Below are 63,970 nucleotides of genomic sequence, written 5' to 3'. Positions count from 1 at the left end.
GCTTGAAAACGAAGGGATTGTTGACGTTGATGGCCTTGCGGATCTTGTCGTTCATGGCGTTGATGTACGTCTGGTACACAGCCATGCACTTCCTGGCCAGAGACGAGGCGTAGTAGATCGGGATGTCATGCAGCTCAGGGTGGTTCTGCCAGTATTCGTCTACACACACAGACAGACAGACAGACAGAGAGAGAGAGAGAAAGGGACGGACACACACACACACACACACACACACACACACACACACACACACACACACACACACACACACACACACACACACACACACACACACACACACACACACACACACACACAGTGCGAGGAGACAGGAAACGAGGAAGTATGAAGCGTCATGTGAACAGAAGTCTGTCTCTGATCAGCTGTTAAACAACCTGCACTGTTTATACACAGTCTATGGTACTATGTGAGGTACTTGTACTGCGCCGCCTCACCCAGGATGAGCAGCAGCTCCTGGGCTCGGCCCAAAGCGAAGACGGGGATCAGGCAGCGGCCCTCCCGGTTCACGATGTCGTGGACGGTGTTGCAGAAGCGGGCTTCACGCTCCTCGCGCTTCTCGTGGATGTGAGTCCCGTAAGTCGACTCCTGAGGACAAACGACGCGTTTAAATAAAGTTATTTACTTTGAGTGAACGAGTGGACCAGTGAAGTAGTGAACGAGTGAGCTCCACTCACCGTGATGAGGATGTCAGGTTTCACGCTCGGGATCTCTGCTGCCATCAGATGTCTGTCCTCTTGACGGGAGAAGTCTCCTGTGTACAACAACTACACACAGACAGAGACACACACATTAATAATCCAGAATCCAAAGGAGGAATCTGATTGGCTGTTTGTGGAGGGAATCAGTGATGATGACTTCCGTTTCTGAAAACTGCTGTAAAGTGATCAAACTGCTGTATTGATATTCTCTCTCTGGCGCTATACTTCAGCCCTCATTCTTTTATTTTACTTCAGCTACAGAAGCTTTAATGAAAGAGTTAAACTGGACGAGCTCTTCAGTCCGAGTCATGTTTCTGATTATCATATTTTGAATCAACTATTTTGTCACATTACAATAAAACACTATCAACACGAGCTGTGTGATGTTTCATAAACTGTTGTCTGCATATTTTTATGATCAGATTATAATCTGCATATAAACCGCAACAACATAAAGGGATACGAGACACACATATATGACACACATTGTTATTGTGATTACGTATTTAATTCAGCATGTTTGAAACTGAACAAAGACAGTTTAGTAGCTTTGTACTGTGAAAAATACCTTGGTTTCACTTTCATATTTCTTCGTTCATTTCTATTCCAACCTCGTTAAAAAAGTAAAACCATGAACCAGGTTGTTTATGTCATCTGCATGACGCAACACTGTAAGAAGACGGACAAAGTATTTAAGATGCGCTTTATTGTGGTCCAAGATGGACTACAACATTGCAGTTTCACCGCTGCAGACTGACGTCACTAACATGCGCATCATAACTACGTCGTTAGTGAAAGTGGAGTCGGATTTGCTAAACTCCACGGTTGTCTTCTCCTTTCCATCTTTCCTTAACCCTGTGACGTTTCCACAGAGGTCAAGGAAAAGTGGTTAGGGTTAGACGTTAGGAGGTAATTATTTGACTGCAGCATTCCTGTTGGACTACAGACTCATGGTGACTTTATGTAACAGCAGGACGCACCTTGACGCCGGCGATCTCGATCATGAACATGGCCGCCCCGAGGACGTGGCCGGCGTGGTAACACCAGAACTTGATGCCAGCGACCTCCTTCACCTCGTGGAAGTTGATGGTCTCGATCTTCTCCATGCTGTCTTCCAGGTCCGTCTCCGTGTACAGCATGTCGTCTGCTGAGATGTTACTGCAACACGCACACACACAGCCTGTAACCGCACGTGCGCGCACACACACACACACACACACACACACAGCCTGTAACCACACACACACACACACACACACACACACACACACACACACACACACACACACACACACACACACACACACACACACACCTGACTTTGACGTAGTCCGACAGCAGCCAGCGGTAGATGGCCTTGGTGGCGTGAGTCATAAAGGTGCGTCCTTTGAAGCTGGTCTTCTGCAGGAACCAGGGCAGAGCTCCACAGTGGTCCAGGTGGAAGCTGACAGACAAAACCAGTTCAGACCAGTTCAGACCATCAAACGCTCACACGCCACCATCATATCAAACACCAGAGTGTGTGTGTGTCCTCTTATGAACTTACTGGCTGATGAGCAGCAGGTCGATCTCAGCCGGGTCGATCAGGTCAATGTACGGCAGAGCGTCCATCCCCTCCAGACCGGGGTGGATCCCACAGTCCAGCTACACACACACACACACACACACACACACACACACACACACACACACACACACACACACACACACACACACGTTACACACTAGCTGGTGTTAAAGTTTATAGCTGATGTGACCAACCATACCATAATCTTTCGCCCCTTGAACTCCAGGATGATGCAGGATCGTCCCACTTCCTGTCCTGCTCCTCTGGAGAGAGAGAGAGAGAGACAGAGAGAGAGAGAGACACACACACACACACACACACACACAGACAGAGGGAGAGGGAGAGAGAGAAACACACACTTTTAATGTGTTGCTTGGTGGATTTTACCTAAATGTAAACGGAGAGCTGCCTCTGAGGATCCTTTAAGTCCTTCCAGGTGGAACCTGAAGCTCAAAACAAAGCTCCACTAAATGCGGCTCTTTCTGAATGGAGTCTGGTCTGAGAGCAGACACGTGCTGTTCAGGCAGATTTGGTTGAAGCCGAAATGAAGAACGGACACCATAGATCCGGAAAAGCCTCAAATGGTCGAACTTAAAAATGGTTTCTCCTTCGTACATCAAAGAAACCACTAAATGCGGCTCTTTCTGGATGGGGTCTGGCCCGAGAGCGCAGGACCAGACGCCGGCGGTAAGAGGCGCGTTAGCGGCGTTCAAACTCACAGCGGCCGGATGAGCAGCTGGTCGCTCTCCTCCGCGGGGACTGTGACGTCACATTTACGTTTAGCTGCCATGTTTACTTTGATAAACACGTTTAATTCTTTAACAAACACAAATCAATTCATCTGGAAACAGCTACGCGCGTCTCCACAAGTTAGACAGCTAACGCGTCACTTCCGGTTACTGCTGGAAAACCTTTCCGTGGAGAACAACCCGCCGAAGCTTTGGTTCCACCTTTAGATTCATTTTTCTTTCCACCTTCATCGGATTATGAAAATATGACAAATATAACTAAAAAGTATCTTTTACTCAACACAATATAATCGTCTTAAAATAATTTAATCGAATCGTTAATTGAAAAGTATTATTAGTTGAAAAGTATTAGTATTAGTTTTCTTTTTAATCACTTCCACTTGTATGCAATGCCTTTCCCATGAAGAAATCGTAATTAACTGAGTATATATGTGTGTATATTTCATATGAATATTTGTGTATATTTATGTGTACTGGTATTTTATTAAGACTCATTATACATCACTGTTCACTTGATTATTTGAATTTAATTAATTGAACACCATAGGCCCCAATTGGGGTCGTTTTTCCTTCTGTAGCTCTTGTTCCCTGTGTTCAAGTAGTCATATGAACCCCAAATGAGTTATAATACTTGTGTTGTTTAATATCATTTTTATACCATAGTTTGATCATAACTATGAACATCCAGCATGATTATGAACAAGATTTGCCAAAAATCCCTCCTCGAGCGGTCCCCAAGTTTTTCCAATTCCATGGTTCAGGGCCTTACCCACATCCCACATACTAATAACACACCTTTTTGGAAAGATTATGACCTACAAAATCACTGAAAAACAAAGCTTAGACACATTGGGAAGGCGTTTCAGTCAAAAAAACGTGTTGTTCGGTTCAAAAATTGAAAAGTTACTTGTTTTATGGGAAAACATTGTTAGATTTTTGCATGCTGGGACTTCAAATCTTCAGGAGCTTCAGCTTGTGCTCTATGACCCGGATGCAGAAACATCAGGGAAATCTCAGCCCTCAAAAAACTCCGCCTGCTGAAAAAAGAAAGGAGATATGGCCATTTTGTGACTTTTCAGGTACAAATCGGGGATTTGTAAGGCTTATATATTCTTATAGGCTTATATTTTCTGTCAGACTCCCACAAGCCTTACGGTTAGGTGAATGTGTTTGTTAGTGAAATCAGACTTTGTTAAGCGGTACTTATCACGAGTTTAGTGAAACGGTACGGTCGCCGCAGCAAGTTCACGGAGTTACGTAAGTACTTAAACTTAACAGTTACTTAAAAATGTAAATTAAGTTAATAAACGTTGTGGTTGCGGAGATAATTAAGTTTACGTTTTTTTTAAAAGAGACTTTTTCTTTTAGAAAAAGAGGCGAAACGGGGGGCTGAGCTCAAGAGGTTAATTAATTGTTTTTGTAAAGCATTTTGTAAGTGTTATATAAAAACACTTATTATTAATAATACAACTTTTATATTTTCTTGTATGATCAAATTCCATTATAAAAATATATTTTGGGATCTGGGGTTGAAAGAGTTGAAATTGAGAAACAAAAGAACAAAGTAGAAAGACAAATTTAAGAAATTAAAAGAAGAAAAGAAAAATGGAGGAAAAATTAGAACATTTACATATTTGTCTATAAGAATAAAATCTCATGACACGTTCAGTGAGTTAAAGGAGTATTTCAGGTGGTTTTAATGACATAATAAGAACATGATAATAACATCAAATAGGAGGTTGATATTTAACAGTTTACCTTCAGCCAGCATTCAAATAAAACTAAATCTACCAGAAACAAACAAGAAGAAACAGAGAGAGAGTATTTTGGGCTCTACCGATATTCATAAACAAACACAAGCTTCTGAGTTCAGTCTGTCCTCGTCGGAGAGACGATGTTCAACGTGACACACAATTCTGTTTTCCTGCTCCAACTTCCTGTTGGACTACAGACTCATGATGACTTCCTGTTGAGCTACAGACTCATGATGACTTCCTGTTTGACTACACATTTATGTCATCCCTTCAGAACTCTATGAGATTCTGATTATTGATGAGGTGACTCTATAAATTAGGTCGAGGAACAGATAGTGTTCGGGATGAAATAAGTTTGTTCGTCTGGGTCAGAATTATTTTGTGAAATCTTGTTACAAGGAAGTTCTGCGAGTTCGAGCTCGGACAGAAACAGAACGATGGCGGTCCGGTTCCGGTCTCTGGGGGTCTGGTGAGTCTGGGCGTTTCCAGCGTGAAGGCGGGGCTTCTGTCCGTCACTCCGTGATGAAGTGAACGAAGGTGACGGGAAACGCTCCTCTCCTGGTCGGGTCTCCTTCAACGTGACCCACCTGAGTCACCAAAGTAGAGAGGAAGTTACAGGACAAACCTGCCGTTCAGCTGATGATGCACTTCCTGTTTGTGGCAGCTGTCACTCACCCACCACTCGCTGTCCTCCTCCCGCTCCACCACGATCACCTCGCCCTCCGAGAACGTCAGCTCGTCAGGATGGTCAGCCGCACAGTTGTAGATGGCCTTCACCCGCTGAGGCTTCTGCTTCTACACACACACACACACACACACACACACACACACACACGCACACACACACACACACACACACACACAGACAGACAGACAGACAGAGAGAGAGACACACACAGACACAGACACACACAGACAGACAGACACACACACACACACACACACACACACACACACACACACACACACACACACACACAGACAGACAGACAGACAGACAGACAGACAGAGAGAGAGACACACACAGACACAGACACACACAGACAGACACACACACACACACACACACACACACACACACACAGAGAGAGAGACACACAGAGACACAGACATACAGATACAGAGACACACATAGTTAAGTGTAATTAGTCTGTTGGTGTTGAGCTCTGACCTCGGCTGCTGCTGCGTTCGAGGACTTACGGAGAAGGTGCTTCTGGGTTTGGGTGTCGGAGGACCGGAGCCGTGTGTTCGAGGACCTCGTTGGTCCACGGACGCTGTCCTGAGAGGAGGTCTCTGTGGAGGACGTTTCACAGGCCTGTAATCAGATGGAAATACATTACAAACCAGTTCAGATCAGTTCTGACTGGACACAGCTGCTACAAACTACTATTCACCAGTACAGACTTGTACAGACCTTAACAGTCTAACACAGACCAGTACAGTCCACTATAGTCCACTACAGTCCAGTAGAGTCCACTACAGTCTACTACAGTCTAGTACGTACCCGGTGGGTGATTTAGGGGACTTGGGTCCTGGTGGTCCCAATGGTCTGCTGGTCTGGTGAAGGGAGACTGGTGGTGGGAGGGGCGGAGCTTTGTAGTGGGGTGGCAGTGGGATGCCGGGTCCTGGTGGCACTGGGGGAATTGGGGGGAGTCCTGCTGCTGGCAGGGGAGGGAGAGGGGGGAGAGGGGGGAGAGGGGTGTTCCTGGCTGACAGCAGGGTCCTGGTTTCCAACATGCTGGACCTCTTGTTGACTGGAGGAGGAGGAGCTACTGGGAGCACTGGGAGAGGAGGAAAGGAGATGTGTTCAGCCAGTAGGAAGCAACAGAACGAGCCAATAATCAAACAGGTGGTCTGTTATTGATTTGATCTTTATTCCTTTACTATTATTGTTCTTTATTTCTGTCAATCAATGAATCAACTAATCAATTCATGGATTTTTCACAGCAGCTCAAGTCTGAAGACGACTGCTGAGGCTTTTATTTTGTCGGTGGCCGACAGGAAGTCAGTGCCTCACCGTATACGGAGGAGTTCTTGGTGGGGGTTTGAGGGTTCGGCGGGTCGGAGGACGACCGCTGTCTCCCGAGGGTTTCCATGGCAACAGGTTTACCTTGTCCGGAACCTGCAGGGAGGCCCAGAGGTCACGTAAGGTCACAGGTTTGATGCTCGTCATCACTCAATTTAAGTTCATTACTATTTTATTATGTTTAATTACTTACTCAACTAAACACAGAGTCTTAGTTCATTTACTTATTTTTATCGTTAAATTTCATTTAATTAAAAAGCATTATTCCTTTATCTTTAGATTTTACTCTGTTTGGGTATTGGATGATAAATTTTGATGGACATTCCCACTGACCAATCAGAGAGCTCTACACTTTTCCTGAGTTTTTTTCCTGAGACTCCTCTGGTTGTATAGAAGTCTATGCTGCATGTGTTAAAGCTGCATTCTCTCTCCTGGCCACCAGGGGGCGACTCCTCTGGTTGTATAGAAGTCTACGCTGTCTTTGTGATGCAGTGTGCGTAGCGTCCCTGTCTGACCTCTGGTGGGTCCTCTGGTTGTATAGAAGTCTACTTGTCTGACCTCTGGTGGGTCCTCTGGGCGGCAGCGGCGGCGTGGGCCCCGGAGGCGGCAGGTGGAGGTCCATCATGGTTCCGTAGGTCTCATTGCTGATCATCGTGCTCGGCACCTGAGGCCTCTGCTTGTCCCTCGCCAGGCTGGCGGCGTCCCGGGCCAACGCTGCCAGGTTGGGCTGTATGGGGCCGCTGCCCGGCACGAAGCAGCTGACCGGACGCTCCTCACGCCGGTTGGGGATTGGCTACCGTAAAACAACAACAACACACGGTTACTCATCTTCGTCGCCCTTCACGTCTACGAGCTGCTGAACAGGAAGCCAGCCAACCTTGTCCTCCATCTCGTCCTCGCTCTCGCCCATGTCGTCGTTCTGCAGACGCCACTCGTACTCCACGTGGACGTGGAGGTTGAACTTCCCCGTCTGAGCCCGAGTCAACTGAAACGTGTCCACACAAGATGAGTCCATGAAGTCACGGATGAGAGGAGTAACAACTGCCACAAACCTTTATCTTTCAGTTTATGTAGAAATGCATATTAAATATGCATAATAAAAATGTTACACAGTTTATCCCAAAAAAAATCAAGTAAGTTTGACTTTTACAAAATCGGATTATTTTGTCATAAATACGGTTCATGAAGGTGAAAAATAAACCTTCATGGACTAAGTCTATAAAATAATTGAATAAAATGTAAAGAGGCTTAATATCATGTGTTGCCAACTAACGACGGTTAATATAACTGTTTTTATTTGTTTATATAAATTTGTTTTTTTACTGTAATTTATTCAGATCTGGTTCAGTGTTTATTAAAGTTTACTTTAGTCTGATTTAGCTTAGCTTTAGCCTAGGTTTAGCTTTATTTAAACTTACTTTATTCAACTTTCTTTTTCTTCACTGTAGCTCTTTGTCGTGTTAATTTTGTTAATATAGTTTTGGTTTCATTAAAAATCTTTTGAACGATCACAGAGTCTTAGTGTTTTGGAATTAGCTTAGCATAGAAAAGTTTAGCTGTATTTATAATAATAATAATAATAATAATAATAATAATAATAATAATATATTTCATTTTTAAACACACTTTTCTTTCAAAAGAAAGAAAGAGTGCCACAGAGCCAATATATAGTAAAACAAATAAACACATAGTTAAAACATAGTTAAAGCAACCCCTAATAAAAAAATAGCTGACAATGAATCAATACAAGGTAAAAAATGCCTTCCTGAATAAAAAGGTTTTTAGGCCAGTCTTAAAAGAGTTCAGTGTCTGAGTTGCTCTTAGGTGGTCAGGGAGATTCTTCCAGAGCCGTGGCGCTGCCGAGTAAAAGGCCTGGTTGCCCATTGTGCGGAGCTTGGTTTTGGGGACCCGGAGGAGCAAGCAATTTGTATATCTGAGGGTGCGGGTGGAGGTTTGGGGAGTGATGAGTTCTTGTAGGTAGGGAGGTACATGTCCATTTATCATGTATGGGTGAGTAGTAGAACTTTGTAGTCAATCCGGAATGAGACAGGGAGCCAGTGTAGTGAGTGCAGAATGGGTGCTATGTGTTCATATTTCCGTACTCTCTTCAGAATCCTGGCAGCGCTGTTTTGGATGTATTGTAGTTTCTGAATGTCCTTGCCAGTGATCTCAGTGAACAGTGCATTACAGTAGTCCTGTCTTGAGGAGATAAAGGAATGGACAAGCTTCTCTGCATCTGACAGGGTTAAAGTGGGCGGAGTTTGGAGATGTTTTTGAGATGGTAAAAGGGGGTTTGCACAGGTATTTGATAGTAAAGGTCAGGTGAGGGTCAAACCGAACTCCCAGATTAGTGACTGTGAAGGAGAGGGGTAGGACCTTACGGTCAGATGAGTTATGGAGGATGACTGAACCTGGTGTGGAGTGCCAACAAGGAGGGCTTCGGTTTTGCTGCTGGAGAAAGTTGTTGCTCATCCACGCCTTTATCTCCCCAAGACAGGCGGTGAGACATGACATGGCTGCAGAGGGGCTTGGGGCAGTTTTGATGTAAAGCTGGGTGTCGCATAATAATGGAAGGGTATCCTGTGTCTGCTGACGACACGGCCGAGCATATAAAAAATGAAGAGAAGGGGGCCGAGGACCGACCCTTGTGGAACACCACAGGACTTGCATCTTCCTAGTGAAACATATTCAGTTCTACCAGAAAGGTAGGACTGGAACCACTGGATTGCCGAGTCTGATAGTCCAATGGTGGTGTGGAGGCGCTCTAGGAGGATGGTGTGGTCCACTGTATCAAATGCAGCAGTCAAGTCCAGGAGGCTAAGGAGTGAGTGTGATCCTGCATCAGCTGACATCAGCAGGTCATTCGTCACCCTTAGCAAAGCTGTTTCAGGGCTGAAAGAAATCCTGATTGGAATTTTTCAAACAGATTGTTGTGTTTGAGGTGGTCCTGAAGTTGAGAAGCAACTACCTTCTCTAACACCGCCCAGATTGTAAAGCCCTTCGAGGCAAACTTGTATTTGTGATGTTGGGCTATATAAAATAAACTGAATTGAAACCTTGGACAGGAACGCAAGGTTGGAAATAGGCCTGTAGTTGGCTAGAACCTCTGTGTCCAGGGTGGGCTTCTTGAGAAGGGGACGGATGACAGCAACCTTGAGAGCAGGTGTGATACAGCCAGAGTGAAGGGAAAGGTTAACAACTTTGATGATGAAAGGACAGAGTTGGGTTATGTGACTTGAGCAGAGCAGTGAGAATGGGGTACAGGGTACAGGTACAGGATTTCATATTTCTGAGGATTTCCTCAACATGGCTCTCCTGAACCTTAGCGAGATCTAGAGGAGACAGCACACTTGCAGATAAGGTGTTGGTGTCAGAGGAAAGCAGAGATGCAGAGCTGGACATCATAGAGTGAATGTTGTTGACCTTTGATCTGAAAAAGTCAATGAAGTTGTTGCATTGCTCCTCTGTAGCCTCAGTTGAAGAGGATGGTTGTGGCTTCAGGAGATGGTTTATGGTGGAAAAAAAGCTGTTTAGAGTTGCCAGGGTTTTTATTGATTACGCTGGAATAGAACTGTGAGCGAGCATCCTTAAGGGAGTTGGAGTAGGCCCTTTGATGCTCACGGAAGGACAGTTTAGGGACAGTGAGCCCAGAGTGTCTGCAGCGTCGTTCCAGGACACGCCCAGCTGTTTTTTCTTTTCCGCAGCTCATGTGTGAACCAGAGAGTGGAGCGTGAGAAATTGACCTCACGTGGCTTGACAGGGGCATGGAGATCAAAAACACTGCTCAGGGATGTATAGAGTTCCACTAATTCATCAATTGATGCAGAGGTTGGGCAGGTGATGAGCTGGAGATCCATGGTCATAGTGGCTGGGTCAATGCTTTTCCAGTTCCGTTAAGACATTTGACGCTTAGGACCAATAGTAGGCAGCACCTTGTGGTCGGACACACAGAGATCATAAACCTGTAGGTTACTGATGGAAGCAGAGTCAGTGATAACCAGATCCAGAGTGTGCCCCTTGGTGTGAGTAGGAACCTCAACATGCTGCTGCAGGCCAAGACCCTCAAGCACACCAAGGAAATCTGCTGCAAACTGACAGGAGGGGTTGTCGACATGGATATTTAAATCACCAACAATGACAATATTAGTTGACATAGTGCAGAGTGAGGTAAGGAGATCACTTATCTCAGGTAGAAAAGATGGGTTTGGTTTTGGAGGACGGTATATGAGAAGCACTGTCATGGAGTATGGAGATTTGCATTTGAAGGCCAGGCATTTCATAGAGGAAAGATCAGGCACTGGCAGAGGAAACAGTTTTAGATCAGCCTGGTGCATGATGGCTAGTCCACCACCACGACCAGAGCTGCGGGCTTTCTCCATGTAGTTATAGCCAGGGGGACAGGCTTCATTAAGCACAGAGTAGTCCCCTGGTTTATGCCAGGTTTCTGTTAGGCACATGAAGTCAAGCCCTTTGTCCAGAATATGGTCATATATGAGGAGGGATTTATTAGTGAGGGATTGTGTGTTTAGCAGCTCCATGGTGGTAGGAGACAGAGCAGGGGCTGGAAGTCTCTGCAAGCTCTGTAATACACTGCGATCCACTCTGTGTTTTCCATTGTGCCTACTATTGGGTAGTCTCGCGATGTTTCCGACGATGACTCGGTGATTCCACGTTGAAAATGGATGTAGCGAGGTCTGTTTTTCAGAATCCCACATCCTTGAAAGCGGGCTATAAACCGCTTGTCGGATCATGGAACCATGAAGCTGCGCAAACGCCGTAGCTGCGGTGCGGTATATGAAATCATTGCCAGCACCGATGTCAAAAACAGAACACAAAACAAGTCGCGCCGTCTGACAACAACCACATGCCGGCCAACCCCAGCTCCAGTCGGAGCAACACCACCCCTCCCAGATGCCAACAGTTCAAAAAGCACACCAATAGTCATCACAGAACAGGGATCAAGTAGAGCAGGTAGGCTCTCAGTTTCACTTATCAATCCAAAGTCTGCCGTATTCCTATTGTCTTCCAACACGGGAAGCAGGCTCTCAAATTAATCCTGAACGTTCCAACTCGGTAAGGAATCACAATACGTGAAAAAAACTAAAACGGGGTCGAATAACATAGCTATAAAAGTCACATATATCACACATGTGGTAACAAAGTGTGAAGAGGAGCGGCTGCCAGTGTATCCTCCTAACAAACCGTCCAGCTGCGTCCAATCACTCACAATCAGTCACAGCAGAGGGCAAAAAATTATGGTATCTTAGCTCTCATTGAATTGTCTTAAATTGTTTCTTGTTTATTCAGATCTGGTTCAATGTACCTAAGTTTACTTTAGTCCGATTTAGCTTAGCTTTAGCTTTATATAAACTTACTTTACTCAACTTTCTCTTTCTTCACTGTAGTTCTTTGTCATGTTGATTTTGTTTATATAGTTTTGGTTTCATTAAAAATCTTTTGAACGCTTAGTGTTTTGGAATTAGCTTAGCATAGAACAGTTTAGCTGTATTTATGGTATCTTAGCTCTCATTAAATTGTTTCTTGTTTATTCAGATCTGGTTCAGTGTACCTACGTTTACTTTAATCTGATTTAGCTTAGCTTTAGCCTTGCATAAGCTTATTTCACGTTATCCTTTATATTTGTCCACTGTGTTTTGTTCAGATGAGATGAATGAAACGGCGCTCGTCTCTCTTCATGAAAGTATATGGATATGAAACACATGGATCATAAAGAGAGACTCGCCTGCTCTTCACACTGAGTGTGTCGGAGGCGCTTGGCGATGTCCAGCGCCGTCTCTCCCGCTTCGTTAGCTGTGGAGACAAATCCAAGAAGGCGTTTAGAAACAGGAGCGCGAGGTTTCGTCTCGACGAGTGTTTGTGTTCTTACTGATGGACACGGAGGCTTTTCCTCTCAGCAGCAGCTTCAGACACTCGCTATTGTCCGTCAGGCAGCAGTAGTGTAGCGCGGTGTTGCCGCCGGCCGTCTGCTGGTCCAGGTTCCCACTGAAACACACGCCCTGCTGTTACTATATATGTGAGGATGCTCACTCACACGCTGCATGCTCTACGCTAAGCCAGCCACATCTGCAGCAACATCTGCAGCAACTGCAACATCTGCAATAACTTCAACATCTGTAACATCTGCAGAAGCTTCAACTTCTGCAGCAACTTCAACCTCTGCAGCATCTGATGATGTGGATGATCTCATGATGTCACCTGTTTTGGGCGAGGAAGTCCACGATGTGGAGGGAGTTCCTGTCGACCATACGGACCGCCAGATGGAGCACCGTCTCTCCGGGTTCCTGAAAGAAACAAACCCATCTCATGTTCTGACCACAGACCGTAAAGAAGACGTGAACGTCGTCATGGTGATGACCAGTGTTTGGGTAGTTACTCAGAAAAAGTAACTAGTTACAAGTTACTAGTTACTTCTGAAAATTGTAACTAGATTACTTTACTAGTTACTGCATTTGAAAAGTAACTTCACTACTAGTTACTTTACTTTCCATTTTTTTAAGCAAATGTCCAAATTAACCGCAAAGATACATGGACAAACATCATGGCCCTTTCATCACTTTATTTTCAATTTTCAATAAAGGGCATCTCTTAGCCTTTCCACATAGTGTATTGTAATTGTAAACATGTAAAAAAAAAATTGCATATAAAACTCAGCCATTAACTTGAACGAACATTAACCCTGTTCACACTGTCTGACCAAAGAAATATGCCTCACTTTAAAATCCACAAACAACAGGATACAAGAGGCTACGTATGGTGGGGACATTCAGGTCAAACAGCATAACACATTGAAAACAGGCTTTTGGAAACATGAGACCCCACTAAACCAAATGGGGGCCGACTCCTAAGAACAAAACCAGCTTGTTATAGGAATCATTGTAGTGGTTTAAGAAAAATGAATGGCACTTTTCCCCATAAAATAGAAACAGAAATGCACTTAACCCTAAAAATAGAAACAGAAAATGCAATTAAATAAACAGAAAATCCACTTCATCATTGCCGAAATAAACAGAAAGTGCACTATATCCTATGAAGTTTATAATTTTTTCTCTATTCTTCAAAATAGCGATTGTATTGCATGAGTAAAAGTCTCTTGAATCTTTTATCCGACAGCCTGTCCCTCCTTGGGGTCAGAACAATACTGCCCAGGCTGAAAAGCCTTTTGACAGTGTTGTAACTTGTTTTATTACATGATTTACTCTTATTGTGAAGAGCATGTAAACAGGAAGTGCTTTTACTTTGAAGGCAGAAAGTACAATGATACGTGCTTGTTGACGCTAACTAATGTTGATGTTACGTGTGGAAAATATATACATGTCGGGTGCAAGAGCGCGTTCTCAATCGCTTTAACAGTTGTAATACTGCAGTTCACCAGTAAAGTGATTCCGTTCATACCAGACGTGTCTTGTCCTCATTAGAAGCTCCACTTCATTACAGACAGGTGCACTTGATGGGATTGGAGTGTTGTATTGCTGTGCAATATCCTTAATCCTAGGGAACCTGGAGAGAACCTCCCAGTTGAATCCGGGCACTCCGTCTCATCCATTCCCCGCTTCCTTCCTTCTACGCACCAGCAGCTACGTCACTCAAATCGGAGTTCTGTGATAGACTGTTCATGCAGGAAGTGTCGTGTGACTCGCGCGCCACTAAAAGAGAACTTTTTGGACTGGTAAAAATGTCTTGAGTAACGCAGGAAAGCGCGTTACTGAGGTCTAGTAAAGTAGTGTAGTTACCAATATTTTGAGTGTAATGCGTTACTTTACTTCGTTACCTATAAAAGTAATATCGTTACTGTAATCCGTTACTTTGTAACTCGTTACCCCCAACACTGGTGATGACCAATGTTCCCTCTAATTTTTTTCAGCACTGAGCAATTTTTTTTTTGAGCTCACACTGAGCGCACATTTCAGCACTGTGAGCAATTCGCAACCTGCCGAAAATGACCACAAGCCTGCGTTAGCCATGTTCAAAGAGATGACAGCAAATGCATCAATATGTATACAAGGTTGATATTCAATATCCTTCATAATGGCTGGACTTTGGGAACATTTTAATGATGGTGTTTTACCAGTCAGTTTAGTTGAACTTAAAGGATATTTGTTGAACTTCAATAAGGGGAGGTTATGACTGGTTCACTGGTTATGACTGATAATGATATATATAAATAATAAAAGTATCAAAAGGTGTTTCGTCATTTCTCAGCAGGTACAACATTAAAGTGGAACTTTGAAAGAAAAATGCTAATGCAGTGCTTAACAATAATTATAGGCCTATTAAATTGACATGGTGCCATTTTTCCTAAAGGTAGCCTATATAAACAATCTAATAACTTCATATTCTTCATATTTAAATATGTCTGAAAGTTTCATCCTACCTGTGTCAGTTTGGACTATTTCATCTAGTCACTCATGTTTGAACGTTAGGCAGACCTTTTTCTGGGGCACCTGCTCTGCCTTTCTTTTCGCCGTGGGGGTGGGGGGTGCTAACGGAGGCAGAGCGCTAGCAGAGGTACAGAGAGCGCATGTCGAGAAACGGGACGCTGATTGGCCAAGAAGACTCGACACGTCACATTTAAAGATCTTATTATTGCGAAGATGGCTCACTCCTATCTCAGAAACTGAAAAATGTGCGTGGTCTGAAAAATCTATTGCGCGGCCACTTTGACTGGCCTGCGCGGCCGCGCACGCATGCAGCTTAGAGGGAACACTGGTGATGACACTCACCGGTTTGTGGACCCTAAAGCATCCCCTGCTTTATGGTCTGTTTCGCTCTAAATGACCACAATTTACTAAATGAACATCATGCTGTATTGAAGAAGCTAGAAAACTAGAGATTGAGACATAAACTCATGTTTACAATGTTTACTGAGGGAATAAAGTAGAGTCATTTATATAGACTTCTATACAAGGAGTCGCCCCCTGGTGGTCAGGAGAGTAAATGCAGCTTTAACACATGAAACATAGACTTATATACAATCAATGGAGTTGCCCCCTGGTGGTCAGTAGAGAGAATGCAGGTTTTTAGACATGGAGCTCGGTCTTCACTCTTCAGAACTGGAGGTTGACTCCTGGTTCTGACATTAAAAACTCATGAATCAGAACTGAAGTCCTACGTGTTCGTTGGGCTGTGGGCTGGACTCCTGCAGGTCCACCCCCTCGGCGTAGACCTGGATAAGGGACAGGATGTCTCTGTTCCTGACGGCCTCGTACAGAACCTGCAGTTTGGACGCCACGTCGGCACAGAGCCGCCGAACGAAACGCTTCTCGGTGTACTTGGCCGTGATGAAGTCCTTCCTCGTCTGCCTGGAGGAAGAACCGGACCATCATCATGGTCGTCATCATCTCACATTTCACACTTATGTCACTCACATGACACTCACGTCATCATTAACGTGACACTCACATGTCACTCACATGATACTCGCATGTCAGTTGCATGACACTCGCATATCACTCGCATGACACTCTCACGTCACTCACATGATACTCACATCATCATTCGCATGACACTCACATGTCACTCACTCTCATAACACTCACATTACACTCTCATCGTCACTCACATTAAATTCACTCTCATGTCACTCACATGACACTCGCATGTCACTCACATGACACTCGCATGTCACTCACATGACACTCGCATGTCACTCACATGTCACCCGCATGAGACTCACATGTCACTCACTCTCATGACACTCACATCGTCACTCTCATATCACTCACATGACACTCAAATGTCACTCACATCATCACTCACATGTCACTGCTCGGATCGGGTTTGGTGACCGACAGATCTGCCTCCATGATCTCGTTGAAGCTGGCGTTTCCCACGTTCTTCGCCAACTAAAACACAACATGTCAGGTTGGTCACTGCTTCCTGGTGGGTTCACTGCAGACCTGCAAACCTCTACTGCCTTTACTTTATTCTGTTTTTAAAGCCATTAATGCCACAAAATACCAGTTTACAACATCTAAAAGGATGAATTCTAATAAAGTCAGACTGTCATAAAATAATATTGTGTGTTTTCGAGAATCAAGATACATCTATGATATTACATAAATACATTGATATGATACTATATACAATATATTACAAGTCACGATATTTGAACAAGTTTGGAAAAACTGTCATTTTCTGTAAAATTTTTTTTTTTACTATTTACTATTTACTATTGACGGACACAAATTAAATAAAAAGACAAACAAATAAACGGACAAATAATTGGAATCCCTCCGCTCTGTCTCGACGATCTGATTTCCGTTACTCCTCTGGGGACAGTGAAGGGGACTCACCAGCAGCTCGGAGGTCCCCAGCACGTCCAGGTCCAGGCTCTGGATCCTGGAGTAGTGGACCCCCATCTCCCTGTGAATCCCAGAGCACTCGATACAGATCAGCACCCCGAGGTTGGTGGACAGCCAGGTGGGACCTGACGGAGCAGAGGATGGAGGTTTTTAAAGGCCATGATGTTACGTCTATGTCTGTAGTCCAAGTGGGGATAGTGGGGACCAGGTGGGATCAGGTGAGATCAGGTGGGACCAGGTGGGACCAGGTGGGACCAGGTGGGACCAGGTGACACCAGGTGGGACCAGGTGTACTAGTACCAGTAGTACTAGTACCAGTAGTAAGAGTACCAGTAGTACATACCAGGCACCCCACAGTCACAGCAGTAATATATAGCAGCAGTACTAGTGCTAGTACCAGTAGTACTAGTAGTAGTAATACATACCGAGCGCCCCACAGTCGCAGCAGCCATCGTTGCCGCTCATCCTCTTCACCTCTTCTACGATGGCTCTCGTCAGCTCCTGGACGATGTTGTTCTCTCCTTCGTCCTGGTCGCCTTTGAACGCTTTGTTTAGCGCCTCCTCTCTACTGTTCTGCAGCACCGACACCCAGCTGCACACACATGGGGTCAGAGGTCAGGGGGCAGACTGGGGGAGGTCAGAGGTCGGGGTCATTGCACTACTTACACTTGACACTCGGCTTCGTCCTCGGCCTGGAAGTGATAGGTCCTGTCGTCTGGAGGAGACCGAGAGTGAGACGGAGTGTTTGAGAGATTAAGACAGAGAGTGATATGGAGTGTTAGACGAAGAGCTATACAGAGTAGGAGGGAGACGAAGAGTGAGACAGATAGTGAGATGGAGAGTGAGATAGTGAAACACATAATGAGAGTGAGACAGAGAGTGAGTCAAATAATGAGAGTGAGACGGAGAGTGAGAAATAGATCGAGACACAGAGTAAGACGGAGAGTGAGAAAGAAAGTGAGACAGAGTGTGAGACCAAGAGTGAGACAGAAAGTGAGACAGACAGTAATATGGAGTGTGAGACAGAAAGTGAGATGAGAGTGAGACAGAGCAAGATGGAGTGTGAGACGTAGAGCGAGACAGAGAATGAGACAAGATGATCTGACAGGAGGCTTCAAATCTGAGAGGAGAGCAGCTTACGTGAGAACAGGTCGAAGCTCTTCTTCTCGTCCGGGTTCCTCTTCACCTGGCAGGTGAGCAGGTTGAGTTTAGCCGGCGGTGCGTTGGCCTGAGAAACAAGTGACGACATACTGAGTGTTCCAACAACACCAGCTAAACAACAACAACACCAGCTAAACAACAACAGCTGTGTTCGCTGATAACGAGCAAATGCTAGCATGCTGTAGCTCCATTTTACTCCCTAATATCCTTGAAGAACTGGCTGTGATTGGCACACCAACAGCAGCAGAAGGGTTAATAATCCAACATCCCTAAACAAACGCAAGCCATGCTTACTTTCACGCTCACACATGCACACACATGCACACACACATGCACACACAGACTTTCTTTTCTTTCTTTCGTTGTCTATCTTATGCATATTTCATTTTATGTTTGTAATTTGTAAAAGTTTAGATATTATATAGCTGGAGGCTTCAAATAAGCCCAACTGGCTTTTTGTCTCTTTGTTTCCTGCAATGTGCTATTCATTTATCTCTGTTATGATTTAAATTTTATTGTTTGAATTGTGCAAAATAAATAAATAAGGGTTCGTCCTGTGGGGAACGAGAACGGGCTCAGACTGCTAGTCGATCTTTTGATCATCATCATTGTTTAGCGATGGTGTCACAAATGAAGAGGTCATAGGTCACTGAAACCAGCTGGGTTCACCCTCTGGGGACCATAAATATGGGTGTTTTTAACATCTTCTTCTTCTCTCCTTCAATAAGAAGCAGCTTTGTGTTTGAGAGGTTAAAATGATGATCCATATTAGTAATGACAGACCTCCCCCCCCCCACACCCTTCTCTCTGTCATCCTCCTCCTTATGCTCTTCCTCCTCCTCCTGTTTCTCTTCCTCTGCCGCTTGCTCTCTCCTGATTGGCCGTTTGACTCTTCGTGTAAAAACTTCAAAATAAAAGAAAGAAGGAACAACAACAAAAAATTACAATAAGACGCTAAATAAAACTAAAATTAATTCTTGTCTTTCCCCCATTTTAAAATAAAAAAGTGAAACCCCAGAAGAAGAAGATTATTCTTTAAATTGGCTGGTGGACATGCCGGCAGGAGGGCGGAGCTTCTCATGCAAGAGGACCAATAGCAGGAGAGGACATGGCGTCTTACCGTGCCGTGGCAGATGGTCAGGAAGCCGTTTCTCACCGAGCACTTCCTCTTCTGCCAGACCTTCCTCAGTCTGAGGACCACACATTCATACATCTTCAATTCATGGATCTCTTCGTGCTCATCCCTCACAAATATATTGTACAACAACCTTATTTTTCAGAATGGTTTGCTCGTTTTATTTTCTAAAACTAAATCTAAATGTATTTTACATGACACAGTTTGCTGATTCTCTCTTTATCAAAAGATTGTACATTTAGCTTCCTTCACTTTTTGGATTATTTATTAGAATTAATAAGAAATAAATCAAAGAAAGTAATTTGGAATATCTTTTTTTCTTTTGTCCAACCAATGATCGAAACCTCAAAATGATCTAAAAAGATTTTTAAAAAAATGTATTGATCTGGAACCAGCAAATGTTTTTATGAAAATGACTCCAGCTGTAGATTAATTGAATTGATTCAGATTTACTTAAACTGTTGGGGATCTGTTGGGGATCTATGCTTCATATATTTTGTGTGTAAAAATCTGTAAAGTGAATAAAATGTAGTCAGATAAATGTATTGAAGTAGAAAGACACGTAAAGTACAAGTACCTCAAATGTGGGAGTACTCGTTAGATGTACTTCGTTACATTCCACCAGTATCCTCACAAAAGCCTCTCAGGAAATCATTTGTCCCATTGCATTCTGGCACTTTGAGTTCACTCACCCCTCGCTTCTCTTGTGGAGGACTCCGGAGCGCTCTGTGCCGTGGGCCTTGTCGCCCTGCAGCTGGTGGAGGCTGTAGCCGGCGCTCTGCTTGGCCTGAGCGTCCTGCGGGGGACGGGACACAAAACAACTTCAGCCGCCATGTTTGTAGTCCAAAGTCCTGCTAGCTCCCTGCAGATGTTCCGAGGTGTTTCAAAGTACACCGTACAGAGTCCCCTCACCTCCTTCTGCTCGGACTGCAGAGATGCCTTCAGCACGTCCCGGAGCTGACTCAGCTGTTTCCTCTCCCCATCCTGAGTCTGCTTGATCTGAAAACCACAGAAGAAGAGACGGCATGAAGGCTTGTGATAGAAACACAAGATACTGATATAGTATAGATATTTTATGTACTTTTGATTGGTGATATCGAACCAAGTACAAGTACATTCTCTCTCTCTCTCTCTCTCTCTCTCTCTCTCTCTCTCTCTCTCTCTCTCTCTCTCTCTCTCTCTCTCTCTCTCTCTCTCTCTCTCTCTCTCTCTCTCTCTCTCTCTCTCTCTCTCTCTCTCTCTCTCTCTCTCTCTCTCTCTCTCTCTCTCTCTGCGTCCTCACCGTCGTCAGCTCTGTCGTCAGCTTCTCTACAAACGGTTTCAGACTCTCAACAGCTTTCAGTCCGTCCTGGAAGAAACTGAACGGCGAGACAGAGAAATAGATTTTAGTGAACATGAGGCCCAAAGAGGAGCAGAATGGCAAGGACCAGGAGATCTGAGCCTCTTATGAAGCTCTCCAGGTCCAAAGAGGACCTCAACTGTGATGAAGTGTCTGTAGACATACATCCTGTCTCTCTTTGAAGTGAACCAGAGCTGGACCCTTTTTCGACCCCTTAGGACCCTTGTAGACCCCTTATAGGCCGTATAGACCTTTATAGACCCTTTGGACTCTTATAGACCCTTTGGACCCTTATAGACCCTGAAGACCCTGACAAGACTGAACTGGCTCTCCCACCCACACCTCCCTATTACCTTCAACAACTCAGTGTTGGCCCCGACCCCGACTGCCAGGAACCTCGGTGTGACACTCGACAGTCAACTTTCCCTGACTGCCAACATCACAGTAACAACACATTCCTGTCGGTACATGCTCTACGACATCAGGAGAATACGTTCCCTTCTGACTCAGAAGGCGGCACAAGTTCTGGTCCAGGCTCTGATCATCTCGCGCCTTGACTACTGTAACTCCCTTCTGGCAGGTCTACCTGCTAATGCCATTCGACCTTTCCAGCTCATCCAGAATACAGCAGCTCGACTGGTACTCACACTACTCCGCTCCTCCGCGCTCTTCACTGGTTACCGGTGGCCAACCGCATCTGCTTCAAAACATTGGTACTTGCGTACCGTGCTGCGAACAGATCGGGTCCAATCTACATTCAGGACATGGTAAACCCGTACACTCCAGCTCGCTCACTCCGCTCGGCTTCTGCCAATCGGCTTGTAGCTCCGTCACTGCGAGCTAAACACTCAACAAAGTCACAACTGTTTGCTGTCCTGGCTTTGGATAAAAGCGTCAGCTAAATGAATGTAATGTAAAAGACACCCTTTGGGCCCTTATAGACCCCTTATAGACCTGTATAGACCCTGAAGAGACCCTTTGGTGCCTTATAGATCTCTTATAGACCCGTTGGGCCCTGCTTGTCTTCCTGATACTAATACGAAAACGGCTTTTGGTCTCTAAACCCTGTTCCGATCCCGTCTCTCCTCCCAACTGCAACGTTCTTGAGGTTCCTCCAGCAGAACGACGTACTTGCACTGAGCGTGGAAATACTTGACGAGGTTCTGGAGGAAGTCGACGCCCTTCTTCACCTTGATCTCGTTGACCTTCAGGAGGTACTGCGGACAGAGAGAGTGGTTCAATGCGGATCCCTCGGGTCCGTCGGCTCCGCGGTCGGTTCCTCACCTCGCACATCTGGAGCTGGAAGAGCCGCCGCTCCTTCTCCATCTCCTCGGCGATCTCTCCTCCGCTAAACTCGGTGCGGATCATCCCGTGCTGTTTGGCGTGCTCCCGCTTCTCCTTCTCAAGCTTCGCGCTGGGGGTCAAAGGTACAACATTACGAACATTTGACTACATTCTCTGTATTTATTGGATGTGCATAAGTGTTTTCTCACAGTTTGGTCTCATAGTCCTTCCAGGATTTGTCGAACGGCTTCTTCAGATCCTGAAAGAGTAAGTGACGTTGTGTTGTCAGACCGACCAATCACACACTTTGGGCCCTTATAGACAATCACATCGCAGCACTCATTCATTCAACACACGGAGACCGTGAGGGAACAGATGGATAATAAACACGTGTCTTACACGTTCTACGTTTGTCTGATCACTTTATTAAATCTGATACGCAAAGATACAGCTGAGTCTAGAAGTCCATTCCTCCATTCACAGAAGATGAGTCAATTAATCTTTGAATTCATGAATCTTTGAATCCATGAATCCTTGAATCTTTGAATCTATGAATCTTTGAATCTGATAATCGATCCCCCTCCCTGGCGTGGACTCACCCCCTTGACCCCCTTCAGGTCTCCCTTCAGCAGACTGTCCAGAGGGAAGGTGATGATGTTGTTCATGTTCTGCAGCTGCAAAACAGGAAGTGGCGTTAGAGCGCACAGGAAACCCTGAAGTCGGACGGTGCCGGGGCGTCAGACCCTCACCAGGTTCTTGAAGAGCGCCGTCAGCTCTTTGGTGAAGACGGAGAACTTGAGGAAGGCCCCGCCCACGTCAGTGTCCTCCCCGCAGACGCAGCCGTCCCCGAACTTGTCCAAGGACTGGAAGTACTGGTCCTCGTTGTCCACATGAGCTGGAACCAGAGGTGATGTTCTTATTACTATTATTAATACATTACTATGTGCATTATTACTACTATTAATAAACTATTATGAGCATTATTACTAGTATTAATACATTATTATGAGCATTATTACTAGTATTAATACATTATGAGCATTATTAATATTGTTAATACATTATTATTATTAACACATTATTATGAGCATTGTTACTATTATTAATACATTATTATGAACATTATTACTTTAATTATAACAATTACTATTAATACATTATTATGAACATTATTACTTTAATTATAACAATTATTATTAATACATTATTAGACACAATATTAATATTATTACAACAATTATTATTAATACACTATGATGATAATAATAATAATATTTTTTAAATAATACAAATAATAACATTATTATTATTACTCTCATTATTATTTGTATGTGTAAAAGTCTTAATACTTAGTCATATGTTTATTATAGTATACAGTTATGTATTTGTTTAAAATCAGAGGAAATCAAACTGAACATATTCAGAGTTCATCATGTGACAAAGGGTCAAAGGCCACTTTGACCCTTTCGTCAGCTTCCTGGTTAACTCCCCGTCCCCGTCTCTCCCTCGGCATGCTGGGACGGGACAGCGGTATGACAGGAATGTGTGGAGGTAGCCTCAACCTGTCTGAACACAAACCAGCACACGCCCACTGACAAAGGAAGCACTCCTCTTCAAACCTGGCTGAGCTACTCCTGGTCTCTGGGGACCCTGGTTTCTGGGAACCCTTCCCTGAGGAACCTTTCGCCAGCAGCAACGCCACTAAAGCGCGCGCACACAAACACACACACAGGAAGTGACCCTATTCCTGGAGAACCGGCTTCACTCACCGAGACCAGACGAGTTGATGGCCTTCACCGACTTCTTGATCTTGTACAGAACGGATCGGTCTACGTCCAGAGCCTGAAGGGGGACAGACAAAGTCAGGACCAGCAGCAGAGTTAAGACCAGCAGAGTCAAGACCAGAAAGGTCAGGACCAGCAGAGTTAAGACCAGCAGAGTCAAGACCAGAAAGGTCAGGACCAGCAGAGTTAAGACCAGCAGAGTCAAGACCAGCAGAGTTAAGACCGGCGGTGCCCATTATCGGACAGGAAAAGAGAAAAATAAGTTATGTGACGTTTCCTAAAGGATCTCCGGAACCACAACGTTGATTAACTTAATTTAAATTGCTGAAATACAGTAAAGCCTTGTGGGAAGAGTTCTATCTGCTCAGAAAAAGGTTAAGACTCTTTATTTATGAAAAATAAGACTTCCCAGCATGCATTGTGTCAGAGATGAAGCTTTCCAGAGATGATGTAAACTTCCTGTTAAGTAATGTTGTATTTAATGTTTTATATAATGTTGTATTTATTTATGTATGCATATATTGTTGTATTTGTTGGTTTATTTATGTATTTATTGATTATTTATGTATGTATTTAATGTTGTATTTATTGTTGTATTTAATGTTGTAATTAATGTTGTATTTATTGTTGGGGACATCAAAGGAATGTTCCTTGGAATGAAGAGGTACAATCGAACACCACCCGGATTTGATTTAATGTTGTATTTATTTATTGCTGTATTTAATGTGTGGTAAATCAAAGGACTCAAACTATTTCATATTTTTGTTGAGTTGTGTGCCTAAATGATCCCAAATCTTTCCTCCAATCATACATCCTATCATGTGCTCTATCAGTGATCACATGCTCAGTCTTCACCAGCGACCTTTGACCTCTCACTGCAGTTCCTCATATCCGATCAGTTAAACGTGCACGCTGATCGCCGTGTTGCAAAACAGAGAAGCAACTCTGAACTCTTACGAAATGTTGAGCAGCAGAAGATTCAACTGTTTCACAACCAGGAAGTGATTCTCCCTGTTCCTCTTTTCACTGAATACAGACTTTTACTGTCTGAAAATGTGATGAAGTCACATAAACACACTTCACCTTCATTTATACTCAGAGAAACACACTTCATCTTCATTTATACTCACAGAAACACACTTCACCTTCATCAATACTCACAGAAACACACTTCACCTTCATTCATACTCACAGAAACACACTTCACCTTCATTAATACTCACAGAAACACACTTCACCTTCATTTATACTCAGAGAAACACACTTCACCTTCATTTATACTCAGAAACACACTTCACCTTCATTAATACTCACAGAAACACACTTCACCTTCATTAATACTCTCAGAAACACACTTCACCTTCATTAATACTCACAGAAACACACTTCAACTTAATTTATGTGTGTGTCTCGCTCTCTGTGTGTATACATGTGTATATATGTTTGTATATGTGTATATATGTATATATATATATATATATGTGTGTGTGTGTTTGCATGTGCATATATTTGCATATGTGTGTGTATATATGTGTGCATGTATATATGTGTACATGTGTGTATGTATATGTTTATGTATATGTGTGTGTATATATGTGTGCATGTATATATGTGTACATGTGTGTATGTATATGTTTATGTATATGTGTGTGTATATGTGTGTGTATATATGTGTACATGTGTGTATATACAGGTGTGTGTGTACATGTGTGTGTGTATGTGAGTGTGTATATCTGTGGATATATCTGTCTGTACACGCGTGTGTATGTGTGTGTATATATGTGTGTAAATGTGTGTAAATGTGTGTACATGTGTATGTGTGTACATTTGTGTATATGTGCATTTATGTGTGTATATGTGTGTACATGTAAATGGTAAATGGTAAATGGACTGTACTTGTATAGCACTTTTCTCGTCTTCCGACACTCAAAGCGCTTTAACACTACATGACATCATTCATGGAGCTACCATATCAGGATTATCAACCATTCATACAACGTAGGCACAGCTACGGGAGCAATTTAGGGTTAAGTGTCTTGCTCAAGGTTTGATGGAAGGACGACCCTGCTCACCACTGAGCCACAGTCGCCCACATACACATACATGTGTATGTGTGTACATTTGTATATATATCTGTGTACATGTGTGTGTGTATATATGTATATATATATATATATATATATATATATATATATATATATATATATATATGTGTGTGTGTACATGAGTGTGTATATATGTATTTGTGTGTGTATATGTGTGTGTGTGTGTGTGTGTGTGTGTGTGTGTGTGTGTGTGTGTGTGTGTGTGTGTGTGTGTATATGTATGTGGTCCCACCTCCTCCAGTGCGGCCACCGTGTTCCTGCAGTGGGACATCCGTGTGGTGAAGCTGGAGGTGGTCGGAGCTTTGTAGTCCTCATTCGTCTCCTGGATGAACTCGGTCACGCTGATGAGCTCCGGCATGTTGATCCCGGTGCGCGCGAACCTTCCTAGAGAACCCGCGGGTAGAGCGGCCACACCTGGAGAGTCCGGAACACCTGGAGCACAGTCCGGAACACCGGGAACAGAGTACGGAACACCTGGAGCAGAGCCCGGAACACCTGGAGCACAGTCCGGAACACCTGGAGCAGAGTCCGGAACACCTGGAGCACAGTCCGGAACACCTGGAGCAGAGTCCGGAACACCCGGCAGAGATCCTCTCCGCTGCCCGATCAGCGCTGCTCAGAGCTCGACTGGTTCATCAGATTCGCATCAACCTCCGGGAGAAGTGACGAGGCTTCATGTCTGTGACGTGACCCGCAGAGAGAGGCCTGTAGCGCGGACTGACCCGGTGCGTTGCTCCGTGCTGCTGCTGCTGCTGCAACCACCTGAGCGAACTGAACTACAGGGCGGAGCTACGGACGAGGTCTCACTCCGCTGCTGTTTCCAGGAACCACAGTCTGACGAACGAGTGGCTTCCAGGAAGTTCCTTTCTTCCCAATTTAAACACCGGGTTTATTTTGCTGAACATTTTCTTCAAAGGAAAAGTAACATTTAAAGAATGTTTTCTCAAGGGTGTGTTCAACAGTGTGGTGGGACAGTTGGACGTCTGATACCATTGGTTTTAGTTTGTCGTTTTCAGGAGACAAGATTTCAACAGTGTCACTGAGGCATTTTTGAACGAACTCCTCTTCATTGTATGGCTTTTTAGCCCGTGTTGTTCCAAGCCAGTTGATACGATGCAAGTGTTACGGTCTCTGAGTGCTTCGTAAATGTTAGGAAAAACTGTATCTGCTTTTCTGCCTGACTTTTCAAAGTGACCAACTTGTGCTTGCGAAGTTCAATCCCTTTTGGAAATTCCTGGTCGATGTTAGCATGGAGTGAGCTGTAGTGGCACTGAAGATTTGAAGCTTTGAAGCTTTGAAATGCGCTAATGATGCCTGACATATAAGGCAGAATGGCTTGCCATTACATTCAACAAAAAATATAAACTCTCCCACTCTGTTAAAAATGTCCTGTGTTCATCTTCATATTTTCGTTTTGCTGTGCATTTTTTCCCTGCCATTTTGAGAGCGAACTGGACCGTTTTGACCGTATATATGTGTGCGTGTTCCCTAGTGCGAACATGCACATTAAAAAAAACACAAACACTACCTCCTAGAGACTAACAACTGAATGTACTATTCTGTATATCCCAAGTTTTTGGAGGGGTAATCCTGTCCTACCTCTCTGTCTAAAGCAGCGGTGTCAAACTAATTTTAATTAAAGGGCTACATGCTGCCCATTTTGATCTCAAGTGGGCCGGACCAGTAAAATCATAGCATAATAACGCATACATAACGGCAATATTTCTCTATGTTTAAATCATTGGTGAAGCTTTTTGGATGATAAACCCTATTTTAAGGTCTTTCTACAATAAACTAGAAACATGAAGACCAAAACTGTTTACCTGCCTGGGCTCTCCTCTGCAGATTCCCTCGCAGTTGAGAAATATGTTTAGTAATGCCAGTGACTTACTCAATTGCAACTGTGGCTCAATGGTTAGAATGCCTGTCTGTCAATCAGAGGATTTCTGGTTCAATTCCCAGTTCAGCTACTTTATTTTTTTCGTTCTTTTCTTTAAAAATTATCCCGCGGGCCGGACTGGACCCCCTGGCGGGCCGGATCTGGCCCGCGGGCCGTATGTTTGACACCCCTGGTCTAAAGTATTTGCAAAATCAATAAAATGATTTTTTTTAAAACACAAACATAAACTTCGATATGAACATAAGAGCCGCATGCAACCAGGCAAAGAGCCGCATGCGAGTTGGCCAGGCCTGTAGTAGAGTATAAAGTACAATATGTACTTCTGAGATGCAGTACAGTAAAAAAGTACATTATTTACTTCTGAGATGTAGTATAGTATAAAGTACATGCAGATTCTTAAGAATAAATAAATATATATTTTAAATAATTCTTTATTAGTCCCACAGTGGGGAAGTTATTCTCCGCATTTTACCCATCCTTAGTAATTAAGGAGCAGTGTGCTGCTGTGAAGCTCTGGGGCTTCAGTGTCTTACTCAAGGACACTTCAACATGAAACTATGGGGAGAACAGGGATGAACCGACACCTTGTGGTTTCAGAACGAACACTCTCCCCATGAACATGATAACTTTACATAGTACAAAAGTACAAAGTACACGGACATATAATAAATACATGGCGAAATGCCTATACTTTCATGGAAATGTTTCCGTTGCGCCGTTAACAGGTTACGCTTGCACACGCTTGACTTGCCGATTCTTGGCGTATTGCTAAAAGCCTACGAGATCTTCATGAGGTCGTTTTTTTCTGCTGTTGCGTCTCTCAACAGAATATAGATCTAAGCTCAACATTGAGCATGAATTGGGGAGTGTCCGTATCAAATCTACAACCCCGTTTAAAAAATATTTGTAGAGGAAAGCAGCTCACTGCAGCCACTAATACGGTTACAACGTGATAGCTCACACATCTGCACTCATTCTGTTTTGCACAGGTTGAACGTTATTGTTATTATCTTGAAAATATATTAATTTGCAGCCACAATAGTTTTTTTTTCTTCCAAATATTAGTTAGTTTTTGCACAGATATAACTTTATTTGCATTGTTCTAACAAAGTGATTGCACATGTTATTAGTTTTTGTCTGATGGAGCAATCTGGTTTACTTTTTGTTGAGGCGGTGGGGCCCAAACATTTTTCTTCTTTCCAAAGTGGGACGTGACAGAAAAAGTTTGAGAACCACTGCACTACTGCTTGTACTTTTCCTGTTGATTGACTCTTCATCGTTTCTGCTCCACACGTTAGTGCTCCATCTTCTCAAACATAGAACATCTTCGACACCTGCCTGGAGGCGTGTGGGCGGGTCCAACAGTTGCAACACACGACCATGTACTTCAATATTCATGTGGGACCTTAACGAGTTTATATTTATCTATTGAGTGATGTTGTTTAAAACAATAAAACTAATGAAGCAGATAATACTAGGGTACTTTTACTAATGATACTTTAACATGAAGCGGTCCGGGTCACCGTATCCAACGTGTCCCTGTTCATTAGAGACGAGGCTTTGGCCAAAGAGCTGGCGAGGCACGGGAAGGTGGTGTCACAGGTGAGGAAGATCTCCTCGGGGTTCAGGTCTCCGCTGCTGTGACACGTGGTGTCTCACAGGAGGCAGCTCCTCATGGTCCTAAACGACCGGCGTAAAGACCTCAACCTCGTGGTCAAAGTCTGGTTACTTGTACATAAGAACGCATGATGAAGTACTTTGTAGTATACTAGGTTTGTAAAATACTCTGACATGAATCAGCCATTCTGTATAATGAGTACCTTTACTTTGGATACTTTAAGTTTACTTGCTGATTTATGACTTCATGTACTTTTACTTCGGTAAGGTTTTTAAAGCAGGACTTCTACTTCTACACTACTATTACTACTAATACTACTAATACTACTATTACTACTAATACTACTAGGAGATCTGAGTACTTCATTAATAATTAATGCTGTAATAATAATGAAAGAAACACAGAAAAGTTCACGTCATGAAATCAGTTTATTTCAAATGACCCGATACAAAGAAATCCTGATGAAGATGAAGATGAAGAAGACGTGAGCGTCCAGATGAACTTCATAAATGATGTTTTCAGAAACACCTTCATGATGAAGCATAGGCAGCTTTGATAACAGGAAGCGGTCACATGACCAATCACTCGGAGCCGCAGCGGTGACATCATCACAGCACCGGCCAATCAGGCTCGTGTTGTGGGCAGGTGATGAATCGATACATTCTCATTGGCTACAGAGCAGGAAAACACCATGACTGTCAAAATAAAACACCATGACTGTCAAAATAAAACACCAGATGTTTGTCAAATGAAAAAGTGCACATTTGGTGAACTGGCCTTGAACCCTCACCTGCCTCAAGCTACAGGAAACGTGCACCTTACAAAATAAAAGTTCATCCACTTGACGTCTGTCTTCAGGAGATCGAGGCTAGCATTTCCCCTCCACTTCCATTCTTTGTGCTAAGCTAGTCTAACCAGGCCCTGGACGCGATTAACTCAATCTCTGAAACACACGCCACACACACACACACCACACACCACACACCACACACACACACACACACACACACACACACACACACACACACACACACACACACACACAGCAGGTGTTCCCAGCAGGTGAAACGATTTTATTTGTTTGTTTGTCAGCAGGTTTCTACTGTGAAGTTGTTATAAGACAGTAAAGTTTAGTGGAACCTGGACGCTGAGCGGCCGGTGAAGACAGACAGATCGGTAGAAAGCTCTGGAAAAAGAGATTCAGGGGAAGTGATATAAAACGTGTTGCTTGAGTATTAAATGCTCTGCAGGCGGAAAGAACGAATATTATCATCGCCATTATTAATGTTATTTTTATTACATGAAAAGGAACCAAAGCGTTGTGTTTGTGAGCTCAGAATCAGAACCGAATCTTTCGGTTTCATTCGTTGCGGTTGAGGAAGGCGATGCGTTTGAGGACTAGCAGGACGGTTAGCTGTTCCAGCTCCACAGACATTCAGCGACAGCGAACCAGAACATTCACAGTAAAATAGAACTTTCTCTTCTACACACAGACAGAAAACACAACGCGGTCATGTGAACAATGCAACGCAGCAAAAGATTATGAATTATTAAAGCCGATCAATACACGTTTTGTAGCTTTCACTAAATGTTGTTCTACAGACTTCTACTGTTGAAGTATGGATGACATTAGTTTGGTCGGTTTCATGAATCCACCACAGAGTCAGCGCCTCCAGTCCTGCAGGTAGTCCATGTTCGAGGAGCCGGTTCTCGGGATGTTCAGAACCTCATTAGCTTCACTGTGCCAAAGAACTTGAATGTCCCACAATGCAGTGCTCTAAGGGACCGGAGGTGAGGTGAAGACTTCCCTGACTGAACACAATCAGTGCGGACCTTCGTCCTCATGTCCTCACGGTGTTCAGGCAGACCAAGTCCAGCACACTAAGGTCCGCAGCAGCCCTGGTCTCTATCCTGGTCTCGTGGGTGGTGGTTCCATGTGGGTTCCTGTCCACCAGACACCTCGAGACTGGCTCCAGAAGGGGACCTGGTATCTCCATCTGGGAAAGATTACTTTGGAGCAGCTGAGAACCTGAGAACCCTTCAGTCTCACCTGAAGGGTTCTCAGGGCCCGGGACCACCCTTGGACCCCGAGGAGGACCAGGAGCCGCTGGCTAGAAGGGGATTGGTGATCTGGTGCAGCTCCTTCTGTTCAGGTTTGTGTTTCCTAACCCGAACCCTCATCGAGGAGCATCTCAGCATTCAGGAGCCTCAATCAATAATATTATATTCACTACTATGTTTTCTTTTGATCCTTCATATCTACAGAGAGCAGGTCCTCTTCATGAAGCCCTGCAGGACCCTACAATAGCCCAGTAGGGACAGACCAGACTAAAGCTTCCTCACCGCTGGAGGACATCAGAACCAGCACACTGGACTTCTGGTTCTGGTTCCCCATCGGTGCTGGTGTGACGTGATGAAAGGAGCACGTGGATCCCTTGTGTACTAGAACCTTATACAAGGACTAAGTGTAGCGCTGTAGATTATCGGTATGTAGTCTGGAACGGGGATACAGCGAAAATGTGACTGGCGAGCAATGAACTGAGGGACAGTGAGGACCAGAGCCATGACGTCCGTCTTTACGGCCCCTCTGGGTGCTTCAGCCGGTAATCAGGTTTGCTGATCACTGGAAGGACGCGGGGCCATGTGGCTGCAGACGGCGTGGATTCGTGGCTACGGCCTGTAGGTGCTACGGGGGCCGCTCAGGCTATGTAGTGGGCCCCGCCGGGTCCACGAGGTGGTCTTTTGGTGCTTGTGTTGGTGTTGGAGGTCGGGGGGACGCGGGGTTTGGCGGTAGGTTTCTTCTCCCTGGAAGATGGTCGAGTTGGACCGAGAGAGGACCTCATGACAGTTGCAGTCTCGAGACCCCCGCCGGGTTCCACGATGGTGTTGATCACTACAACAAAAGGAGGAGCACAAGATCACACCGGATCCACCTCAGTCCAGCAGACTCACAACACCGTCAAGAGGTACAACAAGGAGGTGGTTAGCACAAAGAGTGGTTAGCCTAGCCTAGCACAAAGCGTGGTTAGCCTAGCTGAGCACAAAGAGTGGTTAGCCTAGCCTAGCACGAAGAGTGGTTAGCCTAGCTTAGCACAAAAAGTGGTTTGCTTAGCTCAGAGGTCGGCCTCTGTGTACGAATACTTTGGGTTTGTAATCAAAAACTTGTATGTCCCATATTATGCAGAAAAAACAATTGTTTGTATTTTCTCTGTGCTGCTGCTTCCTCAGCGGTGAAGATATGTAGTATATATGTTAAACCTGGTTCCATGATCGTAGACATAAAGCGTGTGTTCACCTTCGAGCTGCCTCTGGACTCGTCTCAGCTCTTTCAGAATGGAGGTGATCTCCTGCAACACCAAACAGAAAAGGTTCAGAAAAGGTTCTCTTCAGAGCCTCAGAGTTATTCATCACAGTTAAGAGTTCAGAAGAACCTTGTTGGAGGTTTTCAGGATGGGGACTTCGTTCTCAGCATTGATCTTGGCCTCGATCTCCTCCCAGACCTCGGCCTTGTTCTGAAACAGAACCCTGAGAACACACTGCAGGGTCACAACTAACGCAAGGCCAAATCACAGCAGACCACTTCATGTAGATTAAATGGCCCTTCCCCAGACCTTGACCACCAAATACAAACTGAACCCCCCACAGACTGGACCTGGACCCTTACTTCATTTTTTCGGCCAGCTGCTCCGTGTTCTCCCGGATGGCCTGAGACAGCTGAGACACTGGGTTGAGCATCAGGTTGTCCAGAATCACCTGAAGGAGTTCATTCAGAGACAGAGAGGAACCAGATGAGTCGCGACATCAACACTGACATCAACAGCAGTTCACGTCCCAGCACACCAGAACTAACTGCCGTTCCTTCAGTTTGATGAAGTTAAGAAATGTTCCCACTGCAGGCTCAGGAAATTATTGTTATTATTTTAACGTATTTGTATCAGCTAGCAAATTACAACGTGACTGTTTCCTGCTCCCTCTAGACCAGGGTACTCCACTTAAATTCAGCAAGGTCCAGTTAGAGAGAACTTCTTCATGCAAAGGTCTGAACATCACAATGTCTAACTCAGCTCTATGATTTAGTGCCAACAGCTGTATTAATGTCTGTATGTAGTCAACATATAATTGTAATTGAATAACATCTAAACATCAAGATTCTCAATTTAACTGGAATAATTATAAATAATACATACTCAAATAATAAATACTATATCTTCTTTAATTTCTATTCACATTAATTCATGAGTTAGGGTTCTGATCATATTTGTCTCTTAGGTTTATTTTCTGTGCCTTAATTTCGGATGTGAGCCGGTACGTTTGCTCGCGTACTTTTTCCAAATCGGGTCTTTCCTGTCGCTCCGTGTGTTTGAACATCTCATTCGAGTCGAGGGCGGAGCTTAACGGAACACACACATGTGATCGGTCGAGTAGCATCACGTGAGATCATTACAACATGTGTGATTGGTCGCCGTGTTTCCTGGACCGCTGCAGGAGAGCCGTAAAGCGCCGGTTAAACAGAAGCGATCCATCAACAGTTAATAACTCTGTAATAATAATTTGTTTTCGGTCCACAGACGTCTAGGTCCGGACCCGGACCGCTGTCCGCCTGTTAGTGACAGCTGCTCAAGATAATTCAGTAACGTTTCCTCTAGCGCCACCCTGAGGACACACTCTGCATATGTAGCTCAACTCAGACGGAAGATGTTTGTAGCTCACAATGTGGTGACGAGCCGGAAGAAGCTAGCTAGCTGTTCGGAAGTCAGGTGGACTTTTTTATGTGAATTGTGTTCGGAAAGTTCTATTAAATAATAATCAATACACTGAAAACCATGTGCACATGAAAACAAACGCTGAGCTGCAGTGTGAACGGAGCCTCAGTGGGGTTAGACAGTGACCTCTTCGCGGTTCCACGGACGGTGTTGCTTAGAACCGGGCTCCGGCTCATTCATGTTTGCGTCCAGGTCCGAGACGACAGCAGAACCTGGAGGAACCTTCTGGTAGTTTAAACTGGCCTCAGGGATATGTTGGACCAGCTGGAAAGAGAGTAAAGGGAGGCTGGCTTCGGTGATCCAACCCTGATCATTGGTTATTGAACCAGCGAGCAGCCGACGTGAAGGCGAAGCCCTGTGAGCGCATGCACCAAGTCCGCATGCAGCTGATGGTGGAGGCAGTGGGGCAGTGAGGTTTAGTACTGCTGGGATACAGCGGGGAACCAGAACAGGGAGGTCTAGGAGTGCAGGTGGATCCTACTGGGCCGCTAAAGATCCATGAACTGTCCTTAAACCAGTCGAACCAGTTCATTAATGGTGGAGGTAAATGGAAGTTAATGGTAAACACAAAATCTATCTGAGCAGGAATCAGACTGAAAACTAAGATGTGAGTGAACAGGGACCGAGTGTAAAGGAGACAAATAAATACTTTATATACTTTATACATATATATAAATACTCCTTTCTTTTTGATCATACTAACATATGGTAATAAACTATGACATCTGTTAGAGTAGAGTAGACTTGAGTAGAATAGAGTAGACTAGAGTAGACTAGAGTATGGCAGACTAGAGTAGACTAAAGCAGAGTAGAGCAGACTAGAGTAGACTAGAGTAGAATCGACTAGAGTAGACTAGAGCAGAGTAGAGAAGACTAGAGTAGAGCAGAGTATAGTAGAATAGAGTAGAGTAGAGCAGAGCAGAGTAGAATAGAATAGAGTAAGGTAGAGCAGGGTAGTGCAGAGTAGAATAGAGCAGCATAGAATAGAGTAGACAAGAGCAGAGCAGAATAGAATAGAGTAGAGTAGAATAGAGCAGAGCAGAGTAGAGTAGAATATAGTAGAGCAGAGTAGCTAAAAACTGTTCATAGAGTCTGATTGGGTAAAGTCTGGTTGGGTAGAGTCTGGTTGGGTAGAACCTGGTTGGTAGAGTCTGGTTGGGTAGAGCCTGGTTGGGTAGAACCTGGTTGGGTAAAGTCTGGTTGGTAGAGCCTGGTTGGATAAAGTCTGATTGGGTAGGGCCTGGTTGGGTAGAGCCCTGTAGGTTTGGGTCGGGTTGTAATACCGGTACACCTGTTTGTCACTTCACACCCTGATCTTGTAGACTGAGTCCAGCTTGGATTTGTTTTGAGTTCACTCAGTGGTTTTGTGGTTAATAATCTTTCATACCGAACCACTTAATCAGACAAACATCCAAACCAGGAATATGTTTCAGAACAGTCCAACACTGGTGAGAGGGGAGCATTAGGACCAGTGATGGGAGGGGCATGATGGAGGGGAACCAATCACACTGCAGGAGGAGTAATGAGTCAGAGTAAGACACCTGAGACGGTCCAAGCCCACAGAAGTATGGATAAGATGGCCTCTGAGCAGCACAACAGAGAAATGAATCATGAGAATCCAAAGCATGAAGAAGCTTCAGACAATCATCCTGCAACCTGGAACTCAACCGCAGAAAAGCATTTCCTCACAGCACACTTCAATGTTTTGAATATCAGAGAGATGATAGACTGATCTACAAAAAACATGTTTTTCTAACTATTTAAACTCAGAACACACAGAACAGCAGCACACAGTTACTGACTGACTGTTTAAATGTCTAATGCTGATCAGGATCAGTTGTCTTCAGATTCCAGCTGTTAAACATTAAACATGTGTACAAGTTAACAAACTAACTGTCTTTGGTAACCTCACCTTGTTGTGGTAGTTATAGTGGTTATGGTAGTTGTGGTGCTAGTAGTGGGTTGTAGTGGTAGTTGTGGTTGTCTTGGTTGTAGTAATTGTGGTGGTTGTACTGGTTGTTCTCGTTGTGGTGGTTGTAGTGGTTGTGGTGGTTGTGATAGTTGTGGTGGTTGTGTTAGTGGTTGTACTGGTTGTTCTGGTCGTGGTGGTTGTAGTGGTTATGGTAGTACAGTGGTTAGTGTTTGTGGTGGTGTGATGGTTGTAGTGGTTGTGGTGGTGGGATGGTTGTGGTTGTTGTAGTGATCTTAGTGGTTGTGGTGGTTGTGGTGGTTATAGTGGTTGTAGTGGTCATAGTGGTTGTGGTGGATGATTGGTATTGTGCAGCATTGCCCACCTCCTCCCTGGCAGAGATGGTAGAGGCCGGCGTGTTGGGCAGCGAACTGGGTGAGGTGGCCGTGCCCATGCCGGAGCTCGGCGAGTCTCCGTCCCCAGCAACATCATGGATTTCCTTCGCCAGGATGGCCAGATCTTTGGCCAGGTCCTGACTGAGCCTGCAGGGGGAACACAAACATAAAGGTTTGGATGTTGAATGCACCGGGAAAGAACGACAGGGTTTTAGTTGCACGTCAGGGTCATTGTTGTTTTTACTTGGCAATCTCAGCGCTGTGCGTGGACCAGTTCTGATATGGGTCGACCTCGCTCTGGTCCTCCTCCGTCTCCAGGGAGACAGACTTGGATCGAGTGGCAGCCGTCCGGTGGCGTGGCGTCTGGGAGGAAGTGGAGGGATGGGAGGAGCGCTTGGCTTTGGGGTTCCCTGCACTCGCCTCGTATTCTTCCTCAGAGGATGAAGAGAAGTCTGAGCCCTTCTGTCTGCGACGGGAACCTGGAAACATTTAGATTTGGGTTCATTTTACCGAAGAAGCTCAACCAGTTTCCGTCCTGTTGGTTGGTTTCCCAGCTGTTCAATCACAAGTTTAAACAAAGAAACACCGAGCTGGAAACATCCTTTTGGATTTGTGATGAATTCAAAAGATTAGATCATGATTGACATGATTTAGTACAATTAATCTACAATGTCCTAATATTGCTTTGACATTTTCCGTTTATGCGTGGATAGAGTAGCATCTATATAAGTTAAGTCTTTATCTTTGTAAGTTGTTTCCATGGTAACAGCAGCAGGGACAGAAACCTGAGTAAAAGGACAGATTGTCATCATGTCTCTCATATAGTAGTTAAACAGTTTATTACTGCATAAAAATACATTAAATGTTCATGAGATTGAACTACAACTTATTCTTTAATCAGAAAGATTCTGATTTAAATAATATAACATGTAGTTTAAAAGACTAAGTAAAATTTTTCCTCATCATCAGAAATTACATTGGACTGATGTTGGAAACCAAATCCTCGACGCACACAGAAACACACTCTGATATTGAAGAGGAGGAGCAGGTAAAACACTATGAAAATAAACCCAATGACAAGAAAAGAGGATGTATGTCTACATTATTCAAATCTAGCCAGTACTCACTGGCGGTGGGGTACTTGGCTCCGCTGGACCGGGTACGGGCCAGCGGTTGCTTCCCCAAAGCTCCACTGACTTTGCTAGCTGCCTGGCGGGCGTCACCCACGGATGTCTTCCGGGCGGTGACGACGGACTCAGAGTTCCGATTGGAGAAACCGGAGCGGCCAGTGGAGGACGTCTCGTTGTCACTCGGAGTCGTGAAGGAGCCAGTTCTCTTCCTGGGCATCGCTAGGATGTCCAGCCTGGAAAGCTTCTTCCCATCGGCGGACGCTTTGGACGGTGCAGTGATATGGTCAGAATTCTGGGAGCCCCGGTCAGTCTCAGCACCTTCATTATCCGAAGTCTCCCCCAGGCGTGCTCGGCGGAGCATGGAGGCCCGGGTTGGCCGTGGTGCTGACAGGCTGTTGGACCGTGTCAAAACCTGCTGGGTTGCCGTTTTGGGCGTCTTTCCATTGTCTTCTTTCTGAAGAGGGGCGATGAGTTTCTTGCTACGGCTGGACGGACGGGAAATTTCATGGTCAGATGATGTTGTTTCGGTCCAGTGTTGACCAGAACCCTGCTTGCCCTCTGACAGATCCAGAGATCCGCGGTTTCCTGCACTGCGGCGCATCTGGAAACGCTTTGCTGCCTCTGCCTTGCTCGATGTATCCGTAGTCGTCTGGTTTCGGCGTTTCTCAGAAAGACGTTCACGGGCAGAAAGCTGCCGTCCCTTCTGTTGGATGGACGGGCTGGAAGAAGACTTCTCCTTTTGGAGGCTGCTGATGGCGGCACGCTTTTTGGAAGCTGAGCTGATTGGAACATTCTTGCTACTCACCTGGCTCACGGTGCTCGCTGTGTCCACATCTGACTCACCGGAGAGAGAGTCGTCCATGTGGGTGGAGGAGCCTCCTTTCTTTGAGCTACGGCCGGAACCGGACGAGGGGAACTTAGAGTCCAGAGAGGACAGAGTTCCCTCAGCCTCCTGAAGGAAGGAGTGTGGGTCCTGGATGGTCTCCCTCCTCGGCTCCATATCTCTGATGGACGGGTGGCTGGAGATGTGAGGAAGCTTCTTCATCTGGACGGTGTCGCTGGGCCGGTCTTTGGTGAAGCTTTCCTGCCGGACAATAGATGATATGCAGCTGTCTTTAGTCGGGACAGAATCCTTGTCCTGTATTTGGAGGTTTGGGGCAGAGCTGTTGGGTTTGACACCGGTTTTCCTGGGTTCATGTCCACTCAGGTGTCGGATCAGGACGGTGGTGGGGGGGGGTTTTGCCGGGGGTTCGCGTGTCCTCTCAGACTGTACCGGGGTCCGGGCCTGGTCAGGTTTGCCTGGACTGTCTTCAGAACCGATGTAGAAGGAGGTGGATTTGGAGGAGGGAGACACTTTCTCTGGACCCTTATACAGAGGACCAGTGGCCCCTGGAGACAAAGATCCAGTCCAGGCCTGATTCTTCTTTGTGTTCTCCAGAACAAGCCCGTCATCTGAGCGACTGGCGTCACTGAGGCTGTCCGGGTCCACATCATCCTGAACGGACAGTTGCTGGGTGGAGTCCTGTGGGCGGAGAAGGCCGGCGACTCTGTCCAGAGGTTCCTGGACTTGGTAAGGCTCATGGCGAATCAGGATGCTTGGGGGAACACTATCCAGCTTTTCTGGAGGCACCTGGGGAAGCAGCCTTCTCGTCCTGGAGCTGTGGCTGGACTCCGACTCAGAATTATCGTAGCTGTAATTTCCCATCGACCGGCTGATGAAGTGTAAATCTACAAAAGAAGTTCAATTCATCTCAGTTTTTCTAATTAAATGTTGTATATACATTGTATTATATTTTCAAAAATAGATGTTTCAAGGCCCAATCCTCAACTAATGTGCCCACACCAAAAACAAGATCATAGGAGTCCACATGGTCTGCTTTCTAACATGGACCATGTCAAAAGGGAGTGTGCTTTTAAAGCTTTTTGGCACCATGGCATCGTTCAGCTTTTCCAGTCTCAATAATAGAAGTAGTCTAAAAGAATAATTTTAGATACGGATCTCAGGTTTATAGAAGGTAGAAATGGGGTAGAACATTATTTGTGTTTGATACCCAACTCTTAACACATACTGTTTATATCATCTTTTGATAAACTGCATAGACAGAAATAAAACGGCACCTTCCAGACATTCCCCTTGCGGCGGAGTGGATCCAGGTTCAGCATAGCTATCTGCCAGACTGGCCCAACGGGAAACCCACTTGGGTCCTTCCAGACCTGCTGCTTGAGCAGATGGAACCTAGAAAACAAAACCACATGATGAACTTTACCGGACAATAGCAACGTGGGACCAAAGAGTCCGACAAGACTCGACAGAGTAAATTATGTACCAGGAGAATCTGAGGGAATAGCAACAATAGACTTCATGCACTGGGATCAGAACATGCTACACAGGTGTTTTTCCAGGTTCTGATTCTGTTTTTACTGGGTTTTACCTGTATGGGGCCTGTTGGGGGGCCACTGATAGCAGCTGGGATAAAGCCATGCAACGGGTCCACAGTGCTACCATCGCTAGGCAGGTTAGCTTGCTCATCCTTGCCATCATTTATTACAGGTCTATACGCTCCTGTGTTCACACCACTGTACTCTGGAGAGTCGAGGACACCAAACACCTGTCAGAGCACAGGGCATGCATGAGGACGGGGGCAGGATCACGGCAACAGGAAGGAGCAAGAAGGGCAGGAGGTGGCATGCATCCCTGAAGCCATTTAGAACACACTTTTTATTTTAGCACCTCACAGGAAAATATTTGTATGTCTCAGATATATTTATAGAACCTTTTCTGCAGTTCAAACCATGTTTATATTGACAACAATTTTATTGTGTACTGACGAGTTGGAGAAGGGGGAGTATAGACATACAGGTGTGTCACTTATTTGGATGTTATAATACAAATAAGATCTTTACCGCTACCCCCAACAAAGAAACTCTAGAGGGATGTTGGTTTGTGTTTTGTACTGATGTTAGTAAAAGAACAACAGCTTTAGTAGCGCCTCCATACCATAACAAATTCTTAATGCAAAGCAACCTTTTACACAAGTACATATTCATTCAACTCAGAACTGAAAGGACGTTTTTACATCATGAACCATAAACGCTGCTTCATACAAACATGTGTGCCGGGTCAGAAGCTAACAGCACCTTGAGGTCACTGTGAGGTCACCTGATCAATCATGTTGCGAGCGTCCTCCACCTCTTTGTCCTGCGGCTCGGTCTCGATGGTGTAGGTCCCGGCATCGCTCAGGCTGTCGTCCTCCTCGTTCCTCATCATCCTCTGGGAAGCTTTGGGGTCTCCTTCCCGGATGCCCAGGGGCAGCATGGGAGACATGGGAGGCCCAGAGGAGTGGCCCGAAGAAGCGTTCTGGACAGTAGCATTGGTGGAGAATGAGGACTTTAACATTGCTGGAGGCTGCAAGGGGGACGGGGAGTATGAGACCAGGGAAGGTGCCGGAGGTTCTTGGGGGGAAGGAATTCTTGCATGAGGAGGCGACACCATCACCGGCGGTGCAGACATAGGGGGAGGGGACATCTTGTCCCTCGTTGGGGAAGAATCCTGTCGAACAGAATCCTTCAGGAATTCAGCAGCGAACTCCTGGGCGAGCTTGGACTTCTTCCCGACGCTGCCGAAGGGTCTGATGGCGATACCCGAGGAGGAGCGAGTAGAGGAACCAGAGGAAGCCACCTCGCCCTCAGTCTTCTCCCTCTTCAGAGAGCTGGATCTCTGGGGGCCACTGTGGCCTTGACCCTTCAGGGGAACCGTCACCTGCTGGGTGGGAGGGATGTGGCCGTGCACGGACGCTGGCCTCTCGCCGCCTTTCCGGCGCTCCAGCTTGGCCTTCAGGGCAGAATACGAGTCCGCGTGGGCGGGGTTGTGCGTGAAGGACTGCGAGCGCTTTTTGCGCGGGTTGTCATCGAAGAACTCGATGATGAAGGCCTGCTGGGGGAGGTGCTCAGGGGGCCCCTGCTTGAGCTCTTCTGTGGTGGGGGACTGGTCCTGAGGAGGACTCTGGGACAGAGGTGAGGATGGGGCCGGTCCGGGTGGAGAGGACTGCAGTGCTGGAGGCAGCTGGCAGTGGATCAAGGGCCCCGATTGGATCGTCTGCTGCGATGCCTCGGACTGCTCCGATTGGATGGAGTGGTGAGATTTACTCCTCCCCCCTTTGAGAACCGGGTCCTCTGAGTCACTCTGGGTTCCATCATCATGATGGTGACCTGATGACAAGAAAAGACCCGTTAATCATGATGACACAATATGATATCACGATGACCGCGGTGTGGCCTTTTAAGACGCGGACTCTGACCTCTGAGCGTCTTGATGTTGATGGCGAGGTCGCTCTTGGTGCTGTAAACGTCGTCACACGGCGGACGCCTCATCATCATGCTGACGTCGCTGTGGACCAGCCAATCGGCCACCTTGCTCTCCGCTGAAATCACATCTGTGGGCGTGGCTGTTGCAATGGGTTTGTTGGGCAGAGCCAGCTGCTTCCTCTGGCGGGTGGAGAACTTGGTGACGTGGTCTTTGATCTTGATCTTGCCGGGCATGCAGTCGTCAAACTCGATGGTGAAGGAGGCGTGGCTCTGAACAACGGGCAGGGTCGGGGTGGGAGGGGACGGCGGGGATGGGTGCGTGTCTGTGTCCTTGGTGGGGATCTCGTGAAGTTCCGCCCCTAAGGTACTCGGGTGCTGGAAATCCTTGGTGGGGATCTCAAAGTAGCTCGGCTCACGGTGGTACAGAGGGAAAGCGGTCTTCGGTTGGGAGTCTGGCAGGGATCCGGTAAAGTCTGGATCCACCAACGAGTCTCTCTGGACTTCTGAAACATTCAATAATAATAATAACAATAATAATGATACAGGTACAACTACCACCTTTATAGCTATAATGATACCGGATCCTACATGACGGAGGATTTCACATTTCAATAAAAGTAATACAAAATAATAATAATAATAATAATAATAATAATAATAATAATAATAATAATAATAGTAATCTTCAACAATATTAACGTAAACCAGTCTGTTAATGTGTGATATATATATATATATATATATAAAAAAATAAATTAAAGATGATAAAGTGTTTTACCTGTATGAGGGTCATCACTGGTCTGAACTTTATTCCCATAATCCTCTTCTCCCCACCAAGATGGCTGACCATACAGAGGAGTGGGCCGACACGCCGGAGCCTCTGAAGCACGTGCACACGCACACACACACACACAAACACACACACACACACACACACACACACACACACACACACACACACACACACACACACACACACACACTCTCTGTTTGTAGTAATATTTACAGTATTTTGATGTACTTGATGTACTTGATGTACCTTGTGTACCTTGTGTACTTTGGGAACTCTTTGTACTCAGTGTTTTCTCTAATCTGGCTCGGTCCTCCACCTCCGTCTTCTTCTCTGAAGCCTTCAGACTCATCTGCAGCTGAGTGCTGTACTTCTCATGCTGCAACACACTGAATGTTAACACACACACACACACACACACACACACACACACACACACACACACACACACACACACACACACACACACACACTGACCTTCAGAGCCTCTTCTGGGACTTTGTGTTGACTTTTCTCCAAAACGTAGACGTGAGAATGTGAAGAGGAGGTTAAGAAACCTACTGACGTTATAACACAGACACACACACACTCACACACACCCCACCCTCTGAAGGATATCGTATCCGAAGCGGACCAGGTCCGCCCCCCTCAGGGTGATGTACGTCTGATCAGGAATCCTCAAGTCGTTCACAAACGTCTGCATCAAACAACACAAAATAAATTCATCATGTTTAATTTTAAGATGTTTTCGAAGCGATCTGATTGGTTCATAGCGAAGTCCGTTTATGAGAAGTGGACGTCGTCATGGTGACGTCTCTCGTTTTTTAAGCCTCTACTGGTCGTTTTGGCCGTCGCCATCTTGTTTTTGCAACCAGGTCCAAGTGACCATAGTAGGAGGAGTGAGTCCCCCTGTAGCCCCGCCCTAAAGCACCCTGTCTCAAGCCTTCACCCTTCCTCACCCCTTTGCCCTTTACTCTGTCTCACCTCTTTACCCTGTCTCACCACTTCACCCCTCCACCCTGTATCACCCCTTTACCCTTTACCCTACCTCACCCCTTTACCCTTCACCCCTCCACCCTGTCTCACCCCTTTACCTGTCTCACCCCATCACCCTGGCTCACCTCTTTACCCTGTCTCACCTCTTTACCATGTCTCACCCCTCCACCCTGTCTCACCCCTTTACCTGTATCACCCCTTTACCCTTCACCCTACCTCACCCCTTTACCCTTCACCCCTCCACCCTGTCTCACCCCTTTACCTGTCTCACCCCATCACGCTGGCTCACCTCTTTACCCTGTCTCACCTCTTTACCATGTCTCACCCCTCCACCCTGTCTCACCCCTTAACCTGTCTCACCCTGGCTCACCTCTTTACCCTGTCTCAACCTGTTCAGGCTGCCCAGGTCCTTCAGCCTGTCTCACCCCTTCCCCCTGTCTCACCCCGTTCAGGCTGCCCAGGTCCTTCACCAGGTGCTCATCGGTGTTCGGGTTGTAGTTGATGACGGCGTGTTGTTTGTCGACGCTACGAGACTGAGAGACAAAGAGGAAGTCATTAAATCACAAACCATATCCTATTCAGGGTCGGGGGTGCTGCAGCCGATCCCAGTGCACCTGGACGGGTGTCCGAGAATCTCAGGGCTCATATAGGGACTGAAACCTCATATAGGGCCAAATAAGAGCCTCCAGGTAACCTGAGCAGCATGTCTTTGGACTGTTGGAGGAACTGGAGAACCCACGCTGCCATGGGGGGGAATGTATGTATATACTAGGCCTGGGCACGTTTACGCGTTATAAATACGTTAACGTAGCAATCCATTAACGCCGATAATGATTTTATAATTTGTTAACAGCATGTTTTTTTTTTGCATTGGGAGGGGCTTAACACTGATACACAGGTACTGCACTTTTAAATGGTCATTTTCATTTTAAATCTCTGCCAGGCGACATAGTTGATAAAAGTAAAGCTATTTGTAAGCACTGCAAACTGTAATGATCTCATCACGGAGTTCTACGAGCCTGAAGTACCTTAAAGGTGTTCCACAGCATTGATGCAGCCAATGAATCCAATGAATGACGGCGCGTATGAGCCTCAAGACGCACCGTCGTCAGGAGAATACACAAGTTGTATGAAACGGAGCGGACTACAAAAGTGACGACGTTACAACGTGCACCAACTGTTGCTCTCACTGAGACTACTGGACATCGCTGGGTAACCACATTCATTATATTGATGAACTGAGTGCTGCTTCACACGCTTTGACTGTCATGAAAACAGAAGACATGCGTGTAACATTTTCTTCCAGTGGAACGTTTCAAATAAAGTCAGCACACTTAGCACGGATAGTGTATAAATATGATGCCGCTTCAAGACATCTGCCGTTGGAACGCATACCCTGCGTCGCGCACTCTCCAGCGCTCTGTCACAGTGTCTCTGTCACAGTGTCTCTGTCACAGTGTCTCTGCAGAACAGTGCGTTTTACAATGTCCTGACAGCCAAATGCAGAATAGTTGTGGGCCTTCAAACACAGTCCAGCAAGTGCTGCTGAATTAGAACAGCAACAACTTGAACATGGGTCGCTTGTCACTCAAACAGGGACCCTTACTACTGAACAGATTGTTTTTGTTGTTCCCTGATAAAAGACAAATGTTTCTTCTGGTACCTGTTCAGAAACAAACAGATTTATATACTGTTATATTCTGTTAATCACAGAAAAATCATGTGATTAATCGACTCCATTCTTTCAACTTTGCCCAGCACTAGTATATATATATATATATATATATATATATATATATATATATATATATATATGAGACTGCACAGTGGTGTAGTGGCTAGCGTATATATATATATATATATATATATATATATATATATATATATATATATATATATCAGTGGTGGGCCGTCAGGGCCAGCTAAGCCTTCTCTGCTGGCCTAAACAGAATCCCAAAGTTATAGCTATTTTGTAATGTAATCGTTTTTCACAAATACACTACATGTATTATAATAATTAGTTCTTATTAGCTTATTTTTTCATTGCACAGCTCCTGTCTTCCTCTGTTGCTCTGCTTCCAGCCTGCAGCGCCTGAAGCTTTTTTAAGGAGGGCTTTCATCCAATCAGATTTCACCTCTATGTCTCTATGGAAGCAGAGCGGCTTCAAGCTGGCTTTTGTAGATTGAAGTACATGGCGACATTATCGTTGATTGTTATAGTCTTCAACTAATCAGATCTTTAGTTTGACATGCTGGTCGGATTCTTTGACGTAAAAGCGCCACCGAAGTAGCCTGGAAGTAGCCTGGAAGTATGTCAGCACTAACATGCGCTGTGATTGGTCAGTGGGCCAGCGTGACTTCTGTCAACAGAAAAATACCGAGCTGCTAGCAGAACTCAGTAGTAGTAAGAATAGTTCAGGCTGAAACATAAGAGAAGTTATGATTTTTTTGTGTGTTTTGCTTGGTGTAGTTTTTTTAACACTCAATGGCTGAAGGAGGAGGAGAAACGGACTTGGTGGCGGATTTACTGACAACGCCTTTCTCACGAAGGGTTATGGGCGCATGGAAACCTATTCCAGAAACGCAACTGGGAGGCTTGGCTGTCCTCAGTGGTCCATGGCCTTCAAGAAGGACCTGTTACTGGGACTGTAGCATACCGATAAACTGTACAACCGCGTCATTGAACTGTTTGTTAACAAAGAGAGGAGGATGGACTTTGTCTTTAAGTGAACAGCATATGGTGAGTGAACTGCTTTTGTGTTTTTACATCTGCAGTAGCGTTGTGTTAATGTGTCTACGGTGTTGTTTTTATTTTATAGTTATTATCGTTCCTTCTGATCGTGGCTCGTGCTCTTTAGTGTGCAGTGTTTTAGTGCCGCAGTTTTGTTGGATTGTTTTGTCATGTTTTGTTATTACTAAATGTGACTGGTTCTTGTTGATGTGGACAACATGCATTGTCTGTTAATGACGCCACATCCCGTCATGAACGTATTTATGTAAACGATATCAGACGGCACAGAAGGCCCAGGTAGAAAATGCACGGCCCGTCACTATATATATATATATATATATATATATATATATATATATATATATATATATATTAATGTAACATATATATATATACTATATATATATATATATATATATATATATATATATATATATATATATATATATATATATATATATATTTATGTATAACGTAAAAGTGTTTGACATCACCTAAATAGTGTTAAACTCTGATTCAATGTGATTGACCAACCTGTGTGCTAACCATGTGATCACCTATAAGCTACTCTGATCAGTCATGGATCAGGCGACCAGGTAACCAGGTGACCAGGTGAGACTCACCTGCAGCATGAGCTCACAGTCCTCTCGGCCCACAAAGATCATCTCCTTTGGGAGGCGGTGTCGAGTTCCCGAGCTGCTCACCAGGAACCATGACGACGTCACACTCATCTTCACGGGGCTGCTGGGAAGCCCCAGAACATCCTAGGAAATGGAGGCAGAGAGGTGAGTTCATCTCCATTCAACATGCAGAGTGAAAACCATATCAGGCAGATATTTACAAAAGATATATACAATATGTAAATAAATGTTATCATATACCATTTAATATCTATATCTATCTATCTATATATATATATATATATATATATGTTTTGTTTTGTTTTTTGTTTTGTTTAACTATGTTTTATCCTGTTTTTGGTTAGGGAGATAGGTAAGATACCTGTACGTTCTTTTGTTTCTTTCTGTGGTCTAGGGAAGTTAGGTTGCTTGTTTGTTGTTTTGGGCCAGGCTCACCCTGAAGCTGATGTATGACACTTAGTCCCAAAATAAATAGCAATTGAGAACTATAAACTGCAGCATTGGTCCTAATTTGGGAGGTGGGGAGAAGGGGAGACTCATATGTTACGTTGCGCTCAGGCTCCCCTAGGCTGAGCGTAACATAATGTATATATATATATATATATATATATATATATATATATATATATATATATATATATATATATATACTGTTTTATACATATACAAATCAATAATATATATATTTTTATATATATTTTGTATTCTCCACTGTCTGTATAAAGAGAGTTGTACACCTATCAATAAATATAGAATGTTTCAGGACGCGTCCTTGGAATCTCTCTCTCTCTCTCTCTCTCTCCCCCTCCCTCCCTCCCTCCCTCCCCAGGCCTCAGCGCTTCATCCTTGGCTGCAGGCCGACCAGGAGGAGCCGCTCCGGTCTGCAGAGAGGACCGGGTCCCGGTGGACAAAGACAGACCGGAGCACCGACGGCCCGTTGCCCGCCTACACGCCCCCCCCCCCCCCCCCCTTCCCCCACGCCCCCCCCCACCCCACGCCCTGCCCCCCCCCCCCCGACCCCCCCATCTCTTACCTCCAGATGCTGCCGCTTCTCTCCTCCGATTCAAGCCCGGACTGTAGCGCTGCTCCGCGGCCAGAGCATGAGAGGCGTCCCGGTCGGAGCGGATCCGGAACCGGGTCCCCGGGCCGACAGGAAACGGATCAGACTGAGTGGTCGCGGATGCTGCTGCTGTTACGGCATCTCTGTCTCCTCCTGACGCACAGGACCCCCGCTGCGTCAACACGCACCGCGGCACCGGGACCTTCACAATAAAAGCTCCCGGTAAAATCAGACCTGGATCCAGACCTGAATCCCTGAACAGATAACAAAACACAATGTAGTCTGAATATCAGCTCTCTCTCTCTCTCTCTCTCTCTCTCTCTCTCTCTCTCTCTCTCTCTCTCTCTCTCTCTCTCTCTCTCTCTCTCTCTCTCTCTCTCTCTCTCTTTCTCTCTCTCTCTGAACAGAGCACTGGACAGAAATAGATATTAATGTTCTCATTGAACTTGTCATGCTCTTATTGTGAAGGCGGGCTGGTGGATCAATATTCATCAGAAGATTATGAGTATTTTCACATTATTATATTAATATAATTTATTTAACAGTCACGTGATCAGACTCTCAGATAAAAACATTATCATAATATTTTTATTATTCAAATTTACAAATCATTTTTGTATAAATAATTTCTCTGTCAGTTTTGAGTCAAACACGTTGCAGTCGAAGTACTGAAGTACAACTGTCAAGTACTTTGCAATTTATGTAGTATTACGTTTTATCAACAAAAATAATTTAGTTAATGAAGCAACATTAAAATACTGCAAAAATGTTATTAATATTAATATTAATAATGCACAGAACGCTAAACATTGAGTACCTTTGCTGTATAATGCAGTATTGTTTATAAATAATAATCTTACACAGAATGCTGAACAGTGAGTACTTTTACTTCATGAATTCAGTATTCTAACTGAAGTAAAACATAGTATAAAGGTTAAGAATAAAACTGATGATATGCACTTTGTTCTCTAATAATTAAAAATGAACTGATTGTTTGATCAACAATAGATCTAAAAATCATTAAATTATCCATTTACAGCCAGAACAAAAACAAACGATTAATAACTGATCGATTGATTAGTTTTACAGTGAAATCATTAAAGAAACGTCTATGTTTTTCAGATGAAACACATCAGACTGGACTGAAACCACCAGCAACAATAACAATAACATCAATAATAATGACAACAACAATATTATTAGGAACAATAAGAACAAAACATATTATTATTAATAATATTGATAATAATATTCAGGATGCAGCTTTTCATTTTTTGCTCAGAAATCAATCATCGACTTATTAGAAAGTTTCCTGAACACCTGCTCAGGTAAACGGTCTTCAGCCTATCAGCTGTCAGACAGAAGCATGTGACCAGCCGAAGAGGAACCACAGAAGAAGAAATCAGCAGGATTTCCATCATGACCTCAGTGGGTACATCCCATTGTCGTTTCCTCGCTCCTCGATTGAACCGGAAGTGGTTCTGCGCCGCCATCTTGACGGCCGTCCCAAAGCTCTTGTTCGGCTCGGAGGAGTAAGGATCGAGGAGCGAGGAGGGAAATCGGAGGAGCCATGATCGAGGAGCCCCGAGAGCAAGCTTCCAGGAAGTGTTTTAACGCTGGACACGCCCCCTCACTCTGTTATTTGATTGGACGCTGCAGCTGAGCGGACTGATTGCTGGAGTTTCATTCCAGAGTGAAGACGATCACAGATTAAACTCAAGCTATATATTATATCTGTTTTCTTATTCACCATCTGGTTAAAATATGTTCATTGTAGGTCTGAACAACAAAAGACCACAAACAACTGTCTTCAAAGATTTGATCTGTTGTTTCCCTCAATAACTTTTATTATGTACGTAATTAAAATCAGAGCGCTGAAGAGAGGAAACACTTTTTACAACACGTATTGAAGAGAAACTATATTTATATTGTCGGTTATTTTATAATGATGTCATAATCAGAATTTCAAAACATACCGACGTAAATATTGAGACTTTGGATGTACCCAGTGTGACACGCATCCTTTCTTAGCTCTGTGATTGAATCCTGCAGGTCAAACATACGCTCTGATTGGTTAGTTACAATCAACGTCTACACACCTGTTAACGAGCAGACATCTACTCATCTGTTAACGAGGAGACGTCTACACACCTGTTAACGAGCAGACGTCTACGCACCTGTATTAACGAGCAGACGTCTACACACCTGAGTTTTGGGTCTCTGGGGGATCCCTGTTAGTCTCAGCAGACCCTGGTTCTGGTCTTGTTTCAGCCTGTGGATCTGAGGGGGTCTGGACTGCCTCCGATTGGATGGAAACAGATGTATCAGGCTCGTTCACAGCCAATGAACGAGCCTGACTCTGTCTGATCGCAGGATGATCTGACGACGACAACACATAAACCTTATAGACCACCAGAGTCCATTACAGTCCCCAAAACACCACTAGAGTCCATTACAGTCCCCAGAGGATCACCGGAGTCCATTCCAGTCCCCCACAGTCCTCACCGTGAACTCTGCTGCCCATCTCAGCTCGTGGTCTGGTCCTCTTCAGGTTGTAGCCGCTCCTAATCTCAGCCAGCAAGTGGTTGATGATGCAGCCTTCGTCCTGGTGGGAGCGATTTGATTGGCGGATGGTCTCAAAGGATTTGATTAATTAGGACAAAACATGTTAATTTGATCTGGACCTCCTGACACGAGGCCTTAGTCACATGACACGTGACTCACTGGTCTTGCTGGAGCCTCCTTTGTGTTTCCTGTCCTCCTCCTGCTGCTTCCTCCTCTTCTCCTGCTGCCGGCGGCTCTCGTTCTCCTGGCGGACAGGAAGTGATGCCATTAAATATGAACGAGCGTGTTGTTTACTTTTCACCGCCGTGCAGCTCGAGGTGTCACACTGCGCTCTGATTGGCTGCTGACATACGATTAGTTTTGTTTGTGATTGGCTGTTGCTGACCTTGATGGCTCTGAGGAACAGGCCACTGAAGGTCTTGATGGTGTTGAGGAGTTGGTCGATGGAGAAGCTGCTGCTGTCCTCACACAGGTAGACGGACAGGTCTGTCCTCCGGTCCTCCAGCGAGGAGAACAGCTGCTGCAGCTGCTCTCTAGGGCTCTCTAGGGCTCACTAATGAGGGTCTGGTGGCCGGGAGCAGCTCTGAAAACATCTCCATGGAGCCGCCTCTCTATGGGCCACCTAAAGGGATGACTGTTGGGGTTCGGTGCATAGAGAGCTGGGTGCGGACCATGACGTGCCTACTCCTGGCTCTGGAACCAAACTCCAGTGGGGGCAGCACAGTAGTGAGGGTGAACTGGGACAACGAGCTGAGGCCAGAGGTCCCAGAGGTCTAAAACTCCTCCCATAGAATGTTACATGGGGACATGGGCCATGTTCAAAGCCTCCTTTGTAGAAGTGGCTGCCAGGAGTTGGGTCAGAAGGTCGGAAGGTCAGAAGGTGGGGGTAAGAAGGTTGGCATTGGTACCCTAGCAGGTCTGTTGAAGGGGTCATGGGAGTTTGCCCATGACCTTCATCCTTCACCAGTGATTCACCAGTGATCTGGTATACCAGTACCTATGTTTGTGACGTGGAAGATAACGGATGGATGATAATGGATGGAAGCTCTGCTCCGTTGATCTGACACTAAAACTATACAGAGTCAGCTGTAATCACATCATTCCATCGGACAGACGTTGAAACTGCTTCATTGAAAGTAACAAATCACCAGTTGGACCAGTGGGACCAGTGGGCTGTTTCCAGCGTGTTACCTGCAGGATGTGGTACAGCCGGGTGATTCTGGACTTGCTGGCTCTAGTTTCTGTCAGTTTGAGCAGAGTGTTGATCTTAAAACCTTCAGCGTTCTCTGTGTGAGTCCCCTGTGTGACATCACATCATGACCGATGACATCACAGGACACTACACAAGTGTCTGATGGTTCTCTGCCCAGTGGTCTTTATATCGTGTGAATGAATGTTCTCACATAGTTGAGAAAGTTTCCAACACTCAAGATGAGTTTACAGAAGCTGGGCAGGCGAGTGCTCTCCATCACACCTGCAACACAACACAACAATAATATAACACTGCAACACAACAATAATATAACACTGCAACACAACACAACAATAATATAACACTGCAACACTACACAACACTAATATAACACTGCAACACAACACAACAATAATATAACACTGCAACACTACACAACACTAATATAACACTGCAACACAACAGAACAATAATGTAACACTACGTCGTAAATACTTCTCTGATCATGGACTCTGAAGTATGTGTTTAGTGTGTATACACACTCCGGCAGGCTCGTTCCAGCAGCTCAGCTTTGGGCTTCAGAGTCTTTTTTACTATGATATTCATATATTTTCTTGTTTATTAACATGTCAGGAATTATATATTTAGTTCTGAAGCATTTCAGTTATTTGTTTATTTAAATAATAGTCGGAGCTTTGGAGCTTTCAGATGATGAGAGAGATGAGGATGAGTTTGAGCCAGGAGGAGGAGGAGGAGGAGGAGGAGGAGGAGGAGAAGGAGAAGAAGAAGAAGAAGAAGAAGAAGAAGAAGAAGAAGAAGAAGAAGAAGAATTTAGCAGCATTCATTCAAAGATGAAGACTTATTTTTGCTGTAAAACTTAAATCATTTTCAAAAAGTCTGAATTGTAAGATGTTTTTTTTTTACTCTAAATAGGTAGGAAATCACCAAAAAAAAAGAATTTTGGAAAACTATTTTCCCTCAGTTACCAGGAGGATGTAATAATATTCATCAACGGTTTTTGGGGTGAACTGCAGTTATTATTAGAGGCCGAATATCTCATCCGTGGAGAGTTTTCTATGTTTTAGAAGAGACATTTGTTGTTCTTCCAGAGACAGGTGGGGACAGGACAGGTACGTTCTTGCCCATGTGATGATGATATCCCATCATGCATCAGTTGTGGGTTCAGAGCGAGTGAGAACAAGCCTGGGCGTCGCCGATGCCAGGAACACACGGATTTCAGGACATTATCTGAGGTGTTTGTTTGAGTCTTACCTGTCGATTACTAGCTATCTGATGAATGAGAACAAAAAGAACCTTTCAGAGCTGATAGTGAACCTTTTCACACGCCGTGCCCTGGTTTCAGCTCAGTCCGGTTTTATATGGATAAAAATGTACAATCGTCACTTCAGAGCCTTGTTTAAAAATATTTTATATTTATATTTTCTGCAATAGAGACAAACAAAAAATGAACCAAATAGCCCAGAAATATAAATTAACAAGACTAGCCATTAAATGTCAGGAGTAAAGTCAAGTCAGCATTTCCTCCTCGAATATCAACCTTGAAAATGCCAAGTTTGTAACTCTGAAGTTTGAGCTTAAAGCTAAAGTCTGATGGAAGGCACAAACATAAACCAGAAAGAGGAGTCGCCTGTCGTGCTTTACACACAATCCTGCTCTTTCACTATTACTCGTCAACAATAACATGGACAGAATAAAGAGTAAATATGTTCAGATTTGGACTCCTAGAAGAGCGGACCTGTGGCTACCTTGTAGTGGTCGAGGGCATCCAGGGCCAGGTGGTGTCCCTGAGGGTCAAACCGAGCGAGGGCCGCCAGCAGCAGCTTAAACACCTGCATCTTCACCATTACGTTAGACGTGTCCAGAGCTGAGGACGCACAGGTGAACATGAGAGGAACCAGAGACACGGCTTGTGCCTCCTTAACAACCAATAAGAACACACAACATAAAAACATTTAGTTCAGTCAACTGAAGAACCAAAGAAGAACAAGAGGGGAAGGGATTTAGGAGAGGAGGACCATGTAGAGAAAGAAGGACCGATGGAAGGAAAGAAGGACCAAAGTAGAGAAAGAAAGACCGATGGAAGGAAAGAGGGTCCAATGGAAGGAAAGAAGGACCAATGGAAGGAAAGGAGGACCAATCTAGAGAAAGAAAGACCGATGGAAGGAAAGGAGGACCATAAAGAGAAAGAAGGACCGATGGAAGGAAATAATTACCAATGGAAGGAAAGGATAACAAATGGAAAGATGGTATAAAACGAAGATGGTGACCTGATGAACCCACCCTGGGTCAGGGTCCTGATGTAGCCCTGGTTGTCAAGGATAAAGTGCAGTCCTTCGTATGAGTTTATCATGGCTCGGACGCAGTAAACGTAGGTCAGCTGCAGCAGAGCGTCGGCGATGCGAGCGTCGGCGATGCGAGCGTCGGCGATGCGAGCGCAGCCGCGACCAGACAGACGCTCCAGAGCCTCGATCAGCAGGTCCAGACCCTGCAGCTCCAGAAACTGCACAATCCAGGCCTGATCGCCATTCTTCAACCGCCGCCGCAGGCCAGAGTAGTTCACCACCATGGGAACCTAAAAGGGTCATAGACAGGAGCTGCAGTTTAGAGCCCAGACAATCAGGCTGGATGCTACATGAACCTGCATAGTTTGAACGATGACAAGCCAAAGTATGCAAGTATGCTATACGTAAGTATCTTAAATTAGAAGCTTCATTTGAGGTTGTCAAATGAAGCCTTGAACGTCTGTACAGCAAGTGGAGAGAAACACGTTAAATATTAAACAGAGGGTCCATTTAATTACAAAACAGGAAAGCAACGCTGGCGTTTTATGGGAGTACTACTAAACTTCTCAACTGGGATCTCCCCAGACCAGTAAGAGGGAGCCGGTCATTTCTAACTCTGCTTCCTGCCCCAACGCCACCGTGTTCACCTAGTCCAACCTCCACCGGCCACTAGACAGGGCCTGCACATCATATACAGTCTGGCCCTGCCTGTAGCTCGCAGGTTGGGTCCGTTGGGTTCAGGGCTCGTTGGGTTCAGGGTCCAGTGGGTTCAGGGTTCGTTGGGTTCAGGCAGAGAATCAAAGCCCTACTCCAGTTAGGTATAAAGTGTGTGAAACCAGCAGGTGGCGCTGGTCCTTATAACAGAAGGACACAGATCACAAAGAGGTGTAGTTCCCTGCAGAGTCCACCAGGTGTCATTATTCCTACCTGCAGCAGTCGGATGCAGAGTTTGAGTTGGGCGTTCTCCAGATTGGTGTCCAGGGCCCTATTTCTCATACCTGGCTTACTGAGTTAGCGGGCTAATTGTCAGGATAAGATGACGTAGGTCAGGCTTTCTCGGTTTCTCGAAGCAAGCTTAGATTAATCACCATAGCAACACAGCCAAAAATGTAAACCTGCTCCCGGTCAGGCTTACTAAAATTCCCTGGATAAACTGGCCACTCCCACGGACGAAAAAGGAAGCTCACTTCCTCATTGATGAAGTAGCAATATTAGTTATATTAGTTTTATAGGGAGAGAGTTCTTTCAGATAGCCAGGATCCATCCTTTACATCATCATGACTTCCTGTACGCGGCGATATAGATTTTGCCGGCAAGAAATAATTTATTTACGAGAGCTTCTCGAGCCGCGGACATTGATCACTACAGGCGCAGCTGATCGCCCGTCTCACAGACACAGACTATCAGCCGCTGCATGCCGCGCTGTTCTTACGTTTATTTAGCGCTTCAGAAACTTATGTATGTGTTGAAAGCACTCATAATTATATGACAGTGCTATTAGTACACCATACGTATCATTATTGTAGAACATGATTAAGGTGATCGTGATAAGAATACAGAGAATCACACACAATTTATTTTCACTGCTTCAATTGATTGAATTTCTGATTATGAATAATACATACATACTGATCCGCCCATACACATATTCAAACTCCTAGTTTTATGGAAATCTACACATACATGTATATACATATAGTACATGATTCATACGCGCATACAGTACATAAATCCTCATAAGTATATATTTATTCGTAAATATAATCTGATTGATTTGGGTGATGAAACACTTCAAATTAGCCGATACATTTTCTCAACACTGACGCATTTAACTTGTCTGATATATTTGCGACGCTTATGTCTGGCAGCGGGGGCGCTGTTAAAGTTGCGTTCACGGCAACAATGTTGCAAAAACTTTGGAATATTCGCAACGCGTTTGCTGTGAATGACTACGTTATTGACTTCCTCATATGCCTTCATGATCATCTCCTGCTTCTCAGTAGAGAAATAAAAAGAGGTTCCTCTGTGTTTATTTGCCATTGTACTGTTAGAACATCGTGGTGTCAGTGCTCGATTATTATCCCTTCTGACGAGGAGCGAGCGCGCGCATTTATCCAGATGACTGACGTCTGGCTAGAATTAACGAGACCGTTTCAGCCGTGAAGAAACCCAGATAGCCTGATGTCAATCATCTCGCTAATTTAAGATGGAGATTAGGACATTTGCTTAACTTTGTTTAGCCAGGTACGAGAAACAGGGCCCAGTTTGGCGTCGGGGGTGTCGGGGGTGTCGGGGGCGTCGGCGGCGTCGGCGGGTGTTCCCGTCACCCGGCCTTTCACCACCCACCATTTGGTTTTGGCTGCCATGATGACAGGAATCTGCATAGAGGCTGAAGGTTTTTTTTTGTCTTAAGTTATTGATTATTGGTTTTAAGGACTATTTTTCTTTTCTCTCGATTAAACGATTGTTGTCAAAGAAATCAGAAAACTAAACGGTCCAAACTGACGTATTCAAATATTTCTTTAAATAAACGAATGCAAATTATTTAACAGATAATTAATAACAAACAAGACAATTATAGTGCGTAAATGTGAAATAATCCATAAAAGTAACATATGAAAGTAATTCATTCATTATTTGTTTATATTTTGTGTGTATTTTAAGTGTATTTTGTGTTTATTTTGAGTATATTTTAGCGGCAGAGTTGTTGTTAGATGGAGATGTTTATATTTACAGAGCGGTTCTTCTTCATGGGGAGAAACAAATAATAATTAATTAATTAATATTAATATGAATCAAACTTTAAAACTGATTGATCCATCATCAGCTGTTCTAAATGCAGCCAGCAAGCTGATCAATAACTTCAATGATTAGCTGACTATCGGCTGCTGTGGTTCCCAACCTGAGGTTCTGGACCCTCAACAACAGGGCCCTGTTTCTCGTACCTGGCTAAACGAAGTCAAGCAAATGTCCTAATCTCCATCTTAAATTAGCGAGATGATTGACATCAGGCTATCTGGGTTTCTTCACGGCTGATCCGCGCTGAATCGGTCTCGTTAATTCTAGCCGGTCGTCAGTCATTTGGATAAATGCGCATGCGCGCTCCTCTTCAGAAGGGATAATAATCGAGCACTGACACCACGATGTTCTAACAGTACAATGGCAAATAAACTCAGAGGAACCTCTTTTTATTTTTCTACTGAGAAGCAGGAGATGATCATAACCTTTGTAGTATTTTGAACGGGCCCGACCACTTAGGTGACAACTTTTGTCTAGCAAGGGCTGGAAGGTCAACCCACACCAAGTCACCCGGCTCATAGGCTGAGTGTTTCATCCGACGATCATAGTAGTGCTTTTGTTGAGCACCTGCTGCCTCAATGTTTTATGCAACAGAGTGAAACGCAGCACCCAGTCTCCTTACAACAGAATTGGCATATTCACTCGGGGTACCTGGAGTGGCATTTGAAACTCCTGGGGGGTCCCCAAGCAGGACATCAGCAGGCCGACGGCCTTCTCTACCATGTGCCAGAGAGAAAGGCGTGTGTTTGGTGGACGAGTGAACACTGGTGTTATATGCAAATTCAGCCTGTTTCAGGTGGTCGTCCCATTCACCTCCTGTGGTGTGTAGGTATTTTGCCAACTGGTCCTTGATAGTCCTGTTTGCCCGTTCCACCATGCCATCTGACATGGCATGATATGGGGATGTCCGTATTTTGTGTACTCCCAGGCGGGAACACAGGTCTTTGACAAGATCCGATTCAAACTGACGGCTTTGGTCAGTATGCAAACTTTGAGGGACACCGTGGTGGCTGATGTAATCTTCAAACAAACATTTAGCCACAGTGGTTGCTCGTTGATCAGAAAGTGCATACAAGTTGAGGTACTTTGTAAAATAGTCCATTGTAACAAGTACATAGCGATTACCACGGTGAGTAAGTGGCAACTCCGTCAGGTCTGCTGCAATCTTCTCAAACGGCCGAGATGTGATTATGTTTTGCATAGGGGCCCGTTGGTGTGGCGTTTGTGGTCGCCGCGCTTCACAGGCTGTACATTCAAGGCACCATTGAGTTATGTCACGTGTTATGTGAGGCCAATAGCATCTGGCATGTGCCCCATGCAATGTCTTCTGCGCACTGAAGTGTCCAGAGAGTGAATGACCATGTAATGTTTGGAATACCTCTTTCTGCACACTACTGGGGACTACAGTCTGTAAAACAAGGTCACCTGGTGGGGGTCTGACGCTGCGACATAAGAGACCATCAACAAGGCGGAGCTTAGGAAACTCTCGCCAATACTCTCTCATTTCTGGTGAGGCTGCTCTAACGTTTGAAAATGGTGACCTACTGTCAGTCAACACCCAGTTCATGATAATTTGCAACACAGGATCAGCTTTTTGAGCTTGGATCAGGTACTGTCTATTCATATTCAGGAGTGAATTGTCCATAGTTACCGCTGCAATACCTGGTGAAGTAGACTGCGCGTGTGATATTATGTCTGCAGTAGGTGAGGTAGTGAGGGCAGACTCTGAGCAGGATGCCAGATCAGTGGTTGAAATCTGTGACTCTGCCTTGTCTGTTTGAGTGTGAATTGAAACAAATCTCACCTGATTGGCTGCAACCATAGTGGTAGGGGTGGTTTCTCCAGCTGTCAGGGGACGACGGGACATAGAATCAGCATTGGCGTGTTTAGTTCCTTGTCGATATTCAATTGTCCATTCATAGGGGTCAATTTCCAAAGCCCACCTTGCCCTGCGACCTGTAGGATCACAATCCAGAGGCATCTTCCTCAAGGAAAGAAGGGGTTTGTGGTCTGTGATGATGCGAAAGGGTTGGCCTGTTAGATACTGGCGAAAGTGCCGGATGGACCATACGATAGCCCACAATTCCCTGTCAAATGTAGACCACCGTTTCTCTGTTTTTGTCAAAACACGACTGCCATAAGCAATGACATTTTCCATGTTATCCCCATTCACCTGAGATAGAACGCATCCAATGGCTGTGCTGGATGCATCTGTGAAGAGCAGAAACTCATGTGAGAAATCTGGATAGGAGAGGATGGGTGTGTCACACAGAGTATGACGGAGGCTTTCAAATGCGCTCTGTTCAACCTCAATCCATAGAAATGTCTTTCCTTTTTGAGTGAGAGCATGCAGGGGCTCTGACATTTTTGCAAACTCATAAATGAAACGCCGATAATAAGAACACAGCCCAAGGAATGCTCTGACTTCAGTAGGGTTTTTGGGAGCAGGCCAGTCTCTCACTTTTTCAATGTTTTTTGGGTCAGGTTTTAGTCCTGCAGGTGAGACGACATGTCCCAAAAATGTCACTTCTTGTACTGCAAAACTGCATTTTGAGGGTTTGAGTTTGAGATTAGGGGCTCTGAGGCGATCAAACACCTCTCTCAAATGCTGAAGATGGACAGCAAAACTGGAGCTATATACAATAATGTCATCAAGGTATACTAGACATGTTTTCCATGAGAAACCTTGTAACACCAGCTGCATTAGATGTTGGAAAGTGGGAGGTGCATTTACCAAGCCCATTGGCATCATACAAAACTGGTAAAGTCCTCGTCCTGTTGTGAAAGCAGTCTTTGCTTTGTCCTGTTCCTCGAGCTGCACCTGCCAATACCCAGATGAGAGATCCATCGTGCTGAACACTGCTGAGCCTCTGAGTGCATCCAGGGTGTCGTCTGTTCTGGGCAAAGGGTGTGCATCTTTTACTGTGACTGCATTCAAGCCTCTGTAATCTACACAAAATCACCATGTGACATCCTTTTTCCTCCACAGGTGCTGCCTAAGGGCTGTTACTCATTTCCACGATTCCTTTTTCCTACATCTCCTCGACATGTGATTGGATCAATGTTTGCATTTTCGGAGAAGTACGATATGCACGCTTCCTAACTGGGGGTGCATCTTTTGTGTAGATGTTATGTTTGACCATGTCTGTATTACCAAAGTCTGTGCTGGTTTTACTGAAGACATCATGGTAAGACGAGAGCAAGTTGACATCCACACTTGACATCAATAGGCAGCTTGGTTGGCTTGGTGACATTAGTTGGTTGGCTGGATGGCTCTACTGGGCAGGTGAACACATTACATACAGGAGCTGAATCCTCACTTATGTCAGTGTCTGACACTGGAGTAAACTGTCCTAACTGCAGACCTGAATGTAGTACCATAGGGGTGGGTGTGGGGTTGATGATGCGCACAACAGTACAGCCATTTTTAGCAATAGACAGTGTGCGGGCAACTGCCACACCATCCATATCTGGTTGCCGGGGTTCAAGGCAGCCACTGTAACTGCTCGTAAGGCCTGCATTGATTACAGGGGAAATCAGGGCAACTGCAAATCATTTCACAACGTGGGGGAATAGTAATGTTCTCCATTATTTGTGCTGTACAACTAGCAGGTGCCAGATCACTTCTTCTAAGTAGGGGCAGGACCTCATCACCTAGATAGCATAGCCCTCTCCCCATGTCTAAAATAGCATTGTGAGGAGTGAGAAAGTCACAACCTAATATAAAGCCTTGAGTTACATTTCTGATGACGTGTACTTCATGTTGTAGAGTTTGAGACCCTAGCTTAAAAAAAAGCTTACAATAGCAACACATCGAAATCCCTTAACTTGCTCCAGAGCAGGTTTAGTGAGGTTTAGTGAAATTCACTGGATAAACTGGCTCCTTCCTCATTGATGAAGGAGCGATATTAGTTATATTAGTTTATAGGGAGAGAGTTCTTCAAGATCGCCAAGATCCGTTCTCACATCATCATGACTTCCTGTACGAGCGCTATCGATTCTGCCGAGACCTCCTTGAGTCGTACATTAAACACCACAGGCGCAGCAGAGCATCGCTCGTCTCACATACTGTATGCAGACTGGATCACAGTGTCTCACATACTTGATCGCAGCCTTGAGCTTTTTTGCGACTGGTACATGTCTGTGCAGTGTCTGCGATGCAGAGAACATCGGGAAAGCCGCTGCATGGCGTGCTGTTCGTAGCGTTTATTTAGCGCTTAAGAGACTTATGGATGTGTTAAAGCACTCATAATTATATGATAGTGTTATTAGTACGCCATACATACCATTATTGTAGAAAATGATTAAGGTACTGATCCGCCAATACACATATTCAAACTCCTAGTTATATGGTAATCTACACATACATGTATATACACATATTTTATACATACGCGCATACAGTACATCCTCATAAGTATATATTAATTCGCCAGCAGGCACATTTAAATAAATATAATCTGATTGATTTGGGTGATGAGGCACTTAAAATTAGCCGATACATTTTCCCAGCATTTAACTTGATATTTTGCGATGCTTATATGACTCTAGCCCGACCAGCGAAGGCGGCGTTATGCTGCATTCATAAACAGGAAGTGTTGTGAATATTCACTACACTTTGGATGTCAACGCACCATTAGACTTTGCCATGATTATGGACTTAAATTCATCAGTTGTAGTCGTGATAATCTCCTGCTCCTCCACAGAGAGTTTATTTAAAATTGTAGCGTTTGAAGATCATCGAATCTATGTTCGACTCCTCCCCCTTCTGAAGATGAGAGTGCACGAGCATTTATCCAGATGAATGACGTCTGGTTCGAATGAACGAGACTGTTTGAGGGCGGGTCAACCTTTGAAGAACCGGGAAAGCCTGATGTCAATCATCTCACTAATTTAAGATGGATAATAGGACATTTGATCGACTTTGTTGAACCACGTACGAAGAATACCCCCTTGGCCTGTTTGGATGAACACAGAGCTGATATCCGCAGAAACACAAAGCTTTTCTTCAACAGCTCTAAGTATCTCTGTTTTTAGTTGTTATAGCAGCAATTCTTTAAAAAAGCTCAGATATGTTGTGGAAAATAGGAGCAATGTTAAAATTGCTCTGTTTGCAAGAATGATGAACTCCTTGGCAACAGTCAACCAGAAACTGCCCAAAGGTAGATCAGCAAAGCTCAGCTGTAAACCACGGTCCTGTCTCAGTTCAGTTAGTTCCTCCTGCTCTTCAAAGTCATGTCCTTTCCAAAAGCTGTTGCTGAGCTATATGGGTCCCTATTCCAGTCAGACATTCAGTGGAGGTTGAGGGGAAATAAAAAACAACTTCTCCTCAAGAGTTTTTAAGTGTCTACCTATCATCTCTCACAGTGCAGCAGTGTTGACTTCATCTTGTCATTTTGGGTGAGGGGGAACATGTCAAGATTGGCACGAAGATTGGCAAGAGGTGCACTGTTGAACGATTTATTTTGTCTTTGCTTGTGAGCAGGTTTTCATTTCGGCCTTGCATTCGTGTGTTCATTTCATTCAGGTGCTGAAATATATCCGCCATGCCGACCTTGCACACCACTCATCACTTGCGAGCAGCTTTGCATCATCGCAGCTCTCATTAAGTCAAAAACACTTGTAGTTCCTCCCGCAGCTCATACACACGGGCCGGCACTGTGCCGTGCGACAACCATCGGACGCAATAGGGCTTTATGCTGCGCTCCCATTTCCTCACATAATGACGCAAATATACGGCTTTTCAGAGGTCTTGTCTTAACCTGTTAACCATGCGCACGACATCAGTCAACACAGGAGATAGGTCTGCTGGTAAAGTCTTGGCGACGAGCGCCTGCCAGTGCAAAAAACAGCGTAACGAGAACATCTGGGCGTCTCGCTTTCACTCCGCTAACAAAGCCGTTGATGCGTCAACATGGCTGCTGCTCAGTGCAGATCTCATAAAAGTTACCCGTGTCTCAGTTTGCGTGCTCAGGCGAACAAAATAGTCCCTGTTCTTGCTGTTCAGTGATGGGTGTTTGGTCTCAAGGTGACGTTTCAGCTTGCTTGGGACCATGGCGTTGTTTTTCTAGCTTTTCCCCACACACCAAGCATAACGGGATCGGTGCAGTCGGATCCCTGGTGAAAGTGAATCCAAACGAAAGATAACTTTCACTGTACTTCCTCAAACTCATACTGTACTGGGCTTTTCATCTTGGTTAGACAGTTGCCCAGGGCCCAGTTCAGAGTCTGCATTTTTCTTTTTTAAATATTTCTCCGTCGCAGTTCTTCACCACAACCTAATTCTACTATCTTAAATTAAAAAGGTGATTATTGCGCTACCTACTGCCACCTACTGGCATGGAAGAGTATGTAATTACTCTGCCAGACACTATTGCAGGCTCAGACGCTCAACAATGGCAAATTATTAGCGGCAACTAAATAATATTTTTTTGGACTGATCAAGTGGGTCAACACCAGTCTTTCAAAGGATTTCATGACTTGACTTCATTTATTTGATGTGGACATCACAATGGCTTTAGAATTCCTAGCACACATCTATGCACAAAGGAAAAACCAGATGCACTGTGTTAAGTGTATAGCGAATGCTAATTTCCAACACCTATCCATAGGAGGCTTTTTTTCTGACCACAGAAGTCAGGGTGACGGGTCTGTAGTCAATGTAGTTATGTTATTGTTATGATTATGTAATTGTTATAGTTATGTTACGGTTATTACATTGCATTAAGCTGATGCTTTTATCCAAAGCGACTTACATTTTTGCTCTATACACCGTAGACACAGTACCGGGGAGCATTGGGGTTAAGTGTCTTGCTCAAGGACGCAATGACAAGGACTGGTGGAGGTGGGGCTCGAACCACCGATCCGGGCATGCTAACCACTGAGCAACAGTCGCCCTCGACGTTATGTTATGGTTATTGTTATGGTT

At 44.9% G+C, this 63,970-nt stretch overlaps 3 protein-coding genes across 3 annotated transcripts in view; all 3 read right to left on the bottom strand.

Moving 5' to 3' along the window:
• LOC306734130 (cleavage and polyadenylation specificity factor subunit 3-like) overlaps positions 1-2,358 on the bottom strand; it is a 10,011-nt gene extending 7,653 nt beyond the window's left edge. The window contains exons 1-6 of the mRNA XM_079215466.1: positions 2,266-2,358; positions 2,035-2,163; positions 1,700-1,877; positions 696-785; positions 456-606; positions 1-159 (exon numbers count right to left, since the gene is read on the bottom strand). The exon at positions 1-159 is cut by the window's left edge and continues 17 nt beyond it. Coding sequence (XP_079071592.1) covers positions 1-159; positions 456-606; positions 696-785; positions 1,700-1,877; positions 2,035-2,163; positions 2,266-2,330 — 772 coding nt within the window. The 5' untranslated portion in view covers positions 2,331-2,358. The remainder of the gene's footprint in view (positions 160-455; positions 607-695; positions 786-1,699; positions 1,878-2,034; positions 2,164-2,265) is intronic.
• A 2,357-nt stretch (positions 2,359-4,715) lies between these two features.
• asap2b (ArfGAP with SH3 domain, ankyrin repeat and PH domain 2b) lies at positions 4,716-26,303 on the bottom strand (the record flags this gene model as incomplete). Its single annotated transcript, XM_079215010.1, has 27 exons — positions 4,716-5,376; positions 5,465-5,584; positions 5,990-6,104; positions 6,294-6,570; positions 6,807-6,911; positions 7,374-7,608; positions 7,693-7,800; positions 12,559-12,626; positions 12,703-12,818; positions 13,032-13,117; positions 15,946-16,135; positions 16,593-16,678; positions 17,129-17,262; positions 17,563-17,729; positions 17,804-17,852; positions 18,278-18,365; positions 19,419-19,488; positions 20,126-20,229; positions 20,346-20,432; positions 20,716-20,791; positions 21,904-21,989; positions 22,057-22,186; positions 22,266-22,315; positions 22,656-22,730; positions 22,806-22,951; positions 23,826-23,898; positions 26,178-26,303. The coding sequence occupies 27 exons, from the start codon at positions 26,301-26,303 to the stop codon at positions 5,302-5,304; spliced, it is 3,042 nt and encodes a 1,013-aa protein (XP_079071136.1). The 3' UTR covers positions 4,716-5,301.
• Positions 26,304-32,162: 5,859 nt separating this feature from the next.
• Positions 32,163-47,213, bottom strand: cep170bb (centrosomal protein 170Bb; the record flags this gene model as incomplete). The annotated part of the gene is made up of 19 exons (XM_079215686.1): positions 32,163-32,356; positions 32,759-32,810; positions 32,895-32,988; positions 33,128-33,216; positions 34,353-34,490; positions 35,768-35,809; positions 36,521-36,677; positions 36,775-37,009; positions 37,658-39,388; positions 39,779-39,896; positions 40,093-40,269; positions 40,821-41,869; positions 41,959-42,468; positions 42,744-42,845; positions 43,023-43,134; positions 43,233-43,312; positions 43,353-43,452; positions 44,195-44,284; positions 47,106-47,213. The coding sequence occupies 19 exons, from the start codon at positions 47,211-47,213 to the stop codon at positions 32,163-32,165; spliced, it is 5,178 nt and encodes a 1,725-aa protein (XP_079071812.1).
• Between the last annotated feature and the right edge of the window lie 16,757 nt (positions 47,214-63,970).

This window comes from Taurulus bubalis (assembly GCF_910589615.1).
Source record: "Taurulus bubalis genome assembly, chromosome: 3".
Lineage (NCBI taxonomy): Eukaryota > Metazoa > Chordata > Actinopteri > Perciformes > Cottidae > Taurulus > Taurulus bubalis.
This window is presented reverse-complemented; position numbering and strand designations above follow the sequence as displayed.